Raw genomic sequence first — 72,089 nt, 5'->3', positions numbered from 1 at the left:
CAAATCCAAATTTCTCTCGCTGACGTAAGACCTCTTGGTAGCCATCCATGTCACTTGGTACTAGTAAGACATTAAGCACTTGCTGAATAGCCTCTTCTAAAACTAAGACTTGCTTCCGGCGCACATATACCGATTGAAGAGAGGGAAGATGGTAGTTAGTGTAGAATTCTACCACCCGCGAAAGGTTGACCTATTCTGGTTTTCTCAGAAGAAACTCCCATCCTCGTCGTTCAATGCGGGGTAGAATACAAGGAGTAACCTTGTCCGGTGGGGTGAGCAGATGCTCAGCATGGTAGTTCCTCTCAACCATGGCTGGGAACACAAGTTCACAAAAGTGGTTGGGAAACTTTGAAGAATCCCTTGCCGGTTTGCTCTTCTCGTTCTCGTCGATAGGAGCAGGTGCCTTCACCTTCTTAGATAGGGTTTGGCCCTAATGAAGAGTGCACCTTAGAGTTTGGCCTTTGGGGTGCCCTCTTTGCGGCCAGTTTCCTTGAAGCTTTCTCCTTGCCTTTCTTGGTGGCCATCCTGAAAAAGGAAGGGAAAAAGGAAAGCATTAAACCCAAAGAGTCATCTCAACAAAAACATGCAAGTGAAAGATAGTGCCCAAAAGAAATATTACAACAAAGTAATCATAGAGACATGGGTCACAACACTTGTCATGGGATGCAAGAGGGAATGAAGCATGCGATATGACATGAGAAGAATAATCTCAAGCATCCATAACAAAGAGCAAGTCATGTTCAATGAGTGTCTAATTGGCAAGTAATAAGCAAAGTGGATTCAATGCACTTAGAAGAGAGCAAGTGAATGAGGAGGAAGTACCAAAGTGAAGATATATGACTAGAATAAACCAAAGTGGCATATGTGCATTTTCTCAAACACTTGGCGTGCAATTATCAAGCAATGAGCAATTATGAGATACTCAACCAATTAGAAGCCCAAAATGAAAGAACAATCATCACACAACATCACTTACTGACAAAGATAATGTAAAACAATCAAGAAGATCTATTAAAGCAAATTCAAATTCAAATTCAACATCCATGGAAAAACAAGAAGAAGGACAAAGTAAACAAACAAAAAGTAAGTAGTAAGAGCATGCAACTAAAAGAGAAAATAAGTGAGTTAACAAGGAACATCTAAGTAAAAGAAGAAATTATGCAAAGAAAGTAATAGATGAGATATAGAAGAAGTAGAACCTTGAGAAGTGTAAAAGAATAAGGTAGAATTTTCTTTTTGTGAAAGTGAGAAAGAGATAGAAGAGATGTAGTACCACCGGAGGTGGTGGTGGTCGCCGGTGAATAGCCGGAGACGGTGGTGGTAGATTGTGGAAAAGAAAGAAGAGAAGAGGGGTGATGGAGAAGGAAGAAGAAAAAATTAAGAAAGGAGGTGGAAGAGCGATAGAAGCAGGGCGTGCCAGCTTTAAAACTTGTTCGCGCGATCGGCGCACGTGCGCATGGTGCACTGGTGCGTCGGTGAGGGTTGGGTGAGGGACGCATATGCGTCCAGGGCGCGTATGCGTGAAGTAAGTTAGGCTCCTGGCACAGGGTTGGCACAAAGTAGGCCTAAGTCTCGGGTAATTTGTATCAAAGTTGGCATGCAGCACAGTGCACGGACGCGTGCCTGAGTGAATTGGCGACCGGCGCGGACGCGCGCAGTGCGCGGACGCATCAGTTCGAGCACAGACTAGGCACAAGCATGGCACAACTCTCTGGTTTTTGTATCAGAGGGTTCATATTGCACCATCGGCGCGCGAGCGCACAGTGCGTTTGCGCGTCGATGGCCAATTTGCAAGGGGCGTGCAGGCGGCACGTACGCTGGCGCGTGGGTGCCTAGCACGAAATGGGCACAAAGTGGGCATGACTCTCGGATTTTTGGCCCAGGAGTATGAAATACACCACCGGCGCGCGCGCACAGTGCGCTTGCGCGCAGATGCCCTTTTTCCTTGCTTTTGCTTTTTTTTTTAGACAACATAGAAAGGGCTATTCCAACACATACTTGGCATGCGTTTAAGCTAGTAGGCAAGAGAACAATCTCAAATTTATGCACTATTCAAAACATAGCATTCTCTCTACTTCAACAATTCATCCATACCAAATTGATGAAATCTATCTAAACATCTTAGTTATCCAACAAGATCAACAAAACTAGCGATCCTATGCAATCAACAACATCAAGAAGTTACAAAGTACACAAAAATCTAGAGCTAAAAACAGGACGGTATTCACAAGGAAGATCTTACCACGGTGGGGTGCCTCCTACCAAGCACTTTTCTTTAACGTCCTTAAGTTGGACGGTCCTTCACTTAAGCTTCCTCTCCCTTTGGTGCATCCTTAAGTAGGAGCACTTCCACTTCTCTTGGTGGCTTGTAACCATGGTATTTCTTCACTCTATGTCCATTCACTTTGAAAGTTGTGTCACTTTGAGGGTCAAACAATTCTACCACTCCATAGGGCTTTATCTCTTTCACCTTGAAGGGTCCTTCCCATCTAGAACAGAGCTTGCCAGGCATAAATCGCAGCCTCGAGTTGTAGAGGAGAACCTCATCACCTGCTTGAAAATCCTTCCTTCGGATGTGGTGATTGTGAAAGGCTTTAGTCTTTTCCTTGTATATCTGGGAATTCTCATATGCCTCCATCCTCAAGCACTCGAGCTCCTCTAGTTGTAATTTCCTGGCCACACCCGCCTTGGTGAAATCCATGTTACACTGCTTTATCGCCCAATAAGCTCTATGCTCAATTTCCACCGGGAGGTGGCATGCCTTACCATAGATGATCCGGAAGGGACTCATCCCTAACGGAGTCTTGTAGGCCATCCTATACGCCCACAATGCATCTCTTAATCGGAGGCTCCAATCCTTCCTTTGTGGATTGACCACTTTCTCCAAGATTCTATTAATTTCCCGGTTGGATACTTTCGCTTGCCCGTTGGTTTGCGGATGATAAGCAGTGGCAACCTTATGCAATACCCCCATAGCGCTAGAGCAGTGCCTCTACTTTCCTGTTACAAAAGTGGGATCCTTGGTCGCTCACGATTGCTCGTGGCGACCCATAATGACATACAATGTGATTTCTAACAAAAGAAATGACGGTATTGGCATCGTCAAGGCGGGTAGGTATTGCTTCTACCCACTTTGACACATAGTCAACCGCTAATAGAATATATACATACCCACTTGAGTTGGGAAACAGTCCCATAAAGTCAATACCCCATACATCAAATATTTCACAGAACAACATAGATTGCTGAGGCATCTCATCCCTTTGGGACGTGTTTCCCGACTTCTGACACTGATAGCAAGACACACAGAACCGGTTAGCATCCTTGAACAAGGTTGGCCACCAGAATCCACAATCCAACACCTTTTTAGCTGTCTTTTGTGGGACAAAGTGGCCACCATATTCGGACGAATGGCAAGCTTCAAGAATAGGTTGAATTTCAGATTCCAGCACACATCTTTGAATTACTTGGTCCACGCCCTTCTTCCACAAGTGAGGGTCATCCCAAATATAGTATTTGGAGTTACTCCTCAATTTGTCCCTTTGGTTTTTAGAAAAGTTGGGAGGGAAGATTTTCGCAACCAAGTAGTTCGCCATTGGGGCAAACCAAGGAAAGCTATCCGACACAGCATGCAAACTATCCAATGGGAATGAGTCATTGACCGGAAATGGGTTAAATTTTAAATTCTCAAGGTGGCTTAAATGATCCACAACCAGGTTTTGAGACCCACTCCGGTTCCTAATCTCAATGTCGAATTCTTGCAAAAGCAAGATCCAATGTATGAGTCTAGATTTTGACTCCTTCTTTGTCAACAAGTACTTCAAAGCTACATGATCTGTGTATACCACTATCTTGGACCCTAGCAAATAAGATCTGAATTTATCTAAAGCATGAACAATAGCTAGGAGTTCCTTTTCCGTAGTTGTATAGTTGGATTGTGCTGCATCCAGTATTTTAGAAGAGTAAGCAATGACATAAGAGAGTTTACCATCGCGATGTGCAAGCGCGGCACCTACAGCATGGTTCGACACATCGCACATTATCTAGAATGGCAGCGTCAAGTTGGGGCCTCGCACAATCGGTGCTGTGGTAAGAACTCTCCTTAGCTCTTCGAACACTTTCACACATGCACTGTCAAACTCAAAGTCCACATCTTTTTGGAGTAGGCGCGACAATGACAAAGCAATTTTGCTAAAATCTTTGATAAAGTGCCTGTAGAGTCCTGCATGTCCCAAAAACGAGCGGACCTCCCTCACAGATGAGGGGTGAGGTAAAGTGGTGATAACATCGACCTTGGCCGGGTCTACAGAAATACCTTCATGAGAAACTACATACCCTAACACTATACCTTGCCTTACCATAAAGTGACATTTTTCAAAATTCAGGACAAGGTTAGTGTCAACACATCTAGCTAAGACCTTGGCCAAGTTCTCTAAGCAACAATCAAACGAAGTTCCATAAACACTGAAGTCGTCCATAAATACTTCCAGACAATTCTCCATTAGATCGAAAAAGACACTAGCCATACACCGCTGAAAAGTAGGAGGTGCATTACATAGTCCAAATGGCATCCTTTGTAGGCAAAGGTGCCAAAAGGGCAAGTAAATATTATCTTTTCCTGATCTTCAGGAGCAATGTGAATCTGGAAGTAACCAGTGAATCCATCAAGAAAGCAATAATGGGATTTACCTACCAAACGGTCCAATATCTGATCAATAAAGGGCAAAGGGTAGTGGTCCTTCCTTGTGGCGGCATTCAATCTTCTATAATCGATGCACACTCGCCACGCATTTTGTACTCTCTTGGTGACCACTTCACCATCATCCTTTTAAACCGTAATAATGCCCAATTTCTTGGGAACAACTTAGACCTGGCTCACCCACTCACTGTCAGAAATTGGGTATATGATACCCGTATCAAGTAGCCTAGTGACCTCCTTCTTTACCACATCAAGGATGGTCGGGTTGACCCTCCTTGCAGTTTCCTAACCGGCCTAGCTCCCTATTGGAGAAATATATGATGCATCCACTTGCGAGGGTCAATCCCCACAATATCGGCTAGGCTCCAACCAATTGCCTTCTTGTGCCTTCTTAGAACATCTAGGAGCTTCTCTTCTTCTTCACTAGAAAGCTCACTAGCAATAATGATCGAAAACTTTTGGTTGTCCTCTAAGAAAGCATACTTCAAATGAGATGAAAGAGGCTTCTGTTCACTCTTTGCCTCAAGCTGAGGTTCCTTTTCATCAAGCTCACGGAGTTCATTCTCAACAACTTTCTCATATTAACCCTCTTGGTCATCCGTCTCTTCAACAATATGGTAGCACGACTTGTTATGGTCTTCTTCTCGCACTTTCGCTACCACTTCATCGATTACATCACATAGGAGGATGAAATGCTCTTCGGGAGGATGCTTCATGGCTTCTTCCAAATTAAACTTGATAGTCTTGTCTCCAACCTCAAAGGAATATGTGCCGGTGAAGGCATCTAACTTGAATTTAGAGGTTTTGAGGAAGGGTCTACCAAGTAGAATGGACGATGAGCTTCTATTTTTCGTTGGAGGCATTTCAAGGATGTAAAAGTCAACCGAAAAAACCAAGTCCTTGATTTGCCACAAGTACATCTTCTGCTATTCCCATCACACTGATCACACTCTTATCGCTAATGCAAACTTCGCCGCCGACTTCTTTAATAGAGTTAAATTCAACCGCACAAAGATAGAAAGTGGCATGATGCTTACGCAAGCTCCTAGATCACACATACAGTCATGAAAAGTGCGCCCACCAATACAACAAGACACCAAAAAAGGTCCAGGGTCACCACATTTCTTTGGAATAGGTTCCATTAAGGAAGAAATTGAACTACCCAAAGATAATGTTTCCAACTCTCCTATCCTATCCTTGTGTGTACACAAGTCTTTCAGAAATTTTGCATACTTCGGAATTTGTTGGATAGCATCAAGAAGCGGTATGGTTACCTCCACTTTCTTGAACACTTGAAGCATGTTCAAATCAAATTCTGGGGTCTTCTTTGCTTTCTTCACCAATGAAGGGAATGGGATAGGAATGGACTCATCCACTATAGCTTTCCTCTTGGGTTCCTTAAGGCTTACTCCTTCTTTCTCATGCCTTTTGTCTACCTCCTCTTCTTCATGTGGAGCTTCAACAACCACTTCTTCCTCGTGAATGTCTTCCATGACCCTAGGAGGTATCTCCTCCAATGTAGTCCCGACTGTAGAGTGATGGCATTGAGACCGCCCTTAGGGTTTGGTTGGGGTTGGGGAGGAAGGCTAGAAGAGCTTGAGGGTTGGTTGATGTTGTTGGAGGAGGACATGGACATCTTCGAAATCATGTCGGTAATATTGGCAATTGAGCACTCATGGCCTCGAATTGAGCCTTATAGCCCTCGTCCCATTTATCCACAGCGGCTCTAAGCTCATCAACTTGATTGGTGGAAGATGAAGAGGATTGGTTGGATTGTTGTCTATGGTGTGCTGCTTGGTATTTGGTGTAGTTGTTTTGGTTTTAGTTATGGTGATTTTGGTTGGCTTGGTGGTTGTTGTTGTTGTGGTGGTATTGAGATGAATATTTGTTGTTGTTTTAATGAGAAGAAGAGTTATTCCATCTTTGGTTTTTATTGCTCCCTTGTGCATTATCCCTCCACCCTTGATTTTGATTACTACCATGAGAGTAGTTGTTTTGGCCTTGAGACGGATAGGGCGGACGGTTGTTATAATTCACATTGGCCATGACAAGGGCATGCTGCTCTTGAATTTGATGGCATTGATCGGTGTAATGTGTGGTGCTAGAGCACAAACCACAAATTCCAGGAGGGCCTTCAATTTGAGCAACTTGAGGTGGGGCTTGGGTGGTTTGGATGGAGTAGTATTCCTTTTGATCTTTTTGTATTTGTATGAGGATAGTGATCATGTCCCCAAGCGCCTTGGTCATGCTTGCTTCGGAAGGGGATAGTTCTACCACACCCTTGAGAAGATTACTTCTCACCTTTACATGTTGTGTAGCCTCGGCAACATCATTTATAAATTTCCAAACTTCTCCCTCCATCATGTTTTTTGAAAAGGAACCGCCACTAGAAGCGGTGAACAATCTTCTATCTTCCGCACAAAGACCTCCGGTGAAGTAACTAATGAGCAAGTGAGTGTTCAATCCATGGTGTGGACAAGATTCCAATAGCCTCTTGAATCGAGTCCAATACCCATACAAACTCTCTTGGTCCTTTTGCATTATACCCGAAATCTCCTTCCGGATGTAGTCGGTCTTCTCCGGTGGGAAGAACTTATCTAGAAACTCTCTTCTCAAGAAATCCCAATTGGTCACAATCTCATCCGGTTGTGAATAAAACCACATATTTGCTTTCCCTTCAAGAGAGAAAGGGAAGGCAAAAACCATAATAGCCAACTCATCGGCTCCATGCCTTCGAGCCGTAGAACAAGCAACTTGAAAATCTCTTAGATGTCGGATGGGGTATTGACCCAGCAACCCATGATACTTAGGAAGTAGATTTATCAAGCTACTCTTCAACTCAAAGTTTGGATCAAAGTTAGGATACCTTGCTTGCAAAGGTTGAAGTATGATATCCAGAGCTCCTTGCTCATGCAAAGTGATCCATCGTGGCTCCGCCATGTATGGCTCACCTGTAGGATGCAAAGATGTATTAGTAGTGCCAACAGAAGAATAGGAAGTAGCGGACACCAAGTCACTCTCGGTACCGTCTAGTGATTCGGTATGTTCCTCAAGAGATGCCGAAGTACTAGCCATATAATCCAACCGCCGTCTAGCTTGCCGAGTGATGAGCGGATAATTTATACGCTTTTTGGCATTGTTTTTACATAGCTTTCTGTATGATTTAGTTAGTTTTTAGTATATTTTTATTAGTTTTTAATTAAAAATCACATTTCTAGATTTTACTATGAGTTTGTGTTTTTCTGTGATTTCAGGTATTTTCTGACTGAAATTGAGGGACCTGGGCAAAAATCAGATTCAGAGGTTGAGGAAGGACTGCAGATGCTGTTGGGTTCTGACCTCCTTGCACTCAAAGTGGATTTTCTGGAGCTACAAAACTCCAAATGGCGCGCTTTTAATTGCGTTGGAAAGTAGACATCTAGGGCTTTCCAGCAATATATAATAGTCCATACTTTGCCCGACTTTAGATGACGCGAACTGGCGTTGAACGCCAGTTCCATGTTGCAGTCTGGCATTCAGCGCCAGAAACAAGTTGCAAAGTGGAGTTCAACGCCAGAATCACGTTACAAACTGGCGTTCAACTCCAAGAATGACCTCTCCATGTGTAAACTTCAAACTCAGCCCAAGCACACACCAAGTGGGCCCTGGAAGTGGATTTCTGCATCATTTACTCATTTCTGTAAACCCTAGTAACTAGTTTAGTATAAATAGGACTTTTTACTATTGTATTTACATCTTTAGTTTCATCTTTAGATCACCTTTGGGGGCTGGCCATTCGGCCATGCCTGAACCTCATCACTTATGTATTTTCAACGGTAGAGTTTCTAAACACCATAGATTAAGGTGTGGAGCTCTGCTGTTCCACACGAATTAATACAAAGTACTACTGTTTTTCTATTCAATTCAACTTATTCCGCTTCTAAGATATTCATTCACACTTCAACATGAATGTGATGATCGTGACACTCATCATCATTCCCTATGAACGTGTACCTGACAACCACTTTCGTTCTACCTTCAATTGAATGAGTATCTCTTGGATTTCTTAATCAGAATCTTCGTGGTATAAGTTAGAACCCATGGATGGCCATTCTTGAGATCCGAAAAGTTTAAACCTTGTCTGTGGTATTCCGAGTAGGATCCGGGAAGGGATGGCTGTGACGAGCTTCAAACTCGTGAGTGCTGGGCATAGTGACAGACGCAAAAGGATGGTGAATCCTATTCCAGTATGATCGAGAACCTCGAGATGATTAGCCATGCAGTGACAGCGCATCGGACCATTTTCACAGAGAAGACGGGATGTAGCTACTGACAACGGTGATGCCCTATATACAGCTTGCCATGGAAAAGAGTAGGATTGATTGGATGAAGACAGCAGGAAAGCAGAGGTTTAGAGGAACGAAAGCATCTCTATACGCTTATCTTAAATTCTCACCAATGAATTACATAAGTACCACTATCCTATTTTATATTTTATTTATCTTTTACTTATCAATTCATAAAATCAGTTGAATCTACCTGACTGAGATTTACAAGGTGACCATAGCTTGCTTCATACCGACAATCTCCGTGGGATCGACCCTTACTCACGTAAGGTTTACTACTTGGACGACCCAGTGCACTTGCTGGTTAGTTGTACGAAGTTGTGAAACAAAATTAAGAATATGAACGTGCGTATGAAGTTTTTAGCGCCGTTACCAAGGAAGTAAAGATCACGATTTCGCACACCACCGAGTGTGTAACAAAGTTCTTTCAATCTTAGGGTCAAACTCAGCTAAGCTAGAATTCGGTTGAGACCGAGTCATCAAACTTGGGAGTCATAGCACACATACAAAAGAAATCTAAACTATAGCTAAGTATTGAAAGAAAGTAAACTATCTATAATATTCACATATTCACATAACCAATATCAAGGCATATGTTACAACCATTCCTCGGCAACGGCGCCAAAAATTTGATCGAGCATGGATACCGTCGATAAGGAATTTCACAAGATTTTTCGCGTTGCAAGTATAGTCCTCAACCGAAAAATAATCCGCGAATCAAATTTAGAAGGAATTGGTTGTAACAAGTTCAACCCCAATAAAAGTAACTGAAGTATTCAAACCTCGGGTCATCTGATAAACCATTATTTTATGATTTATATTGTGTTTAATTGAGTGGTTTTATCAAGTATTTCACCCACTTATTCATATGATTTGCATGTATTCACAATTCCTTCCTAAAATTGTTCTATGATTGAAAACTTGCTTCCTAAAGATCTTTTAATTGAATATTTTTTATTCTCCTTTATACCATTCGATGCCGTGATCTGTGTGTTAAGTATTTCAGGCTTCATAGGACAGGAATGGCTTAGATAATGGAGAGGAAGCTTGCAAAGATGGAAGGAACACAAGAAATTTAGGAGATGACCAGCGAGCAGTGACGCGGGCGCATGGCTCACGCGACCGCACGAAATAGAGGAAATTGCAGTGACACGCTCGCGTGCCTGACGCAAACGCGTGGATTGGAAGCTGCACGAGTGACGCGAATGCGTGGACGACGCGCACGCGTGGCACGAAAAACACTGAGTGACGCGAACGCGTGGACGACGCGGTCGCGTGGCATGCGCAATCTGCAGAATTTAAAGAAGTCACTGGCGTGAATTCTGGGCTGCATTCTAACCCAGTTTTCGGCCCAGAAACGCAGATTAGAGCTAGGGAACATGCAGAGACAAAGCACGAGATTCATTCCGCATAATTTTTGCGTTTTAGATCTGATTTTACTCATCCTCTAGGTTTTCTCTCTACACATTCATAGTTCTTAGGATTTTGTTTTTATTGCTTTTTGGATTGGGATATCGAGAAGAGTTGTTACCTCCGCAAGACTTCATCTCTCTAGTTTGTTTTCTCTACTTTTTACTTACTCTTCTATATCCTTAATTTGTCCAGAGTACAATTGGATTATTTTTAGCATTATTTAATACAAAGACTATTTTTATTTTTTTAATTAATCTCTTTGCTTATTATTTATCATGTCTCTTTTTATTTCCCCTCTTTATTTTGTGAAGCCTATATTTATGATAATGGAGTAGTTCCCCAACTTGATTGGGAGTTGATAAAAAGGAGAACCTTGAGTTGGAATACTCAAGAGTTCAATTGTAATTGGTTCGTTGTTGGTGGCTTGTTAGTCACTAACTCTAATCCTTCCCAAGGGAGAGGATTAGGACTTGTGAATAGAAGTTAGCTTTTAACTTGACTTTCCTTCATTCGTTGAGGGTTAACTAAGTGGAACAACTACTAATTATTAATTAATCTTGAGAAAATTCCAACAAGGATAGAACTTCCGATTAATCTTCTCCCGGTCAAGATTTTTATTTAAATTACATAAATTCTCTGATTTAATTTCCTGTTTATCAAACTCAAACATTTTTGGAAAACCTCTAATTAATAAAATAGCACATCTTTCTGCAACTCGTTGGGAGACGACCTGGGACTCATACTCCCAGTATTCTAATTCTAATTTTGTGACAACTCTTTTCTAAATTGACAAGTGGATTTTTGTTGGTTAAGAGCTGTACTTGCAACGCCATTTTTCTTAATAATTCTTAATCTGCCAATTTCCGCCACGTCAATTTTTGGCACCGTTGTCGGGGAGTTGCAAAAGAGTGCTAAGTTATTGATTGGAATTTATTTATTTGCATTGTATTTTATTTTGCTACTATGAGCTGCATGTTTCTTTCATTGAATGACGCATTCACTTCCTTATCCAAGCTTGCCAGTATTTGATCCTGAGATTGAAAGAACTATTTCACGTATAAGGCAAGCTCGGCGTCGGTTAGTCCTCTCCGAGGACGAATCTGAAATGTCACTTAAGGAAGAAACAAGCTCCCTTTCTACTGATTTGGTTGATTTACGTGCAGGTGACATGGCAGCACCTAGGAGAGTTACTATCCAGGAACTGGAGCCCCTGATTTTACACTGCAACCGTATCAAGCGCATCACCCAGTGGTGGCTGTGGATTTTGAATTAAAGACTGCACTACTCAACTTGATGCCCAAGTTTCATGGCTTACCTGGTCAAGAGCCTATCAAGCACCTTAGGGATTTCCAGGCAGCCTGTTCTACTGTCAGGCGAGATGGTGCAGATGAAACTTCTATTTTGTTAAAAGCCTTCCCATTTTCTCTTGAGGGAAAGGCGAGAGAGTGGTACTACACTCAACTCGGAGCAACTGTTTCTAACTGGGATACGCTTAGAAGAGCATTTTTGGAAAAATTATTTCCAGCTGAAGTTACTGATAAACTGAGGAAGGACATTTCCATGATTGTTCAGGACGAATCCGAGACTCTCTACGAATACTGGGAGTGCTTCAACAATCTTCTGGAAGTATGTCCCCACCATATGATTGACAAGATAGTGTTGCTCGGCTATGTCACACAGGGCATGAAGCCTCAAGATAAGACCACATTGGAAAGTGCTAGCAAGGGGTCTATGAAAAAGTACTAGACCACTGATGAGGCATGGCAATTGATCAGCGACTTAGCTGAATCTACTCGGAATCACAGGCAAAAACAAAGCTGGTCAAGAGCTGTTGCAGAGGTATCTTCTAGCAAAGAAACTACTGCTCTAACTCAGAGTATATGTGAAATGACCAACTTACTGAAGCAGATGGAAAACAATCTTACATCTACTTTAAATGGTCTGAACTCTACCTTGCAAGCTCTTGTCTCACAGATTGGATCACTAAATAACTCCAACAACCAGCCTTTGAGCTCTAGTGGAATCCCCTCTCAACCATTACCCAACTCCAAGGGTGGCATCAACGCCATTACCTTGAGGTCTGGAACCACACTACAAGGGAGGAATCCTGAAGAGCCAAGCTCGCTCGAACACGTCCCAGCTGAGGACATGGTTGAGGTAGAGGATGTTGAAGAAGAAGATGAAACACAAGGCATGGCTGAAGCAGAAGCAACCCAACCAGGGAATGCAGAATCCCAGTAAGCTAAAGCTGTAAGAGACGCCACTCCTATCCCATTTCCATACCTTGCTAAGAAATCCAGGAAGCAGATGGAACTTGATCCCAAAATGGTAGAAATCTTCAAAAAGGTTGAGGTAATCGTTCCCCTTTTTGATGTTATTCAACAAGTACCTAAATACACAAAGTTTCTAATAGAATTTTGCATACATAAAGATAAAATTAATGAATTAGAAACTATTCCTTTAGGTAGTTCTATATCTACTTTAATGGAAAATATACCTGAAAAATGTAGTGATCCAGGCCCATGTATGGTTAACTGTACCATTGGAGGTGTGAAATTTTCTGACTGTATGTGTGATCTAGGAGTGTGCGTAAGTATTATGCCCTTGTCTATATATGATGCTTTAAGGCTCCCTCCCTTAAAAGGTCGGCAGCTCATTTTGTGTTAGCAGATAAAAGCATTATTACCGTGATTGGGATTGCTAAAGATGTGTTAATGAGCATTAAGGGGCTCACGTTTCCCATTGACTTCTATATCTTGGAGATGCCCCAAAATGACTCCAGAAAGCCTTCATCAATACTTCTTGGAAGACCGTTCTTAAAAACTTCGAAGTTCAAGCTGGATGCCTTTTTGGGAACCTATTCTTTTGAGGTAGATGGCAGAACAGTGAGCTTCATCTGGATGAAGCTATGAAGCATCCCCCAGAAGATCACTCCATATTCCAATGTGACATCATTGATGATATTATAGCTGCAACTCACCAGGAAGAAATGGAAGAGAGTCACCTGGGGCAAGATCCAAGTGTGGGGACATCCTCTGAACATACTGAAGATTCATTACCATTTTCACCAGCCCCAGATGATCCAGACCAAGCCATGAGAAAAAAATGGAATTAAAGCCCCTTCCTTCACACCTCAAGTATGCTTACCTTGAGGACAAGCTGAAGTTCCCAGTTATCATTGCAAGGGAGCTCACTTCTCAACAAGAAGAACAACTGCTTAGTGTATTGAGAACGCATAAGAGAGCAATTGGATGGAGCTTGGCAGATATAGTAGGCATCAGCCCTCAAGTTTGTGAACACAGAATATTCTTAGAAGAAGGAGCAAAGCCTGTCCGACAACCTCAGCGAAGATTGAATCCAACCATCTTAGAAGTTGTCAAGAAGGAAGTAACCAGACTACTTGAAGCAGATATCATTTACCCTATTTCAGATAGCAAATGGGTCAGCCCAGTGCAAGTGGTGCCCAAGAAGTCTGGAGTAACAACAATAAGGAATGAGCAGGGAGACCTTCTGACAACCAGATTACAGAACTCGTGGAGAGTTTTCATTGACTACAGGCGTCTCAACCAAGCCACTCGCAAGGGCCATTACCCCTTACCATTCATTGATCAGATGCTTGATCACCTGTCAGGTAAATCTGATTACTGTTTTTTAGATGGTTATACAGGTTATTTTCAAATCTATATAGCTCCTGAAGATCAGGAAAAGACTACTTTTAAATGTCCTTGCTTATAAGAGAATGCCCTTTGGCTTATGCAATGCACCAGCCACTTTCCAAAGGTGCATGATAAGTCTTTCCTCTGATCTCATTGAGACCTGTATGGAAGTTTTTATGGATGACTTTAGCGTATATGGTGATTCATTTAGCCTTTGCTTGGATAGTTTATCTAGAATATTGGACAGGTGTGTTAGTTCAAATCTTGTTTTAAATTTTGAAAAGTGTCATTTTATGGTAAAACAAGGAATTATTCTAGGACATATTGTTTCTGATACTGGTATCTCTGTAGACCCAGCAAAGGTGGATGTTATTGATGACAAGTCATCCTACCCTAGTTTTACTAGTATTTTTCTTTGATTTTCAATAGGTTTTATGCACTTTCTTGGGCCACAAGTAAGTCAATTAGGTGGAATTTCATGTTTCCTTAGATTCAATCAATCATGGATGAATTGATGCATTTTCATGAGTTTTGTGCCATAATTGCTTAGATGACAAGAAAAAGAATAACTCTCATGATTATAGCATAGCTTTGATGCAATTGTTGATTGATGATAGGTGGAATAAAGCTTGAAAGAAGGTTGAAGAAAAGGGGACAGCAAGGGGCAAGAAAAAAATACTCACGTTTGAGCTAAAGTTTGCCTCAAACTTGAACTCAAACGTGAGGAAGATTGCATTTTCATCATGGAGGCACACCAAGTTTACGCCAACGTTTGCCTCAAACTTGAGGTCAAACGTTGGCTTGAAGATTCTTCACCCATGAGAAGCAACGTTTGCGCCAACGTTTGCCTCAAACTTGAGGTCAAACGTTGGCGCCACAAGAACAAGCAAATGCTCCCCTGGAGCTTGGCAACGTTTGCGCCAAAGTTTGCCTCAAACTTGAGGTCAAACGTTGGCGCCATTTTAGCAAGGAAGATCACTCTGTTTAATTCCTTGGAGAAGCCAACGTTTGCGCCAACGTTTGCCTTAAACGTTGGGCCAAACATTGGCCAAAAGAAGTGCATGGGAGGAGCCACATTTGAGCTCATGTTTGACCTCAAACGTTGAGCCAAACGTGGATGGCAGCAACTTGGCCGAGCTGCATAATGTCACACACGAAGACGTTTGAGTCAACGTTTGCCTCAAACGTTGACTCAAACGTGAATGGTTCATGGCCCGGTTCACAAGTGAACTTCTTCCCAACACCAAGAGCAATCAACAGAGGCTATTATCAACCCAATTCCATCAAGACCAAGGGCCCAATTCAAGGCTTGAAGATCATTAGAAGAGAGTGTATAAATAGATTAGAATTTAAGTTTTTCGGGAGCTTCCCTTTTTAGAATTTTTCATACTTACAGTAGAGAGCTCATCTTTACATTTTTGAGTTGTTGCTTTTAGAATTTGAAAGTTCCTGGGAAGGAGAATTAAATTCTCTTCCCTTGGGTTGTTTTTGCTTTCCTTTCTACACACTTTGTTTGAGTCTTGGGTGTTGAGAATTGGGAAAATTCTGTCTCAATCTCACCTTGAAATCTCTTGTTTACTTTTTCTGCACAATTGAATTTGAATTTCTCTTTACTGCTTCATCTTCTCTTTAATTCTGCAATTTACTTTTCTTTATTTCTTTTGCAATTGCTCTTGTTGAATCAAGGAAGGATTTGAGATCTAGACTTGTTTTCTAGTCTCTTCCACTCCTGAGATCTTCAACTACTTTTAATTTGCTGCAATTTAAGCACAAGTCATTCTCTGTTTTAATTTCTCAAGCATTTCTACTTTTCTGTTTAGATCTACTTTATTTCAATTCACTTTCTACTCTTCTGTTTAATTACAATTCACTTGTTCTTGTTTAATTTCTGCAATCCCAATTCCCAACTTCTTTTATAATTCAAGAAATTTACATTTCTTGCACTTTAAGATTCATCCATTTATATTTCTTGCAATCTTAGTTTCTGTAATTTATATTACTTGTCCTTTAAGATTCAGCTTATTTACTTTCTTTGCTCTTTAATTTCCTGCAATCTACCCCTCTCCCTTTACATTCCAAGCAATTTAGTTTCTGCAATCACACATCACTCAACCAACACTTGATTTGCTTGACTAAATCAACCACTAAACAAAAATTGCTCAATCCTTCAATCCCTGTGGGATCGACCTCACTCATGTGAGTTATTATTACTTGATGCGACCCAGTACACTTGCCGGTGAGTTTTGTGTTGGATCGTTTTCCACACATCAGTTAAGGTAGGTTTTTACAGGAGATTCATTAAGGACTTCAGTAAGGTAGCACTGCCCTTATCCAGACTACTGCAGAAAGACATTGACTTCGAGTTCAGTGAGGATTGCAAACAGGCATTTGATAAGTTGAAGACCGCCTTGACTCAAGCTCCGATTGTAAAGGGACCAGACTGGAGTCAACCATTTGAAATCATGTGTGATGCTTCCAATCATGCAGTAGGCGCAGCGTTGGCTCAGCATGAAGGTAATGATCCTTTTGTAATTGCTTATGTATCTAAAACTTTAGATGCTACTCAATCTAATTACACTACTACTGAAAAAGAGCTTCTAGCTATTGTTTTTGCTCTGGATAAATTCCGAGACTATTTACTTGGTACTAAGGTAGTAGTGTATTCAGACCATGCAGCTCTAAAGTATTTGTTGGCTAAAAAGGAGTCTAAACCAAGGCTAATACGTCGGATGCTGCTGCTGCAAGAATTTGATTTGGAAATTAAAGATAGGAGTGGTAATCAAAATTTAGTGGCAGACCACTTGAGTTGCCTCGAGCACATTAAAGATGACTCCATTTCTATCAATGATAATTTCCCATTTGATAGATTACAGGCAGTATCTGATGTAGTTCCTTGGTATGCACCTGTAGCTAATTATCTAGTTAGCCACACTTTTCCTCCCGATTTTACTAAGCATTAGAGAGACAAGCTGAAAAGCGAGTCCAAATATTATGTATGGGATGATCCATATCTATGGAGGTGTGGTGCTGACTAGGTAATTAGACGGTGTGTACCTAAATCAGAATTCCAGTCCATTTTAGAGGCTGCCACTCATCTGATAGTGGAGGACATTTTGGCCCTCAACGAACAGCTAGAAAAGATTTAGACTATGGATTCTGGTGGCCTACTCTTTTTAAAGACGCTGCTGAATTTTGTAAATCTTTTTCCCCATGCCAAAGGTTTGGTAATATATCCAAGAGGGATGAAATGCCTCAACAAATTATGCTTTTCTGTGAAATTTTTTATGTTTAGGGCATTGACTTCATGGGTCCATTCCCAAATTCTAATGGCCACCTTTATATACTGTTAGCTGTAGATTATGTTTCTAAATGGGTGGAAGCAATTCCAACCCATACTGATGATGCTAACACTGTTGTTTCCTTTGTTAGAAACCATATTATTTGTCACTTTGGATCACCACGAGCAATCGTGAGCGATCAAGGCACTCACTTTTGTAACAGGCGACTAACAGGATTACTGAAGAGGTATGGAATAATTCATAAAGTGTCAACAGCCTATCACCCCCAGACTAATGGGCAGGCCGAGGTGTCTAACAGAGAGATAAAGCGCATACTGCAAAAGATAGTCAAGCCTCATAGAAAGGACTGGAGCACCAGGCTCCAAGATGCGCTTTGGGCATATCGGACAGCATACAAGACGCCAATCGGGATGAGTCCTTTCCGCTTAGTTTATGGAAAGGCCTGTCATCTCCCAGTTGAGTTAGAACATGATGAGCGGATAATTTATACGCTTTTTGGCATTATTTTTATATAGTTTTTAGTATGATTTAGTTAGTTTTTAGTATATTTTATTAGTTTTTAAATAAAAATTATATTTCTGGATTTTACCATGAGTTTGTGTATTTTTTTCTGATTTCAGGTATTTTCTGGCTGAAATTGAGGGACTTGAGCAAAAATCAGATTCAAAGGTTGAAGAAGGACTGCAGATGCTGTTGGATTCTGACCTCTCTGCACTCAAAGTAGATTTTCTGGAGCTACAGGAGTCCAAATGGTGCGCTCTTAATTGTGTTGGAAAGTAGACATCCAAGGCTTTCCAGAAATATATAATAGTCCATACTTTGCCCGAGTTTAGATGACACAAACTGGCGTTCAACGCCAGCTCTCTGCCCTATTCTGGAGTTAAACGCCAGAAACAGGTTACAAACTGACGTTTAACTCCAAGGAAGACCTCTACACGTGAAAGCTTCAATGCTCAGCCCAAGCACACACCAAGTGGGCCCGGAAGTGCATTTCTGCATCATTTACTCATTTCTGTAACCCTAGTAACTAGTTTAGTATAAATAGAACTTTTTACTATTGTATTTAGAGTCTTTCGATCTGATCTTTGATTAGTTTTATGCTATCTTAGACCTTTATGGGGGCTGGCCATTCGGCCATGCCTGGACCTTGTTCTTATGTATTTTCAACGGTAGAGTTTCTATACACCATAGATTAAGGTGTGGAGCTCTGCTGTTCCTCATGAATTAATGCAAAGTACTATTGTTTTTCTATTCAATTCAAGCCTATTTCTTCTCTAAAATATTCATTCGCACACAAGAACATGATGAATATGATGATTATGTGATTCTCATCATCATTCTCACTCATGAACACGTGCCTGACAAACACTTCCGTTCTACATGAAACAAGCTTGAATGTGTATCTCTTAGCCTTCTGATTGTGAGATCAGAGTCTTCGTGGTATAGGCTAGAACTATTGGCGGTCATTCTTGAGGTCCGGAAAGTCTAAACCTTGTCTGTGGTATTCCGATAGTATCCGGGAAGGGATGGCTGTGACGAGCTTCAAACTCACGAGTACTGGGCATAGTGACAGACGCAAAAGGATTACTGAATCCTACTACAGTACGATCGAGAACCGATAGATGAATAGTCGTGTGGTGACAGCGCATCTTGGACCATTTTCACTAAGAGGATGGGAAGTAGCCATTGACAACGGTGACGCCTTACATAATGCTTGCCATGGAAAGGAGTAGGAAGGACTGGATGAAAGCAGTAGGAAAGCGGAGATTCAGAAGGAACAAAGCAACTCCATACGCTTATCTGAAATTCTCACAAATGAATTACATAAGTATCTCTATCTTTATTTTATGTTTTATTTATCTTTTAATTATTAAAACTCTATAACCATTTGAATCCGCCTGACTGAGATTTACAAGGTGACCATAGCTTGCTTCAAGCCGACAATCTCTGTGGGATCGACCCTTACTCACGTAAGGTTTATTACTTGGATGATCCAGTGCACTTGCTGGTTAGTTGTGCAAAGTTGTGACAAAGTGTGTGAATTACGTTCCGAGCACCAAGTTTTTGGCGCCGTTGTTAAGGATCACAATTTCGTGCACCAAGTTTTTGGCACCGTTGCCGGGGATTGTTCGAGTTTGGACAACTGACGGTTCATCTTGTTGCTCAGATTAGGTAATTTTATTTTAATTTTAAGCTTTTTACTTCTTATTTTCGAAAAAAAAAAATTTCAAAAATACAAAAAAAAATTATTAAATTATTCTATGTTCTTCAAAATTCTTTTTTGAAGGAATTCTGGAATTTCATGGGAAATGTTGAAGCCTGGCTGGCTGTAAAGCCATGTCTAAATTCTTTTAGACTGAGGCTTTCTCCTCACATGCTTGAATTATGTATGCTGAAGCTTGGCTGGCCATTGGCCATGTCTAGTGTTTTGGACCGGAGCTTTCACTGAAAGCTTGGCTGGCTAGTAAGCCATGTCTAATTCCTGGACCAGAGCTTTAGACTAACATTGAATGATTCCTGGAATTCTCATTAAAAATTTTTGAAATCCTTATTTTCCTTTTAAAATTAATTTTCGAAAAAAAATACAAAAAAAATTTGATGTTTCTTGTTTGAGTCTTGTGTCAATTTTTAAGTTTGGTGTCAATTGCATGTTTATCTCTTTCTTGCATTTTTCGAAAATTCATGCATTGCATTCTTCATGATCTTCAAGTTGTTCTTGGTAAGTCTTCTTCTTTGATCTTTAAAATTTCTTGTTTTGTGTCTTTTCTTGTTTTCCATATGCATTTTTAATTTGTTAGTGTCTCAACTTTAAAAATTTTTAAGTTTGGTGTCTTGCATGTTTTCCTTTTCTTAAAAATCTTTCAAAAACATGTTCTTGATGCTCATCTTGACATTCAAAGTGTTCTTGGTGTTCATCTTGACATTCATAAGTATTATTGCATGCATCATTTGTTTTGATCCAAAATTTTCATGCATTGAGTCTTTTGATGTTTTTCTCTTTCTTCATTAAAAATTCAAAATTCAAAAAAATATCTTTCCCTCATTCTCTCATAAATTTTCGAAAATTTGGTTTGATTTAGTCAAAAAGTTTTTAAATTTAATTGTTTCTTATGAGTCAAATCAAATTTTCAATTTAAAAATTCTATCTCTTTCAAATCTTTTTCAAAAATTAAATCTTTTTCATTTTTTCTTTCATAATTTCGAAATTTTCAAAATTTATTTTCAAAATCTTTTTCTTATTTCCATTTCATATTTTCGAAATTAATGCTAACAATTAATGTGATTGAATCAAAAAATTTTAAGTTTGTTACTTGCCTAGTAAGAAAGGTTCAATCTTTAAATTTTTAAATCATATCTTTTTGTTTCTTGTTAGTCAAGTAATCAACTTTAATTTTCAAAATAAAATCTTTTTAAATTTCTTTTTCAAATCTTTTTCAAAATAAGTTTCAATCATATCTTTTTCAAAATCAATTTCAAAATCTTTTCTTCTTTTCTAACTTCTTATCTTTTCAAAAATTGATTTTCAAATCTTTTTCAATTAACTACTTGACTTTTTGTTTGATTTTAAAAGTTTACTATTTCAATCATATCTTTTTCAAAACTACCTAACTAATTCTCTCTCTAATTTTCGAAAATCACCTTCCTCTCTTTCAAAATTCCTTTTTAATTAACTAATTGTTTTAACTTTTAATTTAATTTCATTTTTGTTTTTTTAAAAAAATTTTGAATTTCAACTTTAATTTTAAATTAAAAACAAAAAAATTATTTTTATTTTATTTTATTTAATTTTCGAATTCTTCCCTCTCTCATCTCCTTCTAATTATTTATTCATCTACTAACACTTCTCTTCCACCCAAGAATTCGAGCCCACTCTTCCCCTCTGTGTTTGGATTCTTATATTTTCCTTCCTCTATTCTTCTCTTCTTATACTTACACGAGGAATCTCTAGACTGTGACATAGAGGATTCCATATTTTCTTTTCTATTTTCTTCTTTTTTCATATGAGCAGGAACAAGGATAAGAACATTCTTGTTGAAGCTGATCCTGAACCTGAAAGGACTCTGAAGAGGAAGCTAAGGGAAGCTAAAGCACAACTCTCTGGAGAAAATCTGACAGAAATTTTCGAAAAAAAAGGAGACAAGGTCGAACCTAATAACAATGCAAGGAAGATGCTTGGTTACTTTACTGCACCAAATTCCAATTTACATGGAAGAAGCATCTCAATCCCTGCCATTGGAGCAAACAATTTTGAGCTAAAGCCTCAATTAGTTTCTCTGATGCAACAGAACTACAAGTTTCATGGACTTCCATCAGAAGATCCTTTTTAGTTCTTAACTGAATTCTTGCAGATCTGTGATACTGTTAAGACCAATGGGGTTGACTCCGAGGTCTACAGGCTTATGCTTTTCCCGTTTGCTGTAAGAGACAGAGCTAGAATATGGTTGGACTCTCAACCTAAAGATAGCCTGAACTCTTGGGATAAGCTGGTCATGGCTTTCTTAGCCAAGTTCTTTCCTTCTCAAAAGCTTAGCAAGCTTAGAGTGGATGTTCAAACCTTCAAACAGAAAGAAGGTGAATCCCTCTATGAAGCTTGGGAGAGATACAAGAAACTGACCAAAAAGCAGAAGTTCAGGAGGAACAAAGCATCTTCATACGCTTATCTGAAATTCCAACCAAAGAATTACATAAGTATCTCTATCTTTATTTTATGTTTTATTTATCTTTTAATTATCAATTCTCCATAACCATCTGAATCCGCCTGACTGAGATTTACAAGGTGACCATAGCTTGCTTCAAGCCGACAGTCTCCATGGGATCGACCCTTACTCACGTAAGGTATTACTTGGACGACCCAGTGCACTTGCTGGTTAGTTGTGCGGAATTGTGACAAAGTGTGATTCACGTTTAAGAGCTCCAAGTCCTTTGGTGCCATTGTTGATGATCACAATTTCGTGCACCAAGTTTTTGGCGCCGTTGCCGGGGATTGTTCGAGTTTGGACAACTGACGGTTCATCTTGTTGCTTAGATTAGGTACTTTTCTTTTTATTTTTCAGAATTTTTAAGAATGAATTCTAGAGTTTCAAGGTGATGTTCTTATCATTACAAAAGCTGATTGATTCTCATCAATTTTGCTGCTGAATGTAATGTCCTGCTGAAGCTTGGCCAGCCATGTCTAATCTTTTTAGACTAAAGCTTTAGACTAACATTGCATGATTCCTGGAATTCTTATTAAAAAGTTTTGAATCTCTTTATTCTCTTTTCCATATAAGTTTTGAAAATCACAAAAAAAAATTTATAAAATCATAAAAATCAAAAATATTTTATGTTTCTTGTTTGAGTCTAGTGTCTAATTTTAAGTTTGGTGTCTTGCATGCATTGTTTATTTGATCTTAGTTGCATTTTTTTTATTGTTTCTCATGATTAAAAATTCAAAAATATTTTCAAAATTATGTCTTTTCAAGTCAATAATACAGAGAATTGAAGATTCAGAACATTCAGCAGAGGAATTAAACAGAAAAAGCCGGGCGTTCAAAACGCCCAGTGAAGAAGGAAAACTGGCGTTTAAACGCCAACCAGGGTACCTGGCTGGGTGTTTAACGCCCAAAAAGGTAGCATTTTGGGCGTTAAACGCCAGAATGGATGCCATTCTGGGCGTTTAACGCCAGGATGACACTAGAGGGAAGATTTTGTTTTTAATTCAAATTTTTTTCCAAATTTTCATAATTTTTCAAAATCAAATCTTTTTCAAATCATATCTTTTCAATCATATCTCTTCAAAATCAATTTCTTTCCATTTTTTTATTTATTACTATTTTCAAAAATCCTTGCTACAATTAATAATTTAATTCAAGATTTTCTAGTTGTTACTTGCCTATTAAGAAAGAATCAAAAGTTTTAATTCTAGAATCATATCTTCGAATTTCTTGTTAGTCAAGTAATCAACTTTAATTTTAAAAATTTCTTTTTTTAATTTGATTTTCAATCATATCTTCTCACTCACAACCTTCTATTTAAGGGACTAACACTCCTCCTCAAGGTGCAATTCGAACTCTATCCCTCTTGATAAGTTCGAATTCTATTCTATCAACCTCCTCCTTCTATTCTTCTTTTCCCCTAACACCTCAAGGAATCTCTATACTGTGACATAGAGGATTCCCTACTTTCTTGTTCTCTTCTCTTTCATATGAGCAGGAGCAAAGATAAAGGCATACTTGTTCAAGCTGATCCTGAACCTGAAAGGACCTTGAAGAGAAAGCTAAGAGAAGCTAAAGCAAAATTCTCTCTAGAGGGCCTAACAGAGCTTTTCAAGGAAGAAGAAACCATGGCAGCCGAAAACAACAATGCCAACAATGCAAGGAAGGTGCTTGGTACTGCACCTACTCCCGACTTCTATGGGAGAAGCATCTCAATCCCTGCCATTGGAGCAAACAACTTTAAGCTTAAGCCTCAATTAGTTTCTCTAATGCAACAGAATTGCAAGTTTCATGGCCTCTTCAGTTCTTAGCTAAATTCTTGCAAATCTTTGACACTGTCAAGACCAATGGGGTTGACCCTGAAGTCTACAGACTTATGCTCTTCCCTTTTGCTATAAGAGACAGAGCTAGGACATGGCTGGACTCACAACCTAAAGAAAGCCTGAACTCTTGGGAAAAGCTAGTCAATGCCTTCTTGGCAAAGTTCTTTCCTCCTCAAAAATTGAGCAAGCTTAGAGTGGAAGTCCAAACCTTCAAACAGAAGGAAGGAGAATCCCTCTATGAAGCATGGGAAAGATACAAGCAATTGATCAGAAGGTGTCGTTCTGACATGCTTTCTGAATGGAGCATCATAGGTATTTTCTATGATGGTCTGTCTGAACTATCCAAGATGTCATTGGATAGCTCTGCTGGAGGATCTCTTCATCTGAAGAAGACGCCTGCAGAAGCTCAGGAACTCATTGAAATGGTTGCAAATAACCAATTCATGTACACTTCTGAAAGAAATCCTATGAATAATGGGACAATTCAGAAGAAAGGAGTTCTTGAGATTGATACTCTGAATGCCATATTGGCACAGAATAAAATATTGACCCAACAAGTCAATATGATTTCTCAAAGTCTGTCTAAAATGAAAGCAGCAACAGGTAGTATTAAGGAAGCTTCCTCTGAAGAAGAAGCTTATGATCCTGAGAACCCAGCAATGGAAGAGGTAAATTACATGGGAGAACTCTATGGAAACACCTATAATCCTTCATGAAAAAATCATCCAATTCTCTCATGGAAGGATCAACAGAGACCTCAACAAGGTTTCAACAACAGTAATGGTGGAAGAAATAGGTTTAGAAATGGCAAACCTTTTCCACCATCTTTTCAGCAACAGACAAAGAATTCTAAGCAAAGCCACTCTGACTTAGCAACCGTTGTCTCTGATCTAATCAAAACTACTCAAAGTTTCATGACTGAAGCAAGGTACTCCATTAGAAATTTGGAGGCACAAGTGGGTCAGCTGAGTAAGAAAATTACTGAACTCCCTCCTAGTACTCTCCCAAGCAATACAGAAGAGAATCCAAAGAGAGAGTGCAAGGCCATAAACACGTCTCACATGGCCGAACCTGGAGGGGAGGAAGAGGCAGTGATCTCCACTGAGGAAGACCTCAGTGGACGTCCACTGACCTCCATGGAGTTCCCTGATGAGGAACCATGGGAATCTGAGGCTCACACAGAGACCATAGAAATTCCATTAAATTTACTTCTGCCATTCATGAGCTCTGATGAGTATTCTTCCTCTGAAGAGGATGAAGATGTTACTGAAGAGCAAGTTGCTAAGTACCTTGGAGTAATCATGAAGCTAAATGCTAGGTTGTTTGGTAATGAGACTTGGGAGAATGAACCTCCATTGCTCACTAAAGAACTGGATGACTTGACTAGGCAGAAATTACCTCTGAGGAGACAAGATCCTGGAAAGTTCTCAATACCTTGTACCATAGGCACCATGACCTTTGAGAAGGCTCTGTGTGACCTAGGGTCAAGCATAAACCTCATGCCTCTCTCTATAATGGAGAAGCTAAGGATCATAGAGGTGCAAGCTACAAGAATCTCATTAGAGATGGCAGACAATTCAAGAAAACAAGCTTATGGACTTGTAGAGGATGTCTTGGTAAAAGTTGAAGACCATTACATCCCTGCTGATTTCATAATCCTAGAGACTGGGAAGTGTATGGATGAATCCATTATCCTTGGCAGACCTTTCCTAGCCACAGCAAAAGCTGTAATTGATGTTGACAGAGGAGAATTGATCATTCAAGTGAATGAAGATTTCCTTGTGTTTAAAGCTCAAGGATATCCCTCTGTAACCATGGAGAGGAAGCATGAAGAGCTTCAGTCAATACAGAGTCAAACAGAGCCCCCACAGTCAAACTCTAATGTTGGTGTTGGGAGGCCACAACCAAACTTTAAGTTTGTTGTTGAACCCCCATATTCAAACTCTAAGTTTGGTGTTGGGAGGTTCCAACATTGCTTTAAACATCTGTGAGGCTCCATGAGAGCCCACTGTCAAGCTATTGACATTAAAGAAGCGCTTGTTGGGGGGCAACCTAATCTTTAATTATCTATGTTAAATTTCTATTTTCTTTTGTTATTTTATGTTTTCTGTAGGTTGATGATCATGTGAAGTCACAAAAACAATTGAAAAAGCAAAAACAGAAGGAAAAACAGAATGAAAAATAGAACACCCTGGAGGAGAAACTTAACGCCAGAAATGGGCACCAGACTGGCGTTTAACGCCAGGAATGGGCAAGAAGCTGGCGTTAAACGCCATAAATGGGCAGCAGACTGGCGTTTAACGCCAGGATTGGTAGCAAGGGGCGTTTTGCATGCCACATGGTGCAGGGATGAGAAATCCTTGACACCGCAGGATCTGTGGACCCCACAGGATCCCCACCTACCCCACCTCTCCCTCTCTTTTTCACCCATTCACCAATCACCTCAATACCTCTTCCCCAAAAACCCCTCACCTATCAAATCCCACCATTCTCTTCACCACTCACATCCATCCTTCATAAAACCCCACCTACCTCACCATTCAAATTCAAACCACTTTCCCACCCAAACCCACCCATAATGGCCGAACCATACCCCCCTCTCCACTCCTATATAAACCGATCTTCACTCCTTCATTTTCACACAACATACACAACACTTCTCCCCATAGCCGAAACACTAAGCCCCTTCCATCTCCTCTATTTCTTCTCTTCTACTCTCTTCTTTCTTCTTTTGCTCGAGGACGAGCAAACCTTCTAAGTTTGGTGTGGTAAAAGCTAAAGCTTTTTATTGTTCCATAACCATTTATGGCACCTAAGGCCGGAGAAACCTCTAGAAAGAGGAAAGGGAAGGCAAAAGCTTCAACCTCCGAGTCATGGGAGATGGAGAGATTCCTCTCAATGGTGCATCAAGATCACTTCTATGAAGTTGTGGCCAAGAAGAAGGTGATCCCCGAGGTCCCTTTTAAGCTCAAAAAGGGCAAATATCCGGATATCCGATATGAGATCCGAATAAGAGGTTGGGAAGTTCTCACCAACCCCATTCAACAAGTTAGAATCTTAATGGTTCAAGAGTTCTATGCCAATGCATGGATCACCAAGAACCATGATCAAAGTGTGAACCTGGAACCTAAGAACTGGCTTACAATGGTCCGAGGATAATACTTGGATTTTAGTCCGGAAAACGTAAGGTTGGCATTCAATTTGCCTATGATGCAAGGAGATGCACACCCCTACACTAGAAGGGTCAACTTTGATCAAAGCTTGGACCAAGTCCTCATGGACATCTATGAAGAGGGCGCTCAATGGAAGAGAGATTCAAGAGAGAAGTCGGTTCAACTAAGAAGGCATGACCTCAAGCCCGTGGCTAGGGGATAGTTGGAGTTCATCCAATGCTCAATCATTCCTACTAGCAACCGATCTAAAGTTACTATAGACCGGGCTATCATGATTCATAGCATCATGATTAGAGAGGAAGTAGAAGTTCATGAGGTTATATCCCAAGAACTCTACAAGGTAGCGGACAAGTCCTCTACTGTGGCAAGGTTAGCCTTCCCTCATCTTATTTGTCACCTCTGCAATACAGCTAGAATTGACATAGAGGAAGACATCCTCATTAATGAGGACAAGCCCATCACTAAGAAAAGGATGGAGCAAACAAGAGATCCCACTCATGGACAAGAGCATGAGGAAACTCCTCATCATGAAATCCCTGAGATGCCTCAAGGGATGCATTTTCCTCCACAAAACTATTGGGAGCAAATCAACACCTCCCTAGGAGAATTAAGTTCCAACATGGGACAACTAAGGGTGGAGCACCAAGAGCTCTCCATCATCCTCCATGAAATTAGAGAAGACCAAAGAACTATGAGAGAGGGGCAACAAAGGCAAGGAAGAGACATTGAGGAGCTCAAGCACTCCATAAGATCTTCAAGAGGAAGAACAAGCCGCCATCACTAAGGTGGACCCGTTCTTTAATTTCCTTGTTCTTTATTTTCTGTTTTTTGAAAATTATGCCTTATGTTTATTTATATTTGTGTCTTTATTACATGATCATTAGTGTCTAAGTGTCTATGCCTTAAAGCTATGAAAATGAATCCATCACCTTTCTTAAATGAAAAAATGTTTTTAATTGAAAAAGAAAAAGAAGTGCATGAATTTCAAATTTTAAAATAGTTTAATTATTTTGATGTGGTGGCAATACTATTGTTTTTCTGAATGAATGCTTGAACAGTGCATATTTTTGAATTTGATTGTTTATGAATGTTAAAATTGTTGGCTCTTGAAAGAATGATGGAAAAGGAGAAATGTTATTTGATAATCTGAAAAATCATAAAATTGATTCTTGAAGCAAGAAAAAGCAGTGAAAAGCTTGCAGAAAAAATGATATATGCGAAAAAAAAAAGAGAAAATAAAAAAGAAAGAAAAAAAGAAAAGCAAGTAGAAAAAGCCAATACCCCTTTAAACCAAAAGGCAAGGGTAAAATAAAAAGGATCCAAGGCTTTGAGCATCAGTGGATAGGAGGGCCCACAGGAATAAAATCCTGGCCTAAACGGCTAAACCAAGCTGTCCCTAACCATGTGCTTGTGGCGTGAAGGTGTCAAGTGAAAACTTGAGACTGAGCGGTTAAAGTCAAGGTCCAAAAGCAAAAAGAGTGTGCTTAAGAGCTCTGGACACCTCTAATTGGGGACTCTAGCAAAGCTGAGTCACAATCTGAAAAGGTTCACCCAGTTATGTGTCTGTGGCATTTATGTATCCGGTGGTAATACTGGCAAACAAAATGATTTGGGTCACGGCCAAGACTCATAAAGTAGCTATGTTCAAGAATCAACATACTTAACTAGGAGAATCAATAACACTATCTGGATTCTGAGTTCCTATAGATGCCAATCATTCTGAACTTCAAGGGATAAAGTGAGATGCCAAAACTGTTCAGAAGCAAAAAGCTAAAAGCGCCGCTCATCTAATTAATACTGATCTTCATAGATGTTTTTGGAATTCATTGTATATTCTCTTCTTTTTATCCTATTTGATTTTCAGTTGGTGTTGTGATAAGCGGAAAATTTATACGCTTTTTGGCATTGTTTTTAGTATATTTTAGTTAGTTTTTATTATGTTTTTATTAGTTTTTAAATAAAAATCACTCTTCTGGACTTTACTATGAGTTTGTGTGTTTTTCTGTGATTTCAGGTATTTTCTGACTGAAATTGAGGGACCTGAGCAAAAATCTGATTCAGCGGCTGAAAAAGGACTACAAATGATGTTGGATTCTGACCTCCCTGCATTCGAAGTAGATTTTCTGGAGCTACAGAGGCCCAATTGGCGCGCTCTCAATTGCGCCCAAACAGGCGTTCCAAGTCAGCTCAAGAATTCTGGCGTTTAACTCCAAAACTGGCACAAAAGCTGGAGTTAAACGCCCAAACTGGCACAAAAGCTGGCGTTTAACTCCAAGAAAAGTCTCTACATATGGAAGCTTCAATGCTCAGCCCAAGCACACACCAAGTGGGCCTGGAAGAAGATTTCTGCATTAATTACTGATTTCTGTGAACCCTAGGCTACTAGTTCTCTATAAATAGGACCTTATACTATTGTAACTTGGACACATATCTTTGGAGGTTTAGTCCCTAGACCTTGGAGGCTGGCCATTCGGCCATGCTTACACCATTATCACTTTTGTATTTTCAACGGTGGAGTTTCTACACACCATAGATTAAGGTGTGGAGCTCTGCTGTTCTTCATGAATTAATGCAAAGTACTATTGTTTTTCTATTCAACTCAAGTCTATTTCTTCTCCAAGATATTCATTCGCACCTAAGAACATGATGAATGTGATGATTATGTGACACTCATCACCATTCTCACCTATGAACGCATGACTGACAACCACTTCCGTTCTACATGCAAACAAGCTTGAATGTGTATCTCTTGGGTTTCTAATCTAAGATTAGAATCTTTGTGGTATAGGCTAGAATTATTGGCGGCCATTCCTGAGATCCGGAACATCTAAACCTTGTCTGTGGTATTCTGAGTAGGATCTGGGATGGGATGACTGTGACGAGCTTCAAACTCGCGATTGTTGGGCGTGTGACAGACGCAAAAGGATCAATGGATCCTATTCCAACATGATCGAGAACCGACAGATGATTAGTCGTGCGGTGACAGCGTGCGTAGAACATTTTCACTGAGAGGACAGGAAGTAGCCATTGACAACGGTGATGCCCAACATAAAGCTTGCCATGGAAAGGAGTATGAATGATTGGAAGAAGGCAATAGGAAAGCAGAGGTTCAGGAGGAACAAAGCATCTTCATACGCTTATCTGAAATTCCAACCAAAGAATTACATAAGTATCTCTATTTTTATTTTATGTTTTATTTATATTTTAATTATCAATTCTCCATAACCATCTGAATCCGCCTGACTGAGATTTACAAGGTGACCATAGCTTGCTTCAAGCCGACAGTCTCCGTGGGATCGACCCTTACTCACGTAAGGTATTACTTGGACGACCCAGTGCACCTGCTGGTTAGTTGTGCAGAATTGTGACAAAGTGTGATTCACGTTTAAGAGCTCCAAGTCCTTTGGCACTATTGTTGATGATCACAATTTCGTGCACCACCCTTCATGAGCTCTGATGAGTATTCATCCTTTGAAGAGAATGAAGACATTACTGGAGAGCAAGTTGCTAGGTACCTTGGTGCAATCATGAAGCTGAATGTCAAATTATTTGGTAATGAGACTTAGGAAGATGAACCTCCCTTGCTCACCAATGAACTAAATGTATTGGATAGGCAGAAATTACCTCAAAAGAAACAGGATCCTGGTAAATTCCTAATTCCCTGTAACATAGGCACCATGACCTTTGACAAGGCTCTTTGTGACCTGGGGTCAGGAATAAACTTAATGCCACTCTCTGTAATGGAGAAACTTGGGATCTTTGAGGTGCAAGCTGCCAGAATCTCATTAGAGATGGCAGACAACTCAAGAAAACAGGCTTATGGACTAGTAGAGGATGTGCTAGTAAAGGTTGAAGGCCTTTACATCCCTGCTGATTTCATAATCCTATACACTGGGAAGGAAGAGGATGAATCCATCATCCTTGGAAGACCCTTCCTAGCCACAGCAAGAACTGTGATTGATGTGGACAGAGGAGAATTGGTCCTTCAACTGAATAAGGACAACTTTGTGTTTAAGACTCAAAGATCTCCTTCTGTAACCATGGAGAGTAAGCATGAAGAGCTTCTCTCACTGCAGAGTCAACCAAAGCCCCCACAGTCAAACTCTAAGTTTGGTGTTGGGAGGCCACAACCAAACTCTAAGTTTGGTGTTGAACCCCCACATTCAAACTCTAAGTTTGGTGTTGGGAGGTTCCAACAATGCTCTGAATATCTGTGAGGCTCCATGAGAGCTCACTGTCAAGCTATTGACATTAAAAAAATGCTTGTTGGGAGGCAACCCAATGTTATTTAATTTTATCTATTTTATTTTTATTGTTATTTCATGTTTTATTAGGTTAATGATCATGTGAAGTCACAAAAACAACTGAAAAATTAAAAACAGAATCAAAAACAGCAGAAGAAACAGCACACCCTGGAGGAAGAGCACTCTGGCGTTTAAACGCCAGAAACAAGCATCTGTCTGGCGTTTAACGGCAGAAACAGGCACCAAGCTGGCGTTTAACACCAGAAACAAGCAGCAGTCTGGCGTTAAACGCCAGTATTGCATTCTAAGGGCGTTTTGCATGCCTAATTGGAGCAGGGATGTTAAGTCCTTGACCCCACTGGATTCGTGGACCCCACAGGATCCCTACCTACCCCACCTCTTCTTCTCTCCTCTTCACACCTTGTCATAACACTCTTCCCCAAAATAACCTCCACAAATCACCTCCATTACTCCTCCAAAACCATCATACAACCCACCTACACCCACCCACTCAAATTCAAACCATCACTCCTTCCTTTTCACACATCATAACCACCTAAAACCCCCCTTGGCCAAACCATTCACACTTCTCCATCTCATCTATTTTCTTCTTCTTCTACTCCCTCTTCTCTTCTTTTGCTCGAGGACGAGCAAATCTTCTAAGTTTGGTGTGGTAAAAGCGTTGCTTTTTGTTTTTCCATAACCATTTATGACACCTAAGGCCAGAGAAACCTCTAGAAAAAGGAAAGGGAAGGCAAAAGCTTCCACCTCTGAGTCATGGGAGATGGAGAGATTCATCTCAAAAGCTCATCACTAAGAAAAGGATGGAGCAAACAAGAGAGCCCACTTATGGACCTCAACAAGAGCATGAGGAAATTTTTCAACATAAAATCCCTGAGATACCTCAAGGGATGCACTTTCCTCCATAAAACTATTGGGAGCAAGTTAACACCTCCCTAGGAGAATTAAGTTCCAACATGGGACAACTAAGGGTGGAGCACCAAGAGCATTCCATCCTCCTTCAAGAAATTAGAGAAGATCAAAGAGCTATGAGGGAGGAGCAACAAAGACAAGGAAGAGACATAGAGGAGCTCAAGAGCACCATTGGTTCTTCAAGAAGAGAAAGACGCCACCCTCACTAAGGTGGACCCGTTCCTTAATCTCCTTGTTCTTATTTTCCTATTTTTCGTTTACTATGCCTTATGTTTTATTTATGTTTGTGTCTTTACTATATGATCATTAGTGTTTAAATCTCTATGTCTTAAAGCTATGAATGTCCTATGAATCCATCACCTCTCTTAAATGAAAACTGTTTTAATTACAAAAGAACAAGAAGTACATGGTTTCAAATTCATCCTTGAAACTAGTTTAATTATTTTGATGTGGTGACAATACTTTTTGTTTTGTGAATGAATGCTTGAACGGTGCATATGTCTTTTGATATTGTGGTTTATGAATGTTAAATATGTTGGCTCTTGAAAGAATGATGAAAAAGGAGAAATGTTATTGATAATCTGAAAAATCATAAAATTGATTCTTGAAGCAAGAAAAAGTAGTGAATACAAAAGCTTGCGAAAAAAAAAAGAAAAAAGAAAAGAAAAATGGCGAAAAAAACGAGAAAGAAAAAGAAAAAGCAAGCAGAAAAAGCCAAAAGCTCTTTAAACCAAAAGGCAAGAGCAAAAAGCCAATAGCCCTTAAAACCAAAAGGCGAGGGTAATAAAGAGGATCCAAGGCTTTGAGCATCAGTGGATAGGAAGGCCTAAAGGAATAAAATCCTGGCATAAGTGGCTAAACCAAGCTGTCCCTAACCATGTGCTTGTGGCGTGAAGGTGTCAAGTGAAAACTTGAGACTGAGCGGTTAAAATCAAGGTCCAAAGCAAAAAAAAAAAAGAGTGTACTTAAGAACCCTGGGCACCTCTAATTGGGGACTTCAGCAAAGCTAAGTCACAATCTGAAAGGGTTCACCCAGTTATGTGTCTGTGGCATGTATGTATCCGGTGGTAATACTGGAAAACAGAGTGCTTAGGGCCACGGCCAAGATTCATAAGGTAGCTGTGTTCAACAATCAACATACTGAACTAGGAGAATCAATAACACTATCTAAAATCTAAGTTCCTATAGATGCCAATCATTCTGCACTTCAATGGATAAAGTGAGATGCCAAAACTATTCAAGAGGCAAAAAGCTACTAGTCCCGCTCATCTGATTGGAGATAAGATTCATTGATATTTGGAATTTATAGTATATTCTCTTCTTTTTATCCTATTTGATTTTCAGTTGCTTGGGGACAAGCAACAATTTAAGTTTGGTGTTGTGATGAATGGATAATTTATACGCTTTTTGGCATTGTTTTTATATAGTTTTTAGTATATTTAGTTAGTTTTTAGTATATTTTTATTAGTTTTTAAATAAAAATCACATTTCTGGACTTTACTATGAGTTTGTGTGTTTTTCTTTAATTTCAGGTATTTTCTGGCTGAAATTGAGGGACTTGAGCAAAAATCAAATTCAGAGGTTGAAGAAGCACTGCAGATGCTGTTGGATTCTGACCTCCCTGCACTCAAAGTGGATTTTCTAGAGCTACAGGAGTCCAAATGGTGCGCTCTTAATTACGTTGGAAAGTAGACATCCAGGGCTTTCCAGCAATATATAATAGTCCAACAACTTGTGATCTCAATGGCGGCAACAACTTGGTACGCACAATTGTAATCTCAACTCTTTATCACAACTCCGCACAACTAACCAGCAAGTGCACTGGGTCGTCCAAGTAATAAACCTTACGCGAGTAAGGGTCGATCCCACAGAGATTGTCGGCTTGAAGCAAGCTATAGTCATCTTGTAAATCTCAGTCAGGCGGATACAAATGGTTATGGATGATTGATAATTAAAAGATGAATAAAACATAAAATAAAGATAGAGATACTTATGTAATTCATTGGTGAGAATTTCAGATAAGCGTATGAAGATGCTTTGTTCCTCCTAAACCTCTGCTTTCCATTGACTTCTTTCAATCATTCATACTCCCTTCCATGGCAATCTTTATGTTGGGCATCACCATTGTCAATGGCTACTTCCCGTCCTCTCAGGGAAAATGTTCTACGCACGCTGTCACCGCACGGCTAATCATTTGTCGGTTCTCGATCATGTTGGAATAGGATCCATTGATCCTTTTGCGTCTGTCACACGCCCAACAATCACAAGTTTAAAGCTCGTCACAGTCATCCCTTCCTAGATCCTACTCGGAATACCACAGACAAGGTTTAGACTTTCCGGATCTTAAGAATGACTGCCAATAATTCTAGCCTATACCACGAAGGTTCTAATCTTAGATTAGAAACCCAAGAGATATACATTCCAGCTTGTTTGCATGTAGAATGGAAGTGGTTGTCAGGCACGCGTTCATAGGTGAGAATGGTGATGAGTGTCACATAATCATCACATTCATCATGTTCTTGTGTGCGAATGAATATCTTAGTGAAGAAGTATGCGTGAATTGAATAGAAAAACAGTAGTACTTTGCATTAATTCATGAAGAACAGCAGAGCTCCACACCTTAATCTATGGTGTGTAGAAACTCCACCGTTAAAAATACAAAAGTGATAATGGTGGTCATTGGCTTCGGCCCCAAAGAGGGAACCCGAAGAACCAAGATGAAAATACAATAGTAAAAGGTCCTATTTATAGAGAACTAGTAGCCTAGGGTTTACAGAAATAAGTAATTAATGCAGAAATCTTCTTTCGGGCCCACTTGGTGTGTGCTTGGGCTGAGCATTGAAGCTATCATGTGTAGAGACTTTTCTTGGAGTTAAACGCCAGCTTTTGTGCCAGTTTGGGCGTTTAACTCTAGCTTTTATGCCAGTTCTGGCGTTTTGACGCCACAATTTCTATGCTGACTTGGAACACCAGTTTGGGCCATCAAATCTTGGGCAAAGTATGGACTATTATATATTTCTGGAAAGCCTAGGATGTCTACTTTCCAACGCAATTGAGACCGTGCCAATTGGGCTTCTGCAACTCCAGAAAATCCACTTCGAGTGCAGGGAGGTAAGAATCCAACAACATCTGCAGTCCTTTTTCAGCCTCTGAATCAGATTTTTGCTCAGGTCCCTCAATTTCAGCCAGAAAATACCTGAAATCACAGAAAAATACACAAACTCATAGTAAAGTCCAGAAATGTGATTTTTAAATAAAAACTAATAAAAACATAATAAAAACTAACTAAAACATACTAAAAACAATGCCAAAAAGCGTATAAATTATCCGCTCATCACAACACCAAACTTAAATTGTTGCTTGTCCCCAAGCAACTGAAAATCATATAGGATAAAAAGAATAGAATGTACAATAAATTCCAAAAATATCTATAAAGATCAGTATTAATTAGATGAGTGGGCCTTTTAGCTTTTTGCTTCTGAACAGTTTTGGCCTCTCACTTTATCCCTTGAAGTTCAGAATGATTGGCATATATAGGAACTCAGAATCCAGATAGTGTTATTGATTTTCCTAGTTAAGTATGTTGATTCTTGAACACAGCTACTTTATGAGTCTTGGCCGTGACCTTAAGCATTTTATTTTCCAGTATTACCACCAGATACATAAATGCCACAGACACATGACTGGGTGAACCTTTTCAGATTGTGACTCAGCTTTGCTAAAGTCCCCAGTGAGAGGTGTCCAGGGATCTTAAGCACACTCTTTTTGCTTTGGACCACGACTTTAACCGCTCAGTCTCAAGTTTTCACTTGACACCTTCACGCCACAAGCACATGGTTAGGGACAACTTAGTTTAGCCGCTTAGGCCAGGATTTTATTCCTGTGGGCCCTCCTATCCACTGATGCTCAAAGCCTTGGATCCTTTTTATTTTACCCTTGCCTTTTAGTTTAAAGGGTTATTGGCTTTTTCTACTTGCTTTTTCTTTTTCTCTTTTTTTTATTTTATTTTATTTATATTTTTTTTTTAAAAAAAATTTGAGATCATTCTTTATACTAAAACAAATTCAAAGGGCATAAAATTCATAAAGAAAAACAAGTGGTGCGTTGCAAACAGAGAGATTTTCGCTAAATAAGGAAGCTTTTCAAAACTTCATTTAAAATAGCACATGCTAATTTTAAAATAACTTTATCAAATCAAAATCAATAGAAAGATGCAAAAATTTGTTTTAAAGAATACTTAAATACATAATCAAATAAAGATATTCGTAAAAACTGTAATAAAGTTGTTAGAAAATCAAATTGTATTTAAAGTAAATATATTTCTATAAATCAGTGAATGAACAAGCGAGTTATTGGAAACAATTAGTTTTAAACTGTATAAGGAACTTTCAAGTCTATATAGAAAAGTATATATATCAAATCAAAAGCAGTTTTGTTAAGATTTGAAGAATGGTTCTAATTATCGTCAAATAAAAAGAAAACTAAATCACAATTTGTTTACAAAGGACTCGGAATAAGAACTTAAAAAGGTATACTGCATCAAAACAGGTTCAAATGTATATCAAAGAATGCATGACTCTAGGAAGTGCCTAAATAAAGAAGGTAAATACACCAAGGAATGTAAGCAAACATATGTCGTTAAGATCAAACAAGAGCGCACGTGAACAAGAGGGCAGGATTGGAAGATAATCCGATCACTTTCGAAGAAAAGAATTGCAAAGAAAAACCTTAGAGCATACCAACAGAAACAAGATACGTGATATTCGCGCAAAGTTCAAGATACCTAACTGAACAGCCTCAAGAATTAACACCTAACGTTCCCAAAACCCGCGATTCGCATTTTCTATGACTCGCATATCGTCTATGATAACCCATTAGTGCTTACATATACATAATTCACTAGTGTTAAGCACATCATTTTAACCCCGACTTGCTTTATAAACTTTTTTCTACTTTACTTTACCATCACATGTTTGAAACATATCATCTTGTACATCAATCCTATCTTGTAACTTCTGTTTCACATCATACTTATACCCTTTATATTTTTATGCCATATGAACATTCTGGCATTTGAAACTATATGAATATATATACGGAGAACTTTTTTTTGCCTTTTCTTTAAATAAGTTCAAGAGTGAAGTAATATGAAAATCTCTTTTATTTTGTATCAATTTTCGAGGACGAAAATTTTTATAAGGTGGGTAGGATGTAAGACCCAAGACTTTTGAAAAGTCCTATTTTGAATTAATCTCAAGTTACATATTTATTTATAGTTTTAATTTTAGAATTTATTTTTAGTAAAAATAATTAAAGGCATTTAATTGGATTTGAAATAAATTAAGGTTTTTATCCAAACTTTATACTTATGGATTATTTCCTATTCGTGATTAAAGTTCTAGAAATTCGAGAAATAATGAGGTTTGGCTATTTAAATTAGAATTTTGTCTAATTTTATAATCATTGAATTATTTTCTATATTTAAATTATAAAAATTGGTAGTGATGAAATAATAAGAATTTTATATGATTTGATTTTAGATAATTTAATTTATATCATTTAATACTTTAAGTTAAAGATAAAAAAAAAAAATAATAATAATAATAATAATAATAATAATAATAATAATAATAAAATTATATTACCATGAATTTTCAATTAGAATAATTTATTGAAAATCAATTAGTATTTTTATACCACAAATAATATTTTAAAATAATTTTGGAGATTTAATTAGATTTCAAAATTTATACTCTATGCCCCAATTTTATTAAAATTACTATACTATAATTAAATCCAAAATCTTAATTCTATATACAAACCCTAATTCCAATTAAGTTACAATTTTTCTCTTATTCCTAAGGAAACATTAGCCGCCATACCTCCCCCTCACCAACACATACAGCATCTGAACCCCCCTTTTGCCAATCAAAATACACAACCCATCAGGAAAAGAAAGAAAGAAGGAAAGAAAGAAGGGAAGAGGAGAAGGGGACCGCCGAGGAGAAGGAGAGGAAGAGGAAGGAAGCTGTCCGCGCCCTGCCACCGCGTCAGTTCCTCGCCGCCGTGCTGCTTCGCCGTCCATGAGGAGTCGCCATCGCTAGTCAACGACAAAGAGAGAGAGAGCCGCGAGAAGGAGTGGGTCGCGCTACCCAGTCGCCGTCGTCGTCCTCCCCGCGCCGCCGCCGAGCCCGCTGAGCAGGAGCCCATCGCCGCCGTTCGCGCCTCTATCACCGTCCGAGAAGCTTCCATGTCCGTTGCCGTCGAGCTCATTAGTGAGAGAAAGAGAGTTGCAGGTGAGAGGGAAAAGTGTTGCGCCACTGTTCCTTACTGTGCAGCCACCGCCACGCCTTGTCGTCGCCAGAGTTGCCACCGCTGCGTGCCACCGCCGCTTCTCACCGCCGAGGAGAAACCTTGCCTACGCTACTGCCTTCCGGGCCAGATTCACCGGTAACCCTGTTTCTTGCTTTCTTGAACCCTATTCCATTTTTATTCTGTTCCACTATTTTGATTATTATTGGTGTCTCTGCTGCCTTAATCACTCAGATTAATCCTACCGCTGCCATTGGCTTGCCATTTCTGCTCGGCTGTGCCCTTATTCGCCGTTCTGATTGTTGAAAGGAAATGTTGTTGAAGCTATAGCTTCTCCGTTTCCCATTCACTTGTTTCTTTTCTGGTAAGACAAATTCTATTGTGCTTTATCTCGCCATAATACTCCATTCCGACTCTGTTTTATTAGTGCATAATGTTCCTCTTTGCCTTGCTTGGTTGTGTTTATTTTGTCTGTTACCTAGAGCTGCTGTATTTGCGGTTATTATTTTTGCTTGCCATTCTTCTCCGCTAGCAGAGGGTGCTTAGAATACAAATCATGATGTAGCTGCTGCAGAATAAGGTGAAAAGAGGGTTTATCGCGTTAAAATCGCTGCGGGTTTGATTCTTTGAGGTAGGGGTTTTTCTTAAAATCTATTTTACATTACAAAGTTGTTATAAATAGACATTAATGTGAGAAACATATGTATGTGATTATGATTGTCTTATAAATGTGGTTGTTTACTGGACTGAATGACTGATTGCTTGGTTGATTGAGTAGTTTGTGACTGTTGAACAGAAATTAGTTTGAAAGGTTATTTAGTTGATTATTATGAAAAATGGCTTTCTTGGTTTTGAAGCTATTTTTGATAATGTAATTGAATTGGCTTTGGAAATGACTTGGAATATGAAACTGAACTAATTTTGGAAACGGTTTAATTTTGTGTTAGTCTGACTTTATAAATGATTTAGTATTGAAGCTGGTTGATTTTAAAAAGAGACTTATTATTTGGCACTAATTCGCTTTGAAAGCAATTTGATATTGGAACTAGTTGAATTTTGGAAAATGAATGAGATTTGGAAATGGTTGAGAAAAAGGTTTGAGAAATGTTTGGATGGGACCCGAAAAGGGTGGCAGAATTTAAGTTTTAGAGGAGATACTGCCGAAATTTTATAAAATTAGAAATTTCATTGAAAGTAGTTATTTTTAAAAGGTTTTAAGTATTATATGATTTAAAATTACCTCATTTATCAAAGAAAGAGTTATGTTTTGGATTGGGAATTGTTAGAGAATGGAATGGAAAGAAGGATGATTGAGAATTTTCTTGGAAATATGGTTTTTGAATGAATTTGGAAATGAGATTTGGATTGGTGAATGATAATGATATTGAGAATGATGAGAATGTTGAGATATGGATTGAGAATGCTGAAATATGATCTTTGAATTATTTATATGGCTTATAAATTTGAAATATCTGAGATACGAGGTTCCCTGGATTAAGTGCCGTGGCTTCCCACCACGTGTACCAGGTTGAAAACTCGATACTCTGTTGACCCTACGACGTAAGTGTGTGACCGGGCACTATATAAATTCCCGGGAATGTTACCCCCATTGAGTAATATTGATTATTTGAGAAAAAGCTATGCATAGACTCTTGGGGATGCACGTCGGGGGACAGTCTAAGTACAATTCAGACTTGTCGGGTTGGCTGGATAACCGACAGATGAGCCTCATCAGCCATAGGACAGGCATGCATCATATGCATCTGTATGTTTTGCTTGGGTTTGAACTTGTTTTGGTTTGCCTAATTGCTAAACTGTTTTTAACTGCTACTTGAACTATTTGCTGTAACTGCTGCCTACTTATGCTTTCTTTGTCTGTCTTGCCTGTGTTTGTCTTGGTGTGCTACATTTGAGAAAGAACTTTGGTGCTGAATTAATGATTGTGTTGTTTGATTGCGTGGTTAGTTTTTTATTGAGATTTTCTTATAAGAAAGGAAAGGTTTTGAATTTCTAAAAGATTAAATATTGTTTCTTTGAAAAGGTTATGAACGATTACCTATTGGTTTTTAAAAGATTTATAAGGCAATAATAATCACTGAGCTTGAAAACAGTTTTCTTGTTAAATATCTTCTTATGACAACTTTGAAACTCCGTGGTGAGACCGTGTGGTTAGGTTCTCACCCCCCTACAGCTTTACCTTTTCAGGAAACAGATGAAGAGCCATTAAGAAGAGTTATATTACGTTTGGTTCATATGCTGATGTATTAATTAGATTATTTTCTTCCCTCGTATTTGTTATTACAAATTTGTAAGAGGGATAGGAGTTGTATGTTTTTTTTATGTATATTAAATTATGAGATATTATGTAAGGAGTCTTGTATGTGAATCTATGCATACTTGTATTTTTCTTAAGATAAAGTATTTATTTCCTGTTTTCAAAGAAATCAGTGATACGGTGTCGAGTTACAGGCTCCTATTTAATATTTAGTATGTAAAGTAGTCGTAGTACTTCTTGCTATCAGAGTAGCGCAGCCGGAAACGTGTTATAAAATTCAAAATTCATGCACTTCTTTTTCTTTTTCAATTAAAAACATTTTCCATTTAAGAAAGGTGATGGATTCATTTTCATATCTTTGAGGCATAGACACTTAGACACTAGTGATCATGTAATAAAGACACAAACATAAATAAACATAAAGCATAAAAATTCGAAAAACAGAAAATAAAGAACAAGGAGATTAAAGAACGGGTCCACCTTAGTGATGGCGGCTTGTTCTTCCTCTTGAAGATCTAATGGAGTGCTTGAGCTCCTCAATGTCTCTTCCTTGCCTTTGTTGCTCCTCTCTCATGACTCTTTGGTCTTCTCTAATTTCATGGAGGAGGATAGAATGCTCTTGGTGCTCCACCCTTAGTTGTCCCATGTTGGAACTTAATTCTCCTAGGGAGGTGTTGATTTGCTTCCAATAGTTTTGTGGAGGAAAGTGCATCCCTTGAGGCATCTCAGGGATTTCATGATGAGGAATTTCCTCATGTCCATGAGTGAGATCTCTTGTTTGCTCTATCCTTTTCTTAGTGATGGGCTTATCCTCATCAATGAGGATGTCTTCCTCTATGTCAATTCCAGCTGAATTGCAGAGGTGACAAATGAGATGAGGGAAGGCTAACCTTGCCAAAGTAGAGGACTTGTCCGCCACCTTGTAGAGTTTTTGGGATATAACTTCATGAACTTCTACTTCCTCCCTAATCATGATGCTATGGATCATGATAGCCCGTTCTATAGTAACTTCAGACTGGTTGCTAGTAGGAATGATTGAGCGTTGGATGAACTCTAACCATCCCCTAGCCACAGGCTTGAGGTCATACCTTCTTAGTTGAACCGGCTTCCCTTTTGAATCTCTCTTCCATTGAGCGCCCTCTTCACAGATGTCTATGAGGACTTGGTCCAACCTTTGAACAAAGTTGACCCTTCTAGTGTAGGGGTGTGCATCTCCTTGCATCATGGGCAAGTTGAATGCCAACCTTACATTCTCCGGACTAAAATCTAAGCATTTCCCCCGAACCATTGTAAGCCAATTCTTTGGGTCTGGGTTCACACTTTGATCATGGTTCTTGGTGATCCATGCATTGGCATAGAACTCTTGAACCATTAAGATTCTGACTTGTTGAATGGGGTTGATGAGAACTTCCCAACCTCTTCTTCGAATCTCATGTCAGATCTCCGGATATTCACCCTTTTTGAGTTTGAAAGGGACCTCGGGGATCACCTTCTTCTTGGTGCACCCTTGAGATGAATCTCTCCATCTCCCATGACTCAGAGGTGGAAGCTTTTGCCTTCCCTTTCCTCTTTCTAGAGGTTTCTCCGGCCTTAGGTGCCATAAATGGTTATGGAAAAATAAAAAGCAACGCTTTTACCACACTAAACATAGAAAGTTTGCTCATCCTCGAGCAAAAGAAGAAAGAAGAGAGTAGAAGAAGAAGAAATAGAGGAGATGGAGGGGGCTTAGTGTTTCGGCCAAGGGGGAGAAGTAGTATGTATGTTGTGTGAAAATGAAGGAGTGAAGATGGGTTTATATAGGAGTGGAGAGGGGGGTATAGTTCCGCCATTATGGGTTAGATTGGGTGGGAGAGTGGTTTGAATTTGAATGGTGAGGTAGGTGGGGTTTTATGAAGGATGGATGTGAGTGGTGAAGAGAATGGTGGGATTTGATAGGTGAGGAGTTTTTGGGGAAGAGGTATTGAGGTGATTGGTGAATGGGTGAAGAAGAGAGAGAGAGGTGGGGTAGGTGGGGATCCTGTGGGGTCTACAGATCCTGAGGTGTCAAGGATATCTCATCCCTGCACCAAGTGGCGTGAAAAAATGCCCCTTTCTGCTAATCCTGGCGTTAAACGCCAGGCTGCTGCCCATTTCTGGCGTTTAACGCCAGCTTCTTGCCCATTCCTGGTGTTAAATGCCAGTCTGGTGCCCATTTCTGGCGTTAAACGCCCAGAATGGTGCCAGACTGGGCGTTTAACGCCCATTCTGCTACCCTTACTGGCGTTTAAACGCCAGTAAGTTTCTCCTTCAGGGTGTTCTATTTTTAATACTGTTTTTCCTTCTGTTTTTGATTTTTCAATTGTTTTTGTGAATTCACATGATCATTAACCTACAGAAAACATAAAATAACAATGGAGAATAAATAAAATTGGGTTGTCTCCCAACAAGCGCTTCTTTAATGTCAGTAGCTTGACAGTGGGCTCTCATGGAGCCTCACAGATACTCAGAGCATGATGATGGCCTCTCAACACCAAACTTAGAGTTTGGTTGTGGCCTCCCAACACCAAACTTATAGTTTGAATGTGGGGATTTTATTTGACTCTGTATTGAGAGAAGCTTTTCATGCTTCCTCTCCATAGTTACAAAGGGAGATCCTTGAGCCTTAAACACAAGGGAGTCCTCATTCACTTGAAGGACTAATTCTCCTCTGTCTACATAAATCACAGCTTTTGCTGTGGCTAGGAAGGGTCTACCAAGGATGATGGATTCATCTATACACTTTCAAGTGTCTAGGATTATGAAGTCAGCAGGGATGTAGTGGTCTTCAACCTTTACCAAGACATCCTCTACAAGTCCATAAGCCTGTTTCTTTGAATTGTCTGCCATCTCTAGTGAGATTCTTGCAGCTTGTACTTCAATGATCCCTAGCTTCTCCATTATACTTGACCCTAGGTCACACAGACCCCTCTCAAAGGTCATGGTGCCTATGGTACAAGGTATTGAGAACTTTCCAGGATCTTGTCTCTTCAGAGGTAATTTCTGCCTAGTCAAGTCATCCAGTTCTTTAGTGAGCAATGGAGGTTCATTCTCCCAAGTCTCATTACCAAATAACTTGGCGTTTAGCTTCATGATTTCTCCAAGGTACTTAGCAACTTGCTCTTCAGTAACATCTTCATCCTCTTCAGAGGAAGAGTACTCATCAGAGCTCATGAATTGCAGGAGTAAATTCAATGGAATCTCTATGGTCTCTGTGTAAGCCTCAGATTCCCATGGTTCCTCATGAGGGAACTCCTTGGAGGCCAGTGGACGTCCAGTGAGATCTTCCTAAGTGGAAATCACTGCCTCTTCCTCCTCTCCAAGTTCGGCCGTGTGGGTCATGCTGATGGCCTTGCACTCTCCTTTTGGATTCTCTTCTGTATTGCTTGGAAGAGTACTAGGAGGGAGTTCAGTAACTTTCTTACTCAGCTGACCTACTTGTGCCTCCAAATTTCTAATAGAGGACCTTGTTTCAGTCATGAAACTTTGAGTGGTTTTAATTAGATCAGAGACTACAGTTGCTAAGTCAGAGTGGCTCTGCTTAGAATTCTATGTCTGTTGCTGAGAAGATGATGAAAAAGGCTTGCTATTGCTAAACCTATTTCTTCCACCATTATTGTTATTGAAGCCTTGTTGAGGCCTCTGTTGATCCTTCTATGAGAGGTTTGGATGATTTCTCCATGAAGGATTATAGGTGTTTTCATAGGGTTCTCCCATGTAATTCACCTCTTCCATTGCTGGGTTCTCAGGATCATAAGCTTCTTCTTCAGATGAAACTTCTTTGGTACTGCCTGTTGCTGCTTGCATTCCAGACAAACTTTGAGAAATCATATTGACTTACTGAGTCAATATTTTGTTATGAGCCAATATGGCATTCAGAGTATCAATTTCAAGAACTCCTTTCTTCTGACTTGTCCCATTATTCAAAGGATTCCTTTCAGAAGTGTACATGAATTGGTTATTTACAACCATTTCAATAAGTTCCTGAGCTTCTGCAAGCGTCTTCTTCAGATGAAGAGATCCTCCAGCAGAGCTGTCCAATGACATCTTGGACAGTTCAGACAGACCATCATAGAAGATACCCATGATGCTCCATTCTGAAAGCATGTCAGAAGGACACCTTCTGATCAATTGCTTGTATCTTTCCCAAGCTTCATAGAGGGATTCACCTTCTTTCTGTCTGAAGGTTTGGACTTCCACTCTAAGCTTACTCAATTTTTGAGGTGGAAAGAACTTTGCCAAGAAGGCATTAACTAGCTTTTCCCAAGAGTTTAGGCTTTCTTTAGGTTGTGAATCCAACCATGTTCTAGCTCTGTCTCTTACAGCAAAGGGAAAAAGCATAAGATTGTAGACCTCGGGATCAACCCCATTAGTCTTGACAGTGCCACAGATTTGCAAGAATTCAGCTAAGAACTGATGAGGATCTTCCAATGGAAGTCCATAAAACTTGCAATTCTGTTGCATTAGAGAAACTAATTGAGGCTTAACCTCAAAATTGTTTGCTCCAATGGCAGGGATAGAGATGCTTCTCCCATAGAAGTCAGGAGTAGGTGCAGAAAAGTCACCAAGCACCTTCCTTGCATTGTTGGCATTGTTGTTGTTTTCGGCTGCGATGGCTTCTTCTTGTTTGAAAATTTCTGTTAGGTCCTCTCCAGAGAGTTGTACTTTAGTTTCTCTTAGCTTTCTCTTCAAGGTCCTTTCAGGTTTAGGATCAGCCTCAACAAGAATGTGTTTGTCCTTACTCCTGCTCATATGAAAGAGAGAAGAAAAAAGTATGGAATCCTCTATGTCACAGTATAAAGATTCCTTGAGGTGTCAGAGGAAAAGAAAAATAGAAGGAGGAGGTAGAAAGAGAAGAATTCGAACTTATCAAGAGGGATAGAGTTTGAATTATTGATAGTGGAGGAGTGTTAGTCCTTAAATAGAAGGATGTGAGAAGAGGAGAAGAATTTTCGTAATTAAAGTAAAAGATTTTGAAATAATTAAAAGAAATTTTGAAAATTTGGTAAAGGTTTTTCAAAAATTAAGATTGGGAAAGAAATTAAGTGATTTTTGAAAAAGATTTTGAAATTAGAAATAAAAAAGATACGATTAAAACTTAATTTTGAAAAAGATGTGATTGAAAAGATATGATTGAGAAGATATGATTGAAAATCAAATTAAAAAGAGAAAGTTTTAAAATTAAAGTTGATTACTTGACTAACAAGAAATTAGAAGATATGATTCTAGAATTAAAACTTTTGATCCTTTCTTAATACGCAAGTAACAACTAGAAAATTTTGAATTAAATTATTAATTGTAGCAACGATTTTCGAAAATAGTAATAAATAAAAAATTGAAAAGAAATTGATTTTGAAAAGATATGATTGAAAAGATATGATTTGAAAAAGATTTGATTTTGAAAAATTATGAAAATTTGAAAAAGATTTGAATTAAAAACAAAATATTCCCTCTAGTGTCATCCTGGCATTAAACGCCCAGAATGGGATCCATTCTGGCATTTAACGCCCAAAATGCTACCTTTTTGGGCGTTAAACGCCCAGCCAGGTACCCTGCCTGGCGTTTAAACGCCAGTTTTCCTTCTTCATTGGGCGTTTTGAACGCCCAGCTTTTTCTATTTAATTCCTCTGCTGAATATTCTGAATCTTCAATTCTCTGTATTATTAACTTGAAAAGACACAATTTTAAAAATTTTTTGAATTTTTAATGATGAGAAACAATAGAAATGCAACTAAGATCAAATAAACAATGCATGCAAGATACCAAACTTAGATGTTTGTATACTAAGGACTATAACAATTTGAAAATGCATGTAAGAAACAACAAAAGACACAGAATAAGAGAAATTAAAGATCAGAGCACTGAAATCATCAAGAACAACTTGAAGATCAATGAAGAACATAATGCATATTCAAAAAAATGCAAGAATAAAGACATGCAATTGACACCAAACTTAAAAATTGATATTAGACTCAAACAAGAAACATAAAATATTTTTGATTTTTATGGTTTTATAAATTTTTTGTGATTTTTCGAAAATTGAGTTGAAAAGAAAATAAAGGGGCTCAAAATTTTGAATAAGAGTTCCAGGAATCATTGCAATGCTAGTCTAAGACTCTGGTCCAGGAATTAGACATGGCTTACTAGCCAGCCAAGCTTTCAATGAAAGCTCTGGTCCAAAACACTAGACATGGCCAATGGCCAGCCAAGCTTTAGCAGATCATTGCTAACAACAGCAAAATTGATAGAAATCAACAAGCTCTTATGATGATAAGTTGAAACCTCAGTCCAATAAGATTAGACATGGCTTCACAGCTAGCCAGACTTCAACAGATCATCATGAAACTCTAGAATTCATTCTTAAAAACTCTGAAGAACAAAATAAAAAAAAGAAAAATTACCTAATCTAAGCAACAAGATGAACCGTCAGTTGTCCAAACTCGAACAATCCCCGGCAACGGCGCCAAAAACATGGTGCACGAAATTGTGATCATCAATGGCGCCAAAAACTTGGTACGCACAATTGTAATCTCAACTCTTTATCACAACTCCGCACAACTAACCAGCAAGTGCACTGGGTCGTCCAACTAATAAACCTTACGCGAGTAAGGGTCGATCCCACGGAGATTGTCGGCTTGAAGCAAGCTATGGTCATCTTGTAAATCTCAGTCAGGCGGATTCAAATGGTTATGGAGGATTGATAATTAAAAGATGAATAAAACATAAAATAAAGATATAGATACTTATGTAATTCATTGGTGAGAATTTCAGATAAGCGTATGAAGATGCTTTGTTCCTCCTGAACCTCTGCTTTCCCATTGCCTTCTTCCAATCATTCATACTCCCTTCCATGGCAAGCTTTATGTTGGGCATCACCGTTGTCAATGGCTACTTCCCGTCCTCAGTGAAAATGTTCTACGCACGCAGTCACTGCCCGGCTAATCATCTGTCGGTTCTCGATCATGTTGGAATAGGATCCATTGATCCTTTTGCGTCTGTCACACGCCCAACAATCGTAAGTTTGAAGCTCATCACAGTCATCCCTTCCTAGATCCTACTCGGAATACCACAGGCAAGGTTTAGACTTTCCGGATCTCAAGAATGACCACCAATAATTCTAGCCTATACCACGAAGGTTCTAATCTTAGATTAGAAACCCAAGAGATACACATTCAAGCTTGTTTGCATGTAGAACGGAAGTGGTTGTCAGGCACGCGTTCATAGGTGAGAATGGTGATGAGTGTCACATAATCATCACATTCATCATGTTCTTGTGTGTGAATGAATATCTTAGAGAAGAAGTAGGCGTGAATTGAATAGAAAAACAGTAGTACTTTGCATTAATTCATGAAGAACAGCAGAGCTCCACACCTTAATCTATGGTGTGTAGAAACTCCACCATTGAAAATACAAAAATGATAATGGTGGTCATTGGCTTCAGCCCCAGAGAGGGAACCCGAAGAACCAAGATGAAAATACAATAGTAAAAGGTCCTATTTATAGAGAACTAGTAGCCTAGGGTTTACAGAAATAAGTAATTAATGCAGAAATCTTCTTCCGGGCCCACTTAGTATGTGCTTGGGCTGAGCATTGAAGCTTTCACGTGTAGAGACTTTTCTTGGAGTTAAATGCCAGCTTTTGTGCCAGTTTGGGCGTTTAACTCTAGCTTTTATGCCAGTTCTGGCATTTTGATGCCAGAATTTCTATGCTGACTTGGAACGCCGGTTTGGGCCATCAAATCTTGGGAAAAGTATGGACTATTATATATTGCTGGAAATCCCAGGATGTCTACTTTCCAACGTAATTGAGAGCGCGCCAATTGGGATTTTGTAGCTCCAGAAAATTCACTTCGAGTGCAGGGAGGTCAGAATCCAACAGCATCTGCAGTCCTTTTTCAGCCTTTGAATCAGATTTTTGCTCAAGTCCCTCAATTTCAGCCAGAAAATACCTGAAATCACAGAAAAATACACAAACTCATAGTAAAGTCCAGAAATGTGATTTTTAAATAAAAATTAATAAAAACATAATAAAAACTAACTAAAACATACTAAAAACATACTAAAAACAATGCCAAAAAGCGTATAAATTATCCGCTCATCATTAGTCACTAACTCTAATCCTTTCCAAGCGATAGGATTAGGACTTGTGAATAGAAGTTGGCTTTTAACTTGACTTTCCTTCATTCGTTGAGGGTTAACTAAGTGGAACAACTACTAATTATTAATTAATCTTGAGAAAATTTCAACAAGGATAGAACTTCCGATTAATCTTTATTTAATTTCATAAATTATCTGATTTAATTTCCTATTTATCAAACTCAAACTATTTTGGAAAACCTCTAATTAATAAAATAGCAGATCTTTCTGTAACTCGGTGGGAGACGACCTGGGACTCATACTCCCAGTATTCTAATTCTAATTTTGTGACAACTCTTTTCTAAATTGACAAGTGGATTTTTGTTGGTTAAGAGCTGTACTTGCAATGCCATTTTTCTTAATAATTCTTAATCTGCCAATTTCTGCCACGTCATTGGTGTGCGAAATCGTGATCATTCCATTCCTTGGTAACGGCGCTAAAAACTCAATACGCACGTTCATGATCTTATATCTATTTCACAACTTCGTACAACTAACCAGCAAGTGCACTGGGTCGTCCAAGTAATAAACCTTACGTGAGTAAGGGTCGATCCCACGGAGATTGTCGGCTTGAAGCAAGCTATGGTCACCTTGTAAATCTCAGTCAGGCGGATTAAATTGTATTAAGAAATTATACTGGATGAAAATAAATAAAATATAAAATAGGATAGTGGTACTTATGTAATTCATTGGTGAGAATTTCAGATAAGCGTATAGAGGTGCTTTCGTTCCTCTGATCTCTGCTTTCCTGCTGTCTTCATCCAATAAATCCTACTCCTTTCCATGGAAAGCTGTATGTTGGGCATCACCGTTGTCAATGGCTACTTCCCATCCTCTCAGTGAAAAAGGTCCAAATGCTCTGTCACGGCACGGCTAATCATCTGTCGGTTCTCGATCATACTGGAATAGAATCCATTGATCCTTTTGCGTCTGTCACTATGCCCAGCACTTGTGAGTTTGAAGCTCGTCATAGCCATCCCTTCCCAGATCCTACTCGGAATACCACAGATAAGGTTTATACTTTCCGGATCTCAGGAATGGCCATCCATGGGTTCTAACTTATACCACGAAGACACTAATAACTCGAACTCGGTCTCCTATATTAGATATCCAAGAGATATCCATTCAATCTAAGGTAGAACAGAAGTGGTTGTCAGGCACGCGTTCATAAGTTGAGAATGATGATGACTGTCACGATCATCACATCCACCATATTGAAGTACGAATGAATATCTTAGAAGTGGAATAAGTTGAATTGAATAGAAAAACAGTAGTACTTTGCATTAATCTTTGAGGAACAGCAGAGCTCCACACCTTAATCTATGGTGTGTAGAAACTCTACCGTTGAAAATACATAAGTGATGAGGTCCAGGCATGGCCGAATGGCCATCCCCCATGATCTAAGAACTAAACATCCCAAGATAATCCGAAGATGTAAATACAATAGTAAAAAGTCCTATTTATACTAAACTAGTTACTAGGGTTTACAGAAATAAGTAAATGATGTAGAAATCCACTTCCGGGGCCCACTTGGTGTGTGCTTGGGCTGAGCATGAAGCTTTCACGTGGAGAGGTCATTTTTGGAGTTGAACGCCAGTTTGTAACGTGTTTCTGGCGTTGAACTCCACTTTGCAACTTGTTTTCTGGCGCTGAACGCCAGACTACAACATGGAACTCGCGTTGAACGCCAGTTTCCGTCGTCTAAACTCGGGCAAAGTATGGAAGCGCACAATTTGGAGTTCTGTAGCTCCAGAAAATCCACTTTGAGTGCAGAGAGGTCAGAATCCAACAGCATCTGCAGTCCTTCTTCAACCTCTGAATCTGATTTTTGCTTAGGTCCCTCAATTTCAGCCAGAAAATATCTGAAATTACAGAAAAATACACAAACTCATAGTAAATTCTAGAAATGTGAATTTTAATTAAAAACTAATAAAAATATACTAAAAACTAACTAAATCATACTGAAAACTATGTAAAAACAATGCCAAAAAGCGTATAAATTATCTGCTCATCACAACACCAAACTTAAATTGTTGCTTGTCCCCAAGCAACTGAAAATCAAATAGGATAAAAAGAAGAGAATATACTATAAATTCCAAAATATCAATGAAACATAGCTCCAATCAGATGAGTGGGACTTGTAGCTTTTTGCCTCTTGAATAGTTTTGGCATCTCACTTTATTCATTGAAGTTCAGAATGATTGGCATCTATAGGAACTTAGAATTCAGATAGTGTTATTGATTCTCCTAGTTCAGTATATTGATTCTTGAACACAGCTACTTTATGAGTCTTGGCCGTGGCCCTAAGCACTTTGTTTTTCAATATTACCACCGGATACATAAATGCCACAGACACATAACTGGGTAAACCTTTTCAGATTGTGACTCAGCTTTGCTAAAGTCCCCAATTAGAGGTGTCCAGGGTTCTTAAGCACACTCTGTTTTTGCTTTGGACCTTGATTTTAACCGCTCAGTCTCAAGTTTTCACTTGACACCTTCACGCCACAAGCACATGGTTAGGGACAGCTTGGTTTAGTCGCTTAGGCCAGGATTTTATTCCTTTAGGCCCTCCTATCCACTGATGTTCAAAGCCTTGGATCCTTTTTATTTACCCTTGCCTTTTGGTTTTAAGGGTTATTGGCTTTTTACTCTTGCCTTTTGGTTTTAAGAGCTTTTGGCTTTTTCTGCTTGCTTTTTCTTTTTCTATTTTTTTTATTTTTTTTTCGCTATTTACTACTTTTTTTTTTCTGCAAGCTTTTGTATTCACTACTTTTTCTTACTTCAAGAATCATTTTTATGATTTTTCATATTATCAAATAACATGTCTACTTTTCATCATTCTTTCAAGAGCCAACATATTTAACATTCATAAACATCAACTTCAAAAGACATATGCACTGTTCAAGCATTTATTCAGAAAACAAAAAGTATTGTCACCACATCAAAATAATTAAACTAGTTTCAAGGATGAATTCGAAACCATGTACTTCTTGTTCTTTTGTTTTTAAAACATTTTTTATTTAAGAGAGGTGATGGATTCATATTCATGACTTTAAGGCATAGACAGTTAGACACTAATGATCATGTAATAAGACACAAACATAGATAACATAAAAAAATGAAAAACAGAGAATTTAAGAACAAGGAATGAGTCCACCTTAGTGATGGTGGCGTTTCCTTCTTGAGGAACCAATGATGTCCTTGAGCTCTTCTATGTCTCTTCCTTGTCTTTGTTGCTCCTCCCTCATTGCTCTTTGATCTTCTCTAATTTCATGAAGGATGATGGAGTGATCTTGATGTTCCACCCTTAGTTGTCCCCAATAATTGTGTGGAGGAAAATGTATCCCCTGAGGTATCTCAGGGATCTCTTGATTTGCAGTCAAATGTTCTACCACTGAGCTATAAATCCTTGAGATGAATCTCTCCATCTCCTATGACTCGAAGGTGGAAGCTTTTGTCTTTCCTTTCCTCTTTCTAGAGGTTTCTCTGGCCTTAGGTGCCATCAATGGTTATGGAAAAATAAAAAAGCTATGCTTTTACCACACCAAACTTAGAATGTTGCTCGCCCTCGAGCAAAAGAAGAAAGAATAGAAGAAGAAGAATATATGGAGGAGATGGAGGGATGTGTGTATTCGGCTATATGGGTGGGATTGGGTGGGAAAGAGATTTTGAATTTTGAAGGTAGGTGGGGTGTATGGATGTGAGTGGTGAATGGAAAACAGAAGGGATGAGAGATTGAGGTGATTGGTGAAGGGTTATTGGGAAAGGGTGATACAGGATTATGAGGAGGGAAGGTGAGTGGAGGTATATGGGGATCCTGTGGGGTCCACAGATCCTGAGGTGTCAAGGATTTACATCCCTGCACCAATTAGGCATGTAAAATGCCTTTGCATGCATTTCTGGCGTTTAAACGCCGAAGTGATGCTTATTCTGGGCGTTCAACGTCCATGTGCAACATGTTTCTGGCGTTGAACACCAGATTCATGCTTGTTTCTGGCGTTCAGCGCCAGCTCTTCTCAGGGTGTATTCCTGGTGTTTAAACGCCAGGATGTTGCTTGTTTTGGGCGTTCAACGCCAGATCCATGCTCTGTTCTGGCATTGAACGCCAGCCAGATGCTCCTTACTGGCGTTTAAATGCCAGTAAGCCCTTCCTCTAGGGTGTTCTATTTTCAATGCTATTTTTCATTATGTTTTTGATTTTTCAGTAGTTTTTGTGACTCCACATGATCATTAACCTAATAAAACATGAAATAACAAAGAGAAAATAAAATAAAAATGATTAAATAACATTGGGTTGCCTCCCAACAAGCGCTTCTTTAATGTCAATAGCTTGACAGTGAGCTCTCATGGAGCCTCACAGATAATCAGAGCAAGGTTGGGACCTCCCAACACCAAATTTAGAGTTTGGTTGTGGGGGTTCAAAACCAAACTTAGTGTTTGGTTGTGGCCTCCCAACACCAAACTTAGAGTTTGACTGTGGGGGCTTTGGTTGACTCTGTAGTGAGAGAAGCTTTTCATGCTTCCTCTCCATGGTTACAGAAGGAGATCCTTGAGTTTTAAACACAAGGTTGTCCTTATTCAGTCGAAGGACCAACTCTCCACTGTCCACATCAATCACAGCTCTTGCTGTGGCTAGGAAGGGTCTTCCAAGGATGATGGATTCATCCTCATTCTTCCCAGTATCCAAGATTATGAAATCAGCATGGATGTAAAGGCCTTCAACCTTTACTAGCACGTCCTCTACTTGTCCATTAGCCTATTTTATTGAGTTGTCTGCCATCTCTAATGAGATTCTGGCAGTTTGCACCTCAAAGATTCCCAGTTTCTCCATTACAGAGAGGGGCATGAGGTTTATCCCTGAACCAAGGTCACATAGAGCCTTCTCAAAGGTCATGGTGCCTATGGTACAAGGTATTAAGAACTTTCCAGGATCCTGTTTCTTCTGAGGCAATGTCAATTGATCCAGATCACTCAGTTCATTGATGAGCAAGGGAGGTTCATCTTCCCAAGTCTCATTACCAAATAATTTGGCATTCAGCTTCATGATTGCACCAAGGTACTTGGCAACTTGCTCTTCAGTAACATCCTCATTCTCTTCAGAAGAAGAATATTCATCAGAGCTCATGAATGGCATAAGGAGGTTTAATGGAATCTCTATGGTCTCCAGATGAGCCTCAGAGTCCTTTGGTTCCTCAGAGGGAAACTCCTTATTGATCTCTGGATGTCCCAAAAGGTCTTCCTCACTGGGATTCACGTCCTCAACCTCCCTTACAGGTTCGGCCATGGTAATCAATTCAATGGCCTTGCACTCTACTTTTGGATTCTCTTCTGTATTGCTTGGGAGAGTACTAGGAGGGGTTTCAGTGATTCTTTTACTCAGCTGGCCCACTTGTGCTTCTAAATTTCTAATGGAGGACCTTGTTTCATTCATGAAACTTAGAGTGGCCTTAGATAGATCAGAGACTATATTTGCCAAGCAAGATGGATTCTTCTCAGAACTCTGTCTTTTGCTGAGTGGATGATGGAAAAGGCTTGTTATTGCTAAACCTGTTTCTTCCACCATTATTAAAGCCTTGTTGAGGCTTTTGTTGATCCTTCCATGAGAGATTTGGGTGATTTCTCCATGAGGGATTATAGGTGTTTCCATATGGTTCACCCATGTAATTCACCTCTGCTATTGCAGGGTTCTCAGAATCATAAGCTTCTTCCTCAGAAGATGCCTCTTGAGTACTGTTGGATGCAGCATGCATTCCATTCAGACTCTGAGAAATCATATTGACTTACTGAGTCAATATTTTATTCTGAGCCAATATGGCATTCAGAGTATCAATTTCAAGAACTCCCTTCTTCTGAGGCGTCCCATTGCTCACAGGATTCCTCTCAGAAGTGTACATGAACTAGTTATTAGCAACCACGTCAATGAGTTTTTGAGCTTCTACAGGCATTTTCTTTAGGTGAATGGATCCACCTGCAGAATTATCCAATGACATCTTAGCTAATTCAGACAGACCATCATAGAATATATCCAGGATGGTCCATTCTGAAAGCATGTCAGAAGGACACTTTTTGGTCAGTTGCTTATATCTCTCCCAAGCTTCATAGAGGGATTCACCTTCTTTTTGTCTGAAGGTTTGAACATCCACTCTAAGCTTACTCAGCTTTTGAGGAGGAAAGAACTTGGCTAAGAAAGCTGTGACCAGCTTATCCCAAGAGTTCAGGCTATCTTTGGGTTGAGAGTCCAACCACACTCTAGCTCTGTCTCTTACAGCAAACGGGAAAAGCATAAGCCTGTTGATGAGCGGATAATTTATACGCTTTTTGGCATTGTTTTTAGTATGTTTTTAGTAGGATCTAGTTACTTTTAGGGATGTTTTCATAAGTTTTTATGTTAAATTCACATTTCTGGACTTTACTATGAGTTTGTGTGTTTTTCTGTGATTTCAGGTATTTTCTGGCTGAAATTGAGGGACTTGAGCAGAAATCAGATTCAGAGGTTGAAAAAGGACTGCTGATGCTGTTGGATTCTGACCTCCCTGCACTCAAAGTGGATTTTCTGGAGCTACTGAACTCGAAATGGCGCGCTTCCAATTGCGTTGTAAAGTACACATCCAGGGCTTTCCAGCAATATATAATAGTCCATACTTTGGCCAAGCATTGACGACGTAAACTGGCGTTCAACGCCAGCCTTCTGCCCAAATCTGGCGTCCAGCGCCAGAAAAGGATCCAAAACCAGAGTTGAACGCCCAAACTGGCATAGAAACTGGCGTTCAACTCCACAAATGGCCTCTACACGTGCTACACTTAAGCTCAGCCCAAACACACACCAAGTGGGCCCCGGAAGTGGATTTATGCATCAATTACTTACTCATGTAAACCCTAGTGACTAGTTTATTATAAATAGGACCTCTTACTATTGTATTAGAGGCGTCTTTTTGACCATCTTTGGACGCCTGGTTCTTAGATCAGAGGGGCTGGCCTCTCGGCCATGCCTGGACCTTTCACTTATGTATTTTCAACGGTAGAGTTTCTACACTCCATAGATTAAGGTGTGGAGCTGTGCTGTTCCTCAAAGATTAATGCAAAGTACTACTGTTTTCTATTCAATTCTTCTTATTTCGCTTGTAAGATATCCATTCGCACCCAAGAACGTGATGAAGGTGATGATTATGTGTGACGCTCATCATCCTTCTTCCTTATGAACGCGTGCCTGACGAACACTTCCGTTCTACATGAAATCAAGCTAGAATGAATATCTCTTAGATCTCCTAACCAGAATCTTCGTGGCGTAAGCTAGAATGATGGTGGCATTCAAGAGAATCCGGAAGGTCTAAACCTTGTCTGTGGTATTCCGAGTAGGATTCAATGATTGAATGATTGTGACGAGCTCCTAACTCGCGATTGCAGGGCGTTAGTGACAGACGCAAAAGGATAGTAAATCCTATTCCAGCATGATCGAGAACCGACAGATGAATAGCCGTGCCGTGACAGGGTGCGTGAGCATGTTATTCACTGAGAGGATAAGATGAAGCCATTGACAAGGGTGATGCCTCCAGACGATTAGCCGTGCCGTGACAGGGCATTGGATCATTTTCCCGAGAGATGACCGAAAGTAGCCATTGACAGTGGTGATGTATCACATAAAGCCAGCCATGGAAAGGGGTAAGACTGACTGGGTGAAGACAGCAGGAAAGCAGAGGTTCAGAGGGACGAAAAGCATCTCCATTCGCTTATCTGAAATTCCTACCAATGAATTACATAAGTATCTCAATCCCTATTTTATTATATAATATTCGAAAACACCATTATCACTTTATATCTGCCTGACTGAGATTTGCAAGGTGACCATAGCTTGCTTCATACCAACAATCTCCGTGGGATTCGACCCTTACTCACGTAAGGTATTACTTGGACGACCCAGTGCACTTGCTGGTTAGTTGAACGGAGTTGTGTCCACACATAGAGCCACAATGAGGATTCAATACAATTATATATTGTTAATCTCACACAAGTACAAAGAACATGGAACACAAAAAGCGTCCACTAATGTCAAAAACTTGGTGGACGAAATTGTGTTCCATGTTCTTTGTACTTGTGAGAGATTAACAATATATAATTGTATTGAATCCTCATTGTGGCTCTATGTGTGGACACAACTCCGTTCAACTAACCAGCAAGTGCACTGGGTCGTCCAAGTAATACCTTACGTGAGTAAGGGTCGAATCCCACGGAGATTGTTGGTATGAAGCAAGCTATGATCACCTTGTAAATCTCAGTCAGGCGGATATAAAATAATTATGGAGTTTTCGAATAATAAATAAAAGAATAGGGATAGAGGTACTTATGTAAATCATTGGTAGGAATTTCAGATAAGCGAATGGAGATGCTTTTCGTTCCTCTGAACCTCTGCTTTCCTGCTATCTTCATCCAATCAGTCTTACTCCTTTCCATGGCTGGCTTTATGTGATACATCACCACTGTCACTGGCTACTTTCGGTCATCTCACGGGAAAATGATCCAATGCCCTGTCACGGCACGGCTAATCGTCTGGAGGCATCACCCTTGTCAATGGCTTCATCTTATCCTCTCAGTGAATAATATGCTCAGCACCCTGTCACGGCACGGCTATTCATCTGTCGGTTCTCGATCATGCTGGAATAGGATTTACTATCCTTTTGTGTCTGTCACTAACGCCCTACAATCGCGAGTTAGGAGCTCGTCACAGTCATTCAATCATTGAATCCTACTCGGAATACCACAGACAAGGTTTAGACCTTCCGGATTCTCTTGAATGCCGCCATCATTCTAGCTTACGCCACGAAGATTCCGGTTAGGAGATCTAAGAGATACTCATTCTAGCTTATTTCATATAGAACAGAAGTGTTTGTCAGGCACGCATTCATAAGGGAGAAGGATGATGAGCGTCACACATAATCATCACCTTCATCACGTTCTTGGGTGCGAATGGATATCTTAGAAGAGAAATAAGGAGAATTGAATAGAAAACAGTAGTACTTTGCATTAATTCTTTGAGGAACAGCAGAGCTCCACACCTTAATCTATGGAGTGTAGAAACTCTACCGTATGAAAATACATAAGTGAAGGTCCAGGCATGGCCGTGTGGCCAGCCCCTATGGTCTAAGAACAATGCGTTCCAAGATGATCCTAAGATCCTGAGATGATCAAAAGATGCCTAATACAATAGTAAAAGGTCCTATTTATAATAAACTAGCTACTAGGGTTTACATGAGTAAGTAATTGATGCATAAATCCACTTCCGGGGCCCACTTGGTGTGTGTTTGGGCTGAGCTTAAGTGTAGCACGTGCAGAGGCCATTTGTGGAGTTGAACGCCAGTTTCTGTGCCAGTTTGGGCGTTCAACTCTGGTTTTGGATCCTTTTCTGGCGCTGGACGCCAGATTTGGGCAGAAGGCTGGCGTTGAACGCCAGTTTACGTCGTCTATTCTTGGCCAAAGTATGGACTATTATATAATTCTGGAAAGCCCTGGAGTTCTGTAGCTCCAGAAAATTCATTTTGAGTGCAGGTAGGTCAGAATCCAACAGCATCAGCAGTCCTTTTTCAGCCTCTGAATCTGATTTCTGCTCAAGTCCCTCAATTTCAGCCAGAAAATACCTGAAATCACAGAAAAACACACAAACTCATAGTAAAGTCCAGAAATGTGAATTTAACATAAAAACTAATGAAAACATCCCTAAAAGTAACTAGATCCTACTAAAAACATACTAAAAACAATGTCAAAAAGCGTATAAATTATCCGCTCATCACAACACCAAACTTAAATTGTTGCTTGTCCCCAAGCAACTGAAAATCAAATAGGAGAAAAAGAAGAGAATATACTATAAATTCCAAACTATCAATGAAACATAGCTGTAATCATATGAGCGGGACTTATAGCTTTTTGCCTCTTGAATAGTTTTGGCATCTCACTTTATCCATTGAGGTTTAGAATGATTGGCATCTATAGGAACTTCAGATTTCGAATAGTGTTATTGACTCTCCTAGTTCAGTATGATGATTCTTGAACACAGCTTCTTTATGAGTCTTGGCCGTGGCCCTAAGAACTTTGTTTTCCAGTGTTACCACCGGATACATAAATGCCACAGACACATAATTGGGTGAACCTTTTTAGATTGTGACTCAGCTTTGCTAAAGTCCCCAATTAGAGGTGTCCAGGGTTCTTAAGCACACTCTTTGTTTTTGCTTTGGACCTTGACTTTAACCGCTCAGTCTCAAGTTTTCACTTGACACCTACACGCCACAAGCACATGGTTAGGGACAGCTTGGTTTAGCCGCTTAGACCAGGATTTTATTCCTTTAGGCCCTCCTATCCACTGATGCTCAAAGCCTTGGGATCCTTTTTATTTGCCCTTGCCTTTTGGTTTTAAGGGTTATTGGCTTTTTCTGCTTGCTTTTTCTTTTTCTTTCTATTTTTTTTTCGCCTTTTTTTTTTCATTTTTTTTTTCTGCAAGCTTTGTTCTTTGCTGCTTTTTCTTGCTTCAAGAATCATTTTTATGATTTTTCAGATTATCAAATAACATGTCTCCTAGTCATCATTCTTTCAAGAGCCAACATATTTAACATTCTTAAACAACAACTTCAAAAGTCATATGCACTGTTCAAGCATACATTTAGAAAACAAGAAGCATTGTCACCACATCAATATAATTAAGCTAAGTTCAAGGATAAATTTGAAACTCATGTACTTCTTGTTCTTTTTGAATTAAAACATTTTTCTTTTAAGAGAGGTGATGGATTCATAGGACATTCATAACTTTAAGACATAGTTACTAACTACTAATGATCGTGTAGTGAAGACACAAACATAGATAAGCACATAACATAGAAAACGAAAATCAGAGAAAGCAAAAACAAGGAATGAATCCACCTTAGTGATGGTGGCGTTTCCTTCTTGAGGAACCAATGATGTCCTTGAGCTCTTCTATGTCTCTTCCTTGTCTTTGTTGCTCCTCCCTCATTGCTTTTTGATCTTCTCTTATTTCATGAAGCATGATGGAGTGCTCTTGATGTTCCACCCTTAGTTGTCCCATATTGGAACTCAATTCTTCTAGGGAGGTGTTGATGTGCTCCCAATAGTTTTGTGGAGGAAAGTGCATTTGAGGCATTTCCGGAATCTCATGGTGATGAGCTTCATACGCCTCTTGAGCTCCATGAGTGGGCTCTCTTGCTTGCTCCATCTTTTTCTTAGTGATGGGCTTGTCCTCTTTGATGAGGATATCTCCCTCTATGTCAATCCCAGCTGAATTGCATAGGTGGCAGATGAGGTGAGGAAAGGCTAACCTTGCCATAGTGGAGGATTTGTCAGCCACCTTGTAGAGTTCTTGAGGTATAATCTCATGAACTTCCACCTCTTCTCCAATCATGATGCTATGGATCATGATGGCCCGGTCTATAGTAACTTCAGACCGGTTGCTAGTGGGAATGATTGAGCATTGAATAAACTCCAACCATCCTCTAGCTATAGGCTTGAGGTCCAGTCTTCTTAGTTGAACCGGCTTGCCTTTGGAGTCAATCTTCCATTGAGCTCCTTCTACACATATGTCCATAAGGACTTGGTCCAACCTTTGATCAAAGTTGACTCTCCTTGTGTAGGGGCGTGCGTTCTCTTCCATGTATGGCAAGTTGAACGCCAACCTCACATTTTCCGGACTAAAATCTAAGTATTTCCCCCGAACCATTGTAACATAGTTCTTTGGATCCGGGTTCTTACTTTGATCATGGTTTTTGGTGATCCATGCATTGGCATAGAACTCTTGAACCATTAGGATGCCGACTTGTTGGATGGGATTTGTTAGAACTTCCCAACCTCTTCTTTGAATTTCATGTCGGATCTCCGGATACTCATTTCTTTTGAGTTTAAAAGGGACCTCAGGGATCACCTTCTTCTTGGCCACAACATCATAGAAGTGGTCTTGATGGGCTTTGGAGATGAACCTTTCCATCTCCCATGACTCGGATGTGGAAGCTTTTATCTTCCCTTTCCCTCTTCTAGAGGATTCTCCGGTCTTTGATGCCATCAATGGTAATGGAAAAACAAAAAAGCTATGCTTTTACCACACCAAACTTAGAATATTGCTCGCCCTCGAGCAATAAACAAAAGGATAGAAGAAGAAGAAGAAATATGGAGAGGGAGGGGGAGATGAGGTTTCGGCCAAGAGGAGTGTAGAGGGGTGTGTTGTGTGAATTTGATGAAGAATGGAGGGCTTTATATAGGGAAGGGAGGGGGGGTATTGGTTCGGCCATATGGGTGGGTTTGGGTGGGAAATTGGTTTTGAATTTTGAAGGTAGGTGGAGTTTATGAGGTAGGTTTATGGGGAAGAGTGGATGGATGTGAGTGGTGAAGAGGTGATTGGGAAGAGAGTTTGAGGTGATTGGTGAAGGGCTTTTAGGGAAGAGTGTTTATGGGGTTGTGTGAAAGAGAGTGGTGAGAAGAAGTGAGTGGAGGTAGGTGGGGATCCTGTGGGGTCCACAGATCCTGAGTGGATCCTGTGGGGTCCACAGATCCTGAGGTGTTCAAGGATTTACATCCCTGCACCCATTAGGCATGTAAAAATGCCTTTGTACCCAACTCTGGGCGTTCAGCGCCAGGTTGGTGGCCATTTTGGGCGTTCAACGCCCATTTGTGTGCCATTTCTGGCGTTGAACGCCAGAACCATGCCTGTTCTGGCGTTCAGCGCCCAGAAGCTGCCCATTTTGGGCGTTCAGCGCCAGAACCATGCTCTGTTCTGGCGCTGAACGCCAGACAGATGCTCCTCCAGGGTGTGATTTTTCTTCTGCTGTTTTTGATTCCGTTTTCAATTTTTCTATTTATTTTGTGACTCCACATGATCATGAACCTAAGAAAACATGAAAAATAATAAAAATAAGAATTAGATAAACATTGGGTTGCCTCCCAACAAGCGCTTCTTTAATGTCAGTAGCTTGACAGTGGGCTCTCATGGAGCCTCACAGATGTGCAGAGCTTTGTTGAAACTCTCCAACACCAAACTTAGAGTTTGGATATGGGAGTTCAACACCAAACTTAGAGTTTGGTTGTGGCCTCCCAACACCAAACTTAGAGTTTGACTGTGGGGGCTCTGGTTGACCCTGCTTTGAGAGAAGCTTTTCATGCTTCCTCTTCATGGTTGCAGAGGGAGATCCTTGAGTTTTGAATACAAGGGAGTTCTCATTCCATTGAAGGAATATTTCACCTCTGTCAACATCAATCACAGCTCTTGCTGTGGCCAGGAAAGGTCTTCCTAGGATGATGGATTCATCCTCTTCCTTTTCAGTATCCAGGACTATGAAATCAGCAGGGATGTAAAGGCCCTCAACCTTTACTAATACATCTTCTACTTGTCCATAAGCCTGCTTTCTTGAGCTGTCTGCCATCTCTAGTGAGATTTTAGCAGCTTGCACCCCATAGATTCCCAGTTTCTCCATTACAGAGAGGGGCATGAGGTTTATTCCTAAACCAAGGTCACACAGAGCCTTAAAGATCTTGGTGCCTATGGTACAGGGTATTATGAACTTTCCAGGATCCTGTCTCTTCTGAGGCAATGTCAGTTGATCCAGATCACTTAGTTTATTGATGAACAAGGGAGGTTCAACTTCCCAAGCATCAATGCCAAACAATTTGGCATTCAGCTTCATGATTGCACCAAGAAACTTGGCAGTTTGCTCTTCAGTGACATCCTCATTCTCTTCAGAAGAGGAATACTCATCAGAGTTCATGAAGGGCATAAGGAGGTTCAATGGGATCTCTATAGTCTCTAGATGAGCCTCAGAGTCCTTTGATTCCCCAGAGGGAAGCTCCTTGTTGATCACTGGACGTCCCAGGAGGTCTTCCTCCTTGGGATTCACGTCCTCTCCTCTCCTCTCAGGTTCGGCCATGGCACTTATGTCAATGGCCTTGCACTCTCCTTTTGGGTTCTCTTCTGTATTGCTTGGGAGAGTACTAGGAGGGATTTCAGTGATCCTTTTACTCAGCTGGCCCACTTGTGCTTCCAGATTTCTAATGGAAGACCTTGTTTCATTCATGAAACTTACAGTGGCCTTAGATAGATCAGAGACTAGATTTGCTAAATTAGAAGTATTTTGTTCAGAGTTCTCTGTCTGTTGCTGAGTTGATGATGGAAAAGGCTTGCTATTGCTAAACCTGTTTCTTCCACCATTATTAAAGCCTTGTTGAGGCTTTTGATCCTTCCATGAGACATTTGGATGATTTCTCCATGTTGAGTTATAGGTGTTTCCATAAGGTTCACCTAAGTAATTTACCTCTGCTATTGCAGGGTTCTCAGGATCATAGGCTTCTTCTTTAGAAGATGCCTCTTGAGTACTGTTGGGTGCAGCTTGCATTCCATGCAGACTCTGAGAGGTCATATTGACTTGCTGAGTCAATATTTTGTTCTGAGCCAATATGGCATTCAGAGTATCAACCTCAAGAACTCCCTTCTTCATAGGCATCCCATTACTCACAGGATTCCTTTCAGAAGTGTACATGAACTGGTTGTTAGCAACCATGTCAATGAGTTCTTGAGCTTCTGTAGGCATTTTCTTTAGGTGAATGGATCCACCTGCAGAGGTGTCCAGTGACATCTTTGATAGCTCAGATAAACCATCATAGAATATATCCAGGATGGTCCATTCTGAAAGCATGTCAGAAGGACACTTTTTGGTCAACTGTTTGTATCTTTCCCAAGCTTCATAGAGAGATTCACCTTTTTTCTGTCTGAAGGTTTGAACATCAGCTCTAAGCTTGCTCAGCTTTTGAGGAGGAAAGTACTTGGCTAAGAAAGCCGTGACCAGCTTATCCCAAGAGTTCAGGCTGTCTTTAGGTTGAGAATCCAACCATAATCTAGCTTTGTCTCTTACAGCAAAAGGGAAAAGCATGAGCCTGTAGACTTCAGGATCTATTCCATTAGTCTTAACAGTATCACATATCTGCAAGAATTCAGTTAAGAACTGAAAAGGATCTTCAGATGGAAGTCCATGAAACTTGCAGTTCTGCTGCATCAGAGAAACTAATTGAGGTTTCAGCTCAAAGTTGTTTGCTCCAATGGCAGGAATGGAGATGCTTCTTCCATGTAAATTGGAATTAGGTGCAGTAAAGTCACCAAGCATCTTCCTTACATTATTATTATTTTCGGCTGCCATCTCCTCTGCCTGTTCGAAAATTTCTGAAAGGTTATCTCTGGATTGTTGTATTTTAGCTTCTCTTAATTTTCTCTTCAGAGTCCTTTCAGGTTCTGGATCTGCTTCCACAAGAATGTTCTTATCCTTGCTCCTGCTCATATGACAAGGAAGAATGGACAGAAAAATAATAATAATAATAGAGATCCTTTATACCACAGTATAGGGATCCCTTTATGATTGGAAGAAAAGAGGGGGAGACAAAGAATGTGATGTAAAAGAAGAAATGCAACTGTACGAATGGAAGAGATGTGAGATGAGATGTTAGGATATGAATGAATAAATAGAATGAGATGGGGGAGGAATAATTTTCAAAAATTATTTTGAAAAAGGGTTAGTGATTTTTTGAAAATTGGTTTTTGAAAATTGTTAGTATTTTCGAAAATTAAGTTTAAAAAAAAATAATTAATAAATTAAAAAGAAATTTTGAAAAAGGGGAGAGATATTTTCGAAAATGAGAGAGAGAGAGTTAGTTAGGTGGTTTTGAAAAAGTTAAGAAACAAACAAAACAGTTAGTTAGTTAGTTGAAACAAATTTTGAAAAGATAAGAAGTTAGGAAGTTAGAAAATATATTTTGAAAAGATATTTTTGAAAAAGATAAGATAAGAAGATATTTTTGAAAAGATATGATAGAGTTAGTTTTGAAAAAGATTTGATTTTTAAAATCACAATTAATGACTTGATTCATAAGAAATCACAAGATATGATTCTAGAACTTAAAGTTTGAATCTTTCTTAACAAGTAAGTAACAAACTTGAAATTTTTGAATCAAAACATTAATTGATTAGTTATTTTCGAAAATTTTATATAAAAATAAGAAAAAGATTTTTGAAAAAGATTTTTAGAATTTTCGAAAATAACTAAGAAATTTGAAAAAGATTTGATTTTTGAAAAAGATTTTGAAAAAGATAAGATTTTCAAATTGAAAATTTGATTTGACTCATAAGAAACAACTTTGATTTTTAAAAATTTTTGAAAAAGTCAACTCAATTTTCGAATTTGATGAGAGAAAAAGGGAAAGATATTTTTTTGATTTTTTGAATTTTTATGAAAACATGAAAATTATGCAATGCATGAAATTTTTTAGATCAAAACAATGAATGCATGCAAGAATGCTATGAATGTCAAGATGAACACCAAGAACACTTTGAATGTCAAGATGAACATCATAGACATAATTTTGAAAAATTTTTAATGCAAAGAAAACATGCAAGACACCAAACTTAGAATTCTTTAATGCTTACGCACTAAGAATTCAAGAATGCATATGATAAACATGAAAAGACACAAAACAAAAAATCATCAAGATCAAACAAGAAGACTTACCAAGAACAACTTGAAGATCATGAAGAACACTATGAATGCCTGATATTTTCGAAAAAATGCAAGATGCATATGCAAGTGACACCAAACTTATAACATGACTCAAGACTCAAACAAGAAACAGAAAATTATTTTTGATTTTTATGATTTTCTAATTTTTTTTTATTTTTATTTTATATTTTTCGAAAATAGTCTTGAAAAAAGAAAAATAAGGATTCCAAAATTTTTAATATGAATTCCAGGAATCTTGCCATGTTAGTCTAAAGCTTCAGTCCAGGAATTAGACATGGCTCACTAGCCAGCCAAGCTTTCAATGAAAGCTCCAGTCCAAAACACTAGACATGGCCAATGGCCAGCCAAGCTTCAGCATTTAACACCAGAGTATATTGATCTTGATAACAAATTGCTGCTCATCATTTACCAAGCATGTAACTTGCCTCTGATGGTTTGGAAGCCTCAGTCCAAAAGAATTTAGACATGGCTCTACAGCCAGCCAGGCTTCACATGCTTCATGAAACACTAGAATTCATTCTTAAAAATCTTGAATAAAATTTTTGAAAACATTTTTATTTTATTTTTTTTCGAAAACATATGAGAGATTTTTGAAAATATTTTTGAAAGATTTTTTGAAAAAAAAAACGAAAAGAAAATTACCTAATCTGAGCAACAAGATGAACCGTCAGTTGTCCAAACACGAACAATCCCTGGCAACGGCGCCAAAAACTTGGTGCTGTTGCCGGATCAAAAGGGAATCTGGCACTGATGTTACCGGACCAAAAGCTTGCCGAAGACTCAAACAATCCCCGGCAACGGCGCCAAAAACTTGGTGGACGAAATTGTGATCTCCAGGCTCGAACAAATCCTGGTAATGGCTCCAAAGTTTGGTGCTCTGATCTTAATTCATAATTGTCACAACTTCGATACAACTAACCAGCAAGTGCACTGGGTCGTCCAAGTAATACCTTACGTGAGTAAGGGTCGAATCCCACGGAGATTGTTGGTATGAAGCAAGCTATGGTCACCTTGTAAATCTCAGTCAGGCGGATATAAAATAATTATGGAGTTTTCGAATAATAAATAAAAGAATAGGGATAGAGGTACTTATGTAAATCATTGGTAGGAATTTCAGATAAGCGAATGGAGATGCTTTTCGTTCCTCTGAACCTCTGCTTTCCTGCTATCTTCATCATATCAGTCTTACTCCTTTCCATGGCTGGATTTATGTGATACATCACCACTGTCACTGGCTACTTTCGGTCATCTCACGGGAAAATGATCCAATGCCCTGTCACGGCACGGCTAATCGTCTAGAGGCATCACCCTTGTCAATGGCTTCATCTTATCCTGTCAGTGAATAATATGCTCAGCACCCTGTCACGGCACGACTATTTATCTGTCGGTTCTCGATCATGCTGGAATAGGATTTACTATCCTTTTGCGTCTGTCACTAACGCCCTGCAATCGCGAGTTAGGAGCTCGTCACAGTCATTCAATCATTGAATCCTACTCGGAATACCACAGACAAGGTTTAGACCTTCCGGATTCTCTTGAATGCCGCCATCATTCTAGCTTACGCCACGAAGATTCCGGTTAGGAGATCTAAGAGATACTCATTCTAGCTTATTTCATATAGAACAGAAGTGTTTGTCAGGCACGCATTCATAAGGGAGAAGGATGATGAGCGTCACACATAATCATCACCTTCATCACGTTCTTGGGTGCGAATGGATATCTTAGAAGAGAAATAAGGAGAATTGAATAGAAAACAGTAGTACTTTGCATTAATTCTTTGAGGAACAGCAGAGCTCCACACCTTAATCTATGGAGTGTAGAAACTCTACCGTATGAAAATACATAAGTGAAGGTCCAGGCATGGCCGTGTGGCCAGCCCCTATGGTCTAAGAACAATGCGTTCCAAGATGATCCTAAGATCCTGAGATGATCAAAAGATGCCTAATACAATAGTAAAAGGTCCTATTTATAATAAACTAGCTACTAGGGTTTACATGAGTAAGTAATTGATGCATAAATCCACTTCCGGGGCCCACTTGGTGTGTGTTTGGGCTGAGCTTAAGTGTAGCACGTGCAGAGGCCATTTGTGGAGTTGAACGCCAGTTTCTGTGCCAGTTTGGGCGTTCAACTCTGGTTTTGGATCCTTTTCTGGCGCTGGACGCCAGATTTGGGTAGAAAGCTGGCGTTGAACGCCAGTTTACGTCGTCAATTCTTGGCCAAAGTATGGACTATTATATATTGCTGGAAAGCCCTGGATGTCTACTTTCCAACGCAATTGGAAGCGCGCCATTTCGAGTTCTGTAGCTCCAGAAAATCTATTTTGAGTGCAGGGAGGTCAGAATCCAACAACATCAGCAGTCCTTTTTCAGCCTCTGAATCTGATTTCTGCTCAAGTCCCTCAATTTCAGCCAGAAAATACCTGAAATCACAGAAAAACACACAAACTCATAGTAAAGTCCAGAAATGTGAATTTAACATAAAAACTAATGAAAACATCCCTAAAAGTAACTAGATCCTACTAAAAACATACTAAAAACAATGTCAAAAAGCGTATAAATTATCCGCTCATATAGACGATGTAAACTGGGGTTCAACGCCAGTCCTCTGCCCAATTCTGGCGTCCAGCGCCAGAAAAGGATCAAAAGCTGGAGTTGAACGCCCAAACTGGCATGAAAAACTGGCGTTCAACTCCACAATTGGTCTCTGCACGTGAATTGCTTAAGTTTCAGCTCCAGCACACACCAAGTGGGCCCCAGAAGTGGATCTCTGCATCATCCATCATAGTTTATCCAATTTTTGTAAACCTAGGCTACTAGTTTAGTATTTAAACAACTTTTAGAGACTTATTTTTGTATCTCATGACATTTTCAGATCTAAACTTTGTATTCTCTGACGGCATGAGTCTCTAAACCCCATTGTTGGGGATGAGGAGCTCTACTGTGTCTCGATGAATTAATGCAAGTATTTCTGTTTTCCATTCAAACACGCTTGTTCCTATCTAAGATGTTCATTCGCGCTTAACTGTGATGGAGGTGATGAGCTGTGACACTCATCACCTTCCTCAAATCATGAACGTGTGCCTGACAACCACCTCCGTTCTATATACGATTGAATGAGTATCTCTTAGATTCCTTAATCAGAATCTCCGTGGTATAAGCTAGAATTGATGGCAGCGTTCATGAGAATCCGGAAAGTCTAAACCTTTTCTGTGGTATTCCGAGTAGGATTCAAGGATTGAATGACTGTGACGAGCTTCAAATTCTTGAAGGCTGGGCATTAGTGACAAACGCAAAAGGATAGTAAATCCTATTCCAACCGGATCGAGAACCAACCGGTGATTAGCCGTGCTGTGACAGAGCGCGTGAGCGTAGTTTTTACTGGGAGGACGGAAGGTAGCCATTGACAACGGTGATCCACCAACACACAGCTTGCCATAGGAGGACGTGCGTGCGTGAATCAGAAGACAGAGGAAAGCAGAGATTCAGAAGATAAAGCATCTCCAAAACTCTAACATATTCTCCATTACTGCATAACAAGTAACCTTTAATTTATGCTCTCTCAGTTATTCACAATTCAACTGATAAACATAATTGACTTCCTGACTAAGATTTACAAGATAACCATAGATTGCTTCAAACCAACAATCTCCGTAGGATTCGACCCTTACTCACGTAAGATATTACTTGGACGACCCAGTGCACTTGCTGGTTAGTGGTACGCGTTGTGAAAAGTGTGATTCACAATTCGTGCACCAAGTTTTTGGTGCCGTTGCCGGGGATTGTTCGTGTTTGGACAACTAACGGTTTATTTTGTTGCTTAGATTAGGAAAAATTTTTCTTTTTTTAGTTTAGAGTCTTTTATTATTTATCCCTTGTTAAAACACTTTAAATTTATAGCTCAGTTAATTAGAACGTGGTGTTTATGTTCATGATAATTGGCTATCATATTTTTAAAACCTTTTTCAAAAATAATTTTTCTATTAAATCCTGTGCCAAACTTTAAGTTTGGTGTTTTCTTGTTGATTTCCCTTTGGTTTTCGAAAATTTTGGTTTGGTTTTCTAAAAATTTTAAGTTTGGTGTTCTTTCTTCATGTTCTTGTGTTCTTGTGAGTCTTCAAAGTGTTCTTGAGTTTTCCTTGTGTCTTGATCTTAAAATTTTTAAGTTTGGTGTTCCTTGGTGTTTTCCCTCCAAAATTTTCAAAAACAAGGAGCATTAGATCTAAAAATTTTAAATCTTGTACTATCTTATTGTTTTTCTCTCTCCTCACTAAATTCAAAAATATCTTTTCAAAATATCTCTTCTAACTTCCTAACTTCTTATCTTTTCAAAATTTTTTTCAACTAACCAACTAACTTTTTGTTTGTTTCTCAACTTTTTCAAAACTACCTAACTAACTCTCTCTCTCTCTAATTTTCGAAAATATCTCCCCTCTTTTTCAAAAATTTCTTTTTATTAACTAATTAATTTTTATTTTTTTATAAAAAAAAAAAAGAAAAAAAATTTAATTTCAAAATTCAAATTCTTTTTAGTTATTTTATTTTATTTAAGTATTTACTTCTTATAAAATAAAATAAATAAAAAGATAAATCAGTCCAAGTTATATCCATATATCCATCATGGACATAAGTGGAAATGAACAGTCCAGGAGGACTCTGGGGTCATATTCTAACCCCTCTACTGCTTCATATGGGAGTAGCATATGCATACCCTCCATTGGAGTTAGTAGCTTTGAGTTGAATCCTCAGCTCATTATCATGGTGCAGCAAAGTTGCCAGTATTTCGGTCTTCCACAGGAAGAACCTACAGAGTTTCTGGCACAATTTTACAAATTGCTGACACAGTACATGATAAGGAAATAGATCAGGATGTCTACAGACTATTACTGTTTCCATTTGCTATAAAAGATCAAGCTAAGAGGTGGTTAAATAACCAACCTAAGGCCAGCATAAGAACATGGAAACAGCTGACAGAAAAATTCCTGAATCAGTATTTTCCTCCAAAAAGGATGACACAGCTAAGGCTGGACATCCAAGGTTTTAAACAAGGAGATAATGAATCTCTTTATGATGCCTGGGAGAAATACAGAGAGATGCTACGAAAATTCCCCTCTGAAATGTTTTCAGAGTGGGTTCAGTTAGACATCTTCTACTATGGGCTTGCAGAAGGAGCTCAGATGTCTCTAGATTACTCAGCTGGTGGATCTATCCATATGAGAAAGACAATTGAAGAGGCTCAAGAGCTCATTGATACAGTTGCCAGGAATCAGCATCTGTATCTAAGCAGCAACCCTTCCATGAATGAAGAGGTTAAAACAGTAACTGCTGAATTCAGTACTGTAAAACAAGCTGCTGAATTCAATCAGCAATTGGATTTTCTAACAAAGCAGCTAGCTGAATTCAAGGACAGGCTACAGGAGACAAGGATAGCTAATATACATATGGACGAACAGTTTAAACAAACAAAGCAGCAGCTATCAAAGCAAATAGCAGAAGAATGCCAAGCAGTTCAATTAAGAAGTGGGAAAACATTAAATACCCCACCTCAAGGCATCAAAAATTCAAGAAATGAGCAACCCACCAAAGATTCACCTGAGGACATTAAGAGCCCAGGGAAAAATAATTCTGGCACTAAAACGCCAGAAAATGGGTGGAAGGCTGGCGCTGAACGCCTAGACCATGCCCAAAACTGGCGTTCAGCGCCAGAAACAAGGCAGGATTGGCGTTCAACGCCAGAAATGGGCAAGAATCTGGCGTTGAATGCCCAAATGGGGCAGAATCCAGTGTTGAACGCCCAAAATGGGTACATTTCTGGCGTTCAGGCGCCAGGAACAGACAGTGAGCTAGCGTCTAACGTCACTCCAGCTTCTGACTCTGGCACTCAATTGCCAGTGAGGGATCAGACACACACAATTGCTGATAACAACCCATCTAAAAAGTCTTCTTTAACCACTAAGGTTGAGGAATATAAAGCCAAGATACCTTATCCTCAAAAACTCCGGAAAGAGGAGCAGGATAAGCAATTTGCTCGCTTTGCAGATTATCTAAGGACTCTTGAAATAAAGATTCCATTTGCAGAGGCACTTGTGCAAATACCTTCTTATGCCAAGTTCATGAAGAGATCTTGAGTCATAAAAAGGAGTGGAGAGAAACAGAAAGAGTTCTCCTCACTGAAGAATGCAGTGCAGCCATTCTGAAAAGCTTTCCTGAAAAGCTTAAAGACCCTGGGAGTTTTCTGATACCATGCATATTAGAAGGTGATTGCACCAAGACAGCTTTATGCGATCTTGGGCAAGCATCAACCTGATACCTGCATTTACTATCAGGAAGCTTGGCTTAACTGAAGAAGTTAAACCAACCCGGATATGTCTCCAACTTGCTGATGGTTCCACTAAATACCCATCAGGCGTGATTGAGGACATGATTGTCAGAGTTGGGCCATTCGCCTTTCCCACTGACTTTGTTGTACTGGAAATGGAGGAGCACAAGAGTGATACTCTCATCCTAGGAAGACCCTTCCTAGCAACTGGACGATCCCTCATTGACGTCCAACAGG

The 72,089-nt window shown here is 39.5% G+C and overlaps 3 non-coding genes across 3 annotated transcripts; all 3 read left to right on the top strand.

The window, feature by feature from the left end:
* The first annotated feature begins 44,962 nt into the window (after positions 1–44,962).
* LOC112781215 (small nucleolar RNA R71) lies at positions 44,963–45,070 on the top strand. The gene has a single exon (XR_003192005.1). It is a non-coding gene; the product is annotated as a small nucleolar RNA R71 (small nucleolar RNA).
* Positions 45,071–55,040: 9,970 nt separating this feature from the next.
* On the top strand, positions 55,041–55,148 carry LOC112781352 (small nucleolar RNA R71). The gene has a single exon (XR_003192134.1). It is a non-coding gene; the product is annotated as a small nucleolar RNA R71 (small nucleolar RNA).
* Positions 55,149–63,662: 8,514 nt separating this feature from the next.
* LOC112781044 (small nucleolar RNA R71) lies at positions 63,663–63,770 on the top strand. The gene has a single exon (XR_003191842.1). It is a non-coding gene; the product is annotated as a small nucleolar RNA R71 (small nucleolar RNA).
* The last annotated feature ends 8,319 nt before the right edge of the window (positions 63,771–72,089 follow it).

Source organism: Arachis hypogaea, chromosome 19, assembly GCF_003086295.3.
Source record: "Arachis hypogaea cultivar Tifrunner chromosome 19, arahy.Tifrunner.gnm2.J5K5, whole genome shotgun sequence".
Lineage (NCBI taxonomy): Eukaryota > Viridiplantae > Streptophyta > Magnoliopsida > Fabales > Fabaceae > Arachis > Arachis hypogaea.
This window is presented reverse-complemented; position numbering and strand designations above follow the sequence as displayed.